At 40.3% G+C, this 60948-nt stretch overlaps 2 protein-coding genes and 1 long non-coding RNA gene across 10 annotated transcripts in view; 1 reads left to right on the top strand and 2 right to left on the bottom strand.

Moving 5' to 3' along the window:
• Positions 1 to 10242, bottom strand: part of BACH1 (BTB domain and CNC homolog 1) — a 506041-nt gene extending 495799 nt beyond the window's left edge. For 3 of the 5 annotated variants that reach the window (XR_010622516.1, XR_010622515.1, XM_065741804.1), the window contains exon 1: positions 10111 to 10242. The gene's annotated coding sequence lies outside the window, so the exon portion shown is untranslated. Of the gene's footprint in view, positions 1 to 5964; positions 5985 to 9905; positions 10081 to 10110 lie in introns of those variants that run through there. The other 2 variants (XM_065741805.1, XM_065741806.1) reach the window with 2 other exon arrangements.
• A 7436-nt stretch (positions 10243 to 17678) lies between these two features.
• LOC136052013 (uncharacterized) lies at positions 17679 to 21763 on the top strand. Its single transcript, XR_010622514.1, has 3 exons — positions 17679 to 17871; positions 17953 to 18133; positions 21255 to 21763. It is a non-coding gene; the product is annotated as an uncharacterized LOC136052013 (long non-coding RNA).
• Positions 21764 to 33434: 11671 nt separating this feature from the next.
• Positions 33435 to 60265, bottom strand: MAP3K7CL (MAP3K7 C-terminal like). Of its 4 annotated transcripts, XM_065741815.1 has the most exons (6): positions 60177 to 60213; positions 59940 to 60000; positions 59589 to 59697; positions 51838 to 51899; positions 43134 to 43249; positions 33435 to 34622 (listed from the first exon to the last, which is right to left on the bottom strand). In XM_065741815.1, the coding sequence occupies exons 2-6, from the start codon at positions 59955 to 59957 to the stop codon at positions 34442 to 34444; spliced, it is 486 nt and encodes a 161-aa protein (XP_065597887.1). In that variant the 5' UTR covers positions 59958 to 60000; positions 60177 to 60213; the 3' UTR covers positions 33435 to 34441. The 4 variants fall into 4 exon arrangements, with proteins under 4 accessions (XP_065597887.1, XP_065597888.1, XP_065597890.1 ...); XM_065741816.1 differs by lacking the exon at positions 59940 to 60000 and having other exon boundaries at positions 60177 to 60265; XM_065741818.1 differs by lacking the exons at positions 59589 to 59697; positions 59940 to 60000; positions 60177 to 60213 and adding an exon at positions 52302 to 52343 and having other exon boundaries at positions 33436 to 34622.
• Between the last annotated feature and the right edge of the window lie 683 nt (positions 60266 to 60948).

Below are 60948 nucleotides of genomic sequence, written 5' to 3' on the forward strand. Positions count from 1 at the left end.
GTTATTCATTACTTGCTACTTTCATTGAATGCAAACATTTTTTGTTACTTTTTGAACAGAAATAAGAGCTCCCTCACACAATATTTTCCAGGTGGCAACAGCAGGCCAGCATCAGTCCAGATACAGACTATATTATTTGCACTTCTCACTCAAACACAATGCAATACTGCACACTCAACTTCTCACACACAAAAGAAATCATTTTTTTATTTGACTAAGAAAGTAATTCCATCTAGGGGAATCTGCTTAAAAAAATACAGGATTTTATTACATGAAAATGTTACGTCCTAAGAAGACAAGTCACACACCCTATGTTTTCTCACTCAGCAAGAGCTATAGCTTGAGTAGTTACTCCGGAGGAGGTTATTTTTAGAAGTAAAAAAAAAAAAACAACCACACAACATTAAGCTTTATACATATACACACACATCTAATGAATGACTACAGACTTTCATTTAAGTAAACATCACAGCTTACCCTTATCCTCAGATATTACAGCACATAGTCACACAGAATATAACTGTACATGTACCAGAAATAAATACTGAAAAGAAGAACTGATGACAAAATGGAAGACTAAATCCAGAGTGATGAGGAACACAGAAGTGTTAAAATTACAGAACTTTTTTAGGGTGATTTTTTAGGGTGAACATTTAAGCAAAACTCATGAGTTAACTGTAGTTCCAACAGTCCTACATACATTCTTTATCCTTTTTTCTTCAAGTTCTCCCATCTCTCAGATAGACAGTCCACATATCAAATACGCTGCTCTCAGATTTTCCCTCATAAAATAATCCACAGCAATATCCCCTTCAGCTCACTACACTTCCATAGCACAGAATGTTAAGAGGAACAGCAGCTATATGTGCTGTGGACAGCTGAACCTGCTTCACTTCATCTCAACAAGGCACGTGATGTGCTTTCAAACCCTCTGCAGCCTACTTAAAGCATTGATAATAAGCTTCAAGGGTTGCTGTTGCCAAAGGAAAAAAAAAGGAAGCCCCAAACCACCTTCAGTTTGTTACGGAGTGAAAATAAGAATTGACCATAGAATCACCAAGGTTGAAACAGATCTCGAAGATCTTCCAGTCCAACTGTCACCAATATTTCTTACTAAACCATATCTCTCAATACAACATCTAAACATTCTTTAAACACCTCTAAGGTTGGTGACTCCACCACCTCCCTGGGCAGCCCATTCCAGTGCCTGATCACCCTCCCAGGGACCAAGTATTTCCTAACATTCAACCTGAACCTCCCCTGGTGAAACTAGAGGTCATTCCCTCTCTCCCTGTTACCTGCTAGGAGAGCAACCCCCACCTCACCACAGCCTCCTCTAGGGTGGAGGCTGAGAGTGATGAGGTCTCCCCTGAGCCTCCTCCAGACCAAACAACCCCAGCTCCCACAGTCACTCTACACCAGACTTGTGCTCCAGACCCCTCACAGCTTCTCTGCCCTTCTACAGACAAGCTCCAGGATCTCGTTGTCTTCCTTGTGGTGATGGGCCCAAAACTGAACACAGCACTCAAGGTGCAGTCCCTTTAAACAGTATATAAGTGCAAGACATCTGAAGTATAAAATGCAGCATTTCCAAATTTAAAAGAGGCTTTAAATAACCACAATGCTAATTTTGTCTTTGTAAAACCTAGTAATGGTTACATACCCTAAAGGGAGAAATCAAAAGGAAAAGAACCGTAAGATTGAAAATGCTAATGAAAACAAAAACTATCTAACAGGAAAAGGGAAAAATGAAACCACAGAACTCTGTCACACTTCCGAGAAGTGCTGACAAAGGTCAAATCTGTGAGCGTCCCAATTCTGTTTTCTAGTTGTGCAATAAAGGCAAGGCCTCACATTTATCACAGTACATCATGACAGACAACTAGATTTTCCACTGTATCTAAACACATTATACACATTCTAAATACATTATATGCACACCCACAGAAACAACAACAAAAAAAAATCTGTACTTCTGTGAACTGCATCACAGTCATCTGTTTTTCTGGAGCCTTCAGAGATTTCTCAAAATTAATTCCATTTACCTCTTCTGTCCATCCATTCCATTAAAGGTTTGCAGACAGCAACTCAATAGCAATAAAGAAGCTTTGTAACCTGTAAGCTCAAGCTGAAACATTTTCGTTAGTAAACACCCTCACACACTCCCTTCATCTCAATACTAGCACCCAGTGGCAGTAAACATGCTATCTTTATTTTAAGATGAACTCCTTCCCTAAGGAAAGAAAATTAGAAGCGGGCGTGGATGCACTGTTTAAGATTTTCCATACAGCAAGTATAATCGAAGATAAGAATCCAAAAAGACCTCCCAAGACTTGAAGTAGCCCTTACAATGCAGGCTGAAGAGTTTAAAGATGAAACAGTGCAAAAGTTCACCATGAACCTTCATTTAGTGGAGGAAAACTAGAACTGTCAGTACAAAGACATTCCTCAAATTCCTCTCACATCAAGCTCTGAGCACCTAAGAACCTCACGGTCTTGAGAGGAAGAAAAAGGGACTAGGACATGTGCTAGTACAAGAACTACCTGAAGGAAAACTGCAGCTGAATGAATCAGGGTCTACTTTGAGGACACAACCAAGTGCATTACTATCAAGCTTCCACTTTCTTCACCAGTGGCTGAGATTAAAGATGTTTTGCTTCAGGGCAAAAACGTTGTCTCTTAAGCACTGGTTATAATACTTCATTCTGCTTCCAAGTGAAGATGAGCTGATTTATTTCACCCCTACTACCACAGGACTCAAGAGAAAAACTATGAGCAACAGGCACCTGTCAAATCACTGTATCTTCAGTAGATTCAGAAATCCCTACTTTTAATCAATTAAGAGTACACAATTATTTCCAAAGGACATTAAAAATACTTGTTATCTTAACACAAATTAGCACTGCCAACAAAATGAAGAAGAGGAATATAAATTTGTTTGAAGCATAATGTAGAAATTAGAGCAAGATACCTACTGAGATTCATCAGGAAATAGCAATTCTCATTTCCTCACACACTAAGTTATTTGTTAATTCATATTACTGATGTGGAGGTAAACACAAAGTAAGGTACTTTAAATAATCTCAGACTTGAAGCATGCTCACCTGATTGCTTACAACTACAAGTTACTTCTCCTGAACTCCTAGCTGACGGCAGCATAAAGCAGGCTAGTTAGATAATCTTCTAAAGGAAATACTGTAGGGAAGGAAGTAGAGTCACTTAAGTGCAAGACTTCAGGAAAACCATGAAGTGTCCTCCATTTGACACTAGTATACATCTATTCCAAAGATGATAATCACCATGGCTGAGTCCCACGTCAAGCTATAAGGAACTACCGTTGCTAAGTTACAGAAGGAACACAATAGATACTACTATCTTGGAATAGATAGTCTAAGAGTGGGAACATTATAGCAGAATAAAATTTCTCATCCACACACAAAGGCCTGGCACAAAGTAGATTAACTTCACACTCAGCAGTACCAGTACAACATGTGAAGAGCCCACACTCAGATTTATATCCTGTGGTCAAAGAGAGAAGCACTGTGCCTGAGGTGAAGGAAGCTCTGAAGCATCAAGTTGTCACTGAAGCTGACAAAAACACGTGCAGGACCCAGCTTAACTCTATACACCCACAGCAGGACAAAAGAACTGCTTCACCAGTAAGTACGCCTACAAAATTCAGGCAGCAAAGGAGTCCTGGAGAAAGTCTCATATGGCACTTCCCAAATATAGAAGTATCAGTGTTATAGCTCAGATTTCTAACAGTTACATTAAGAAAAAAAAATCACACAAATAGATTAAAAGAAAAAACAGCCAAGTGCCTTCTGCTATAGCTCTTCCTAGCAAATCACATCCAGAAGTGAAGAGTTGACACAATCACTTTCTCACATATTTGATGCTGAGGGGAGATGTTCCCATTTTGCGAAGGACAACAAAACACACAGTTTATGTATGCTGACATAGAACACTCCAATCAAGTAGCTGCTTTCTCACACCCGACTTCATGATATGCCTCAAAGATCAAGTCCCTCATGATGACAAGAAAGAAGATTAACGGGACAGTTCCATTACTAATCAAAAGTCATAGCAATAAGATGTGGATGACAAGACACTACTTGAAACCTTAAAACAAAACACCACCCCATTAGCTCACTGCAGATTTTAACATCACGGCAATCATCACCTCCAACAATCATCCAGACGCCCACTGAACAATGGCCAGAATTCCAGCTTTACTGCAGAGAATTTCTCAAACATCCATACTCCATCCAAAGTATTTTCTTTATAACAAAGATGAAATACACAGAATCACCTGCTTTAAGGTAGGAAGGTTCTACAGAGGGATCTGGATAGGATGTGGCCAACTGTATGAGGTTCAACAAGACCAAACACCAGGTCCTGCACTTTGGTCACAATCTCATGCAACAGTACAGGCTGGGGTGGCTGACAAGCTGCATGAAGAAAAAGAACGTGGGTGTAGCGGTCAACATCCAGCTGAACATGAGCCAGCAGGGTGCCCTGGTAACTAAGAAAAACTACAGCATCCTTGCTTATATCAGAAACGGTAGAGCCAGCAGGAGCAGGGTGAAGATCATCTGCCTGTAGTAGGACTAGTGGGGCAGCATCTCAAATACAGTGTACAGTTTCAGGCCCCCTTACTACAAGAAAGACACAGAGGTACTGGCCTTGAGACCAAGGGAGGGCAACAAAGCAGGCGAAGGGTCTGGAGTACAGGTCTTATGAGGGACAGCTAAAGGAACGTAAGTCTAGAAGAAGCTCAGGGGAGACCTCATCACTCTCTACCTCCACGTTAGAGGAGGCTGTGGTGAGGTGGGAGTCAGCCTCCTCTAAGGTAACAGTGACAGAATGAGAGGCGATGGCTGCGGTTAGTGCCAAGGTCAGGTCGGGTATCAGGAAGCACTCTGCTGAAAGATGGACACAGGCTGCCCAGGGAGGTGGTGGAGTCACAGTCCCTGTGTGGATGTGGCACTGAAGGGACACGGTCAGTGGGCATGGTGGGGGTGGGCTGACAGCTGGACTAGGTGATCTTAGCAGTCTTTTTCCAACCTCAGTTATTCTTTGATAAAGATCAACTGGACTGACTAAGAAAAATAAATATTAATTCACTGCAATTAATAACAATTTCTTTAGACTTTATTTAAAGATTTAAGCAGAGTACTTTGTATTTTACACGTATGTAGGAAAGCCACTCAGATGTTGTGTAGTTTAAGCTTTTTGTTGACTTAGAAGAATAAGATAACATCAGTTCTCTACATTTATAGCTGTTTTACTGTATACTTGCATCATTGTTTCTGAACAGAGAAGACAAAAATAACAGCTGGAAATCTCCGCCTGTCTGCAACAGATGCCAGGAACTTCACTACAAAGTGAACTTGCAACAACAACATGACAGCCACCACCCCAGTAAATAAACCCAGTGTTGTTTGGTTTGTATTCAAACACCACAAACTCCAGAAAGAAAAAGGTGAGACATTTCAGCATACAAAGGGCTATCTATGCTTCACAGCTAAAGGAAACGTTTTGGATGTGAGACCAGATGAATTTGGCAGCATTAGAAGAAAACTCACAACCAGAAAAAAATGAATGAGTCACAGAAGTGAGTCGCATAGGCTCTCAGGCTCTTTAAGGGAGGAGGTCCCCCCCCCCCAAAAAAAAAAAAAATACAAAACTAAAACAGCATTTAGAACACAGACAGAGGCTTGAGAGGTGTAAATCCTTGTAAATCAAAGCAGAAATTACAGTAGGATACACCTATGAATTCTGAGCACGTTCACCAAAATAGTTTTTTACTATTCTAAGCTCATGTATTTCCCACATCCTTAAAACGCTAAATCAGTGCACGCAAGTCTTTGGAAACCAACAGTGGTCATGCCTTTTCCTACTCAGATGGTCTGTGCTGAGAAATCAAAAGACACAAAAGAAAACCCAGGATCTAGTTCTCACCGACATGAACAGGAATCCAGAGGCATCTGGATTTGTGCAAGTACAGTGAGCATCCAAGCCCAACAATCATCTGTGAAAGACTCACTGTCAAATAAAACAAGTCTGTACTTTGCAACCATCAACTATAATATACCTAATAGCGAGTGGGGTAATAAGCCAACTCAGACTGACATGTGGTTCTTCTGTCTCATGTTCTACAAAGATAGAAGCAGTACTAGCAGGAGCTAAGCAAAAATAACTAAATAAATTAGCTACAGGAGTTACAACCTAGCAAGTCATCAATTTCTTTTAAAGAGTAATAGTCTCTTTTTTCCATCAGTCAGTAACCACATTTTGGAGATTAATAAATTTAAAAAAATAGTATTTTATTTCTAGACTCAGATGTCAGTTACACTGCTCTACCACTGATGTGTGTACAGGTAAGGGTTTGGGTTTTGTTTTTCCTTCTCAAGACCTTAAGCTACATTTCTTGTAAGTTATCCAACCCAAGCGTTACCCAATTTACTAACCAGTAAACCAAAGGCCTGTTCCTTATTCCTCACTTAGTGAACAGCTGCCATCTAACAGCATGCTGGATATCAATACTCTGCAACAGTGACATTAACTTTCAGTAGTACACAAGTAAAGCTTCTGAGGACACAAAAAAGCAGTGAGTGCAGCTCCTCCTCAGCAGAGCTCAGGCAGAGCACCCTTACTGTCAGCACTATCACAGCTGGCTGAACTTGGGCACCAAGGTGCAATTCCTGTTGTGATCGTCACCACCATCATAGTAGTGGGTTAATTTAACATGCAGTAGACAATAACCATCTGCTCAGCAACCACCATGCTTCCAACTTACCTGTATTCTTAGAATACCTTAAATTCCTGAACAGCTGGGGAAAAAAGAAGGCATTGTAAACAAAGAAAAATCTTGAAAAGCAAAGTCAGGAATGCTATTCCCAACTTCTAAGCTGGTGTACTGAGTAACCTGAAACAGCTCACTCATTTCCCTCAGTTCCTTTAGAGTGGATATTTACATTTATTTTACTCTGTTAAAAATATCCTGCTGTCCACCTATGTGACATACAAGCAGACAGCTATCATTTCCTACTGCTAAAGTAAGACTATTTGGATAATAGTCTTTGGATAAAAGACAGTTTATTCAAAATACAGTGCAAAAGCTGTTTTCTAAAGCTCTCTGTCCACGTGCTAGCCCCCAGCTACCTTGCCTTTTAAGGAAATGAAGTTATGTTACAGATGAATGCCCGAAGCAGCTAATAGCTGCTGATTCATGTTATGCTGACAAGGGATGAATAAGCATTTCAGCATTCATGTTTACTGCTTCTCCAGCATCAGCTCAAAAACACTTGGAAAAAGGACACGGTGATTCAGAAACTTATTGATTATAATAGCTAAGCATTCATTCATGAAAACAATGCTTTCTCCTACAAAGAAAGTATGTCTCATCTTTAGATGATTAGCAAGTTCATAATTAAATCTCTAAACCATTCAAACCAAGCAGCGGGGTGATACCGCTTAATTACATAAGTGAGCTTTTTAAAAATGATTAGACTATTTCTGCAACATCACTCTTACCAAAGCATTTGGACTCTTGACAAGCCACAAGAGAACTGAAAAGAATCACGGGAAGTCAGGCCAGCATCATGTCTCAGTTGTGACTTATTCCCAAGCTTCCAAGCCTAAAGATTCAGTTGTTTTTAAATACCTGCAATCCACGTGGGAACTCAGAGCAGGGAGAGAAAGAAAAAGAATTGGGATTCCTAACAGACTCAAGACTCCAGCAGCTGGGATTTTGAAGAAACATACAGAAGACTGATATTGTATAAGTGCAAATTTCTCCCAATAAATGTTGGAATAGTCATAGTTGGAATAGTTGGAACAATCATATACCAGCCTTGGCTAAATTTTTTTATCCAATATGAAAATAATCACTTTGAGAGGATGTGGTTTCAGTGCTAACAACGAATAGGGATTGAAAGGATTTCAGAGACTCCTCTGCAGCAAAATCCCACCTTCACAATCCTTCAGTTCTGCTCTTCAACAATTACTCTGGGAAGGTAGCTACGCACAGACTTCATAATGGCATGGGTTTTTTTTCCAAGTCAGAGTGAAATATTTAATCAGGATAAAACTGACTAACAAAGCACGCACAGCTGGCACCTACTGTCAGCTTCTACCTTTACTTAAAGAACACCTTCTGTGTACCCTGTTCCATGCCACAGTTAAACAAACCACATTCATTAGGTTACTGACTGTCACAAACCATTCACAAGTATGTACATAAAAACATATTTGTTACAAATAGTAAGTCTGCAGTTTAAGAACTTATAAAGGATGCAAGAAACAACCTAAAAGAACTGAGGAGCAAACACAGCAGCAAGACAAAGAAAATACTTCTGGAAAAGACTTCATAATGTTACTTGTGCCATTAGCTTTTTAACTCCTCTCATTTCTTTCCATAACTTTTCTTCACCACATATGAAAATGAAACTGAAGTTCTGAAACACTTCTATGAAAACTGAAAAGCATACATGAATACTGCTAGTTCCAGTCAAATTTACACAAGGAGAAAAAATGCAGAATACCAGACTTCAAATGGTAACAGGAATAGCAAGTGCTATTTACTTATTAAAGTATTAGCTAACGGGCCAAGACTGGAATCCAAACACCTGCAGATACTATCTTAACAATTAAAGTCACCCACAAACGTAAGTCCAACATGACTCTAAATCCTACCTGAACATTCTTTAACATGCAAGCAATTTAAAGGTAATTTAGCTGGCCCTACACTACTACTTCTATTCTCCAGCACACACCTGATTATTAGACTCTATTTATTTGTATTTCACTAATGCTTTTAAAGCCAGTTTACCCTTTATAACACGCTTCCCCTTCATTTTTAAGGCTGACATGCCAGTTGAGCGTTACTCTGACCTGCTAATGAGCACTTAAAATACAAAGGCTTCCCTTGTATTCCTGAAGAACCAAACCTCTCCACAACAACTGTGTAAACTGAAAAACACAGCTTGCTGCTGGAGATGAAGTTTCTTGTATAATACAGGCTATGATCTGTTTCAACAAAGTAAGCTTTCTTCCACCCCTACACGGTTAACTTCTGAACCAGAGGCAGGGAAAGCTGCAGGGGTCCTCATGTATTATCCCCAATTTGGTCATACCAGGCTGAATTCACGCAACTGAAGCAAGCAAAAAATAGCTGCTGAAACAACCATTAAGGTTTTGTTCCTACCCACATTTGCATCAACCAACACATTATTGCTGTTTAAGTGAGGACTGCATGTAAACAAGACTCGCGCTATAAATACCACAAAGGCCTTTTCAGCCCCTAAAACCTCGCCCATGAAACTTTCAGCAGAAGAACTCCAAAAGGGACAACAACACGAGCACACAAACAGGTAAACCCTTCAAGTGGCCCCACTGCGCCAACACCTTGCTCCAGATTTGCTCAGCGTTGGGCGAAAGCCAGGTTTACAGTTAAAAGGAAACCAACGAGGAAGTTGTCTTAACGCCTTTTCTCACCTGATCAAATGGGAGAGTGTCAGAACAAGGACACCTGAGTCCTAAGCACTGGGAGATTTGGTTTGGGACTCACGTTAGCACTCAATACACAGATGCCCCTGTTTTATTTCTGAAGATACGTGCGGTCTAAGGCCAATGACAGTGCCACTTGCTCAAAGCAACCAGGTGAGCGTGTCATGCCAGGCAACTCTTAGATTAACATAAATCACTGTTCAAAATATCTTTAACGCATTAAAACCTTCGTACACTAAGGCTCTGGTCATTTTTGAGTACAAAACGCTCAAAAATAAAGCAGATGTAAGGTAACAGCCCACTTCGGCGTTTGGGTTATACGCAGGAGCGTACCAGCGAGGCAGGCTTCCCCAGCATCCCACTCACTGCGCTTCCACGAGACGGATACACACCGCAGAAGTGAGTTCCTTCCGTCTTTAAATAAACACGAGAAAAACACCTGAAGAAATCCAAACACTGCTTCAGCAGAAGCGTCTCCAAGCGAAGCCCTCCCGAGAAGCGCCGTTCCCAGCGACCGCTCCTCTCCGCGAATCCACCGCCGTCGGGCCCCACCACTTTGCCAACCGTGCCCGACACGGAGCGCGCCCTTCAGCTCACCTCAGCGCTTACTGCCGCCGCCCCATAGTCGCGGGCCGGCCGGGCAGCGCCGCCGCCGCCGCCGTCTCTCTCCGCTTCCCTCCCCCGCTCCCTTTCTCTCCGGTTCGGCTGCTCCCGTTCCAACGCCTGCGGCCCGACTGCGGCGACCGCGGTCAGGTGACTCGCGAAAACATTGCCGCCCCCCCCCTGCACACGCACACACCCCGCCCGCCCATTGGCCGCCGCGCTCCCCGCCGCCGCGCAGCCGCCCACAGCGCCGCGCAGTGCGCATGCGCCGCAGCGGCCTGTCTGCTCGCTCGCTCGCTGACGTCCCCTTCCAGGTCTTCTCCGTGCTCTGGACTGCACCCTCTCTAATAAGGCCGCGTTCTTCTTGTGCTGAGGGTCCCAAGCCTGCACACAGTACAGCCAACCATCAATGCAACCATCAGCTTACTGAATCCTATCACCAAACCATGTTTCTAAGTGCCACCTCCACGTGTTCCTAATAATCTCCAGGAATGGGGACGGCACCACTGTCCTGGGCAGGCTGACAGGGGGAGTGGAGTGTGTGTGTGAGCAAGGTGTGAGGAGATGGCCTTCAGCTAGCAACAGGGTAAGGGAGAGGAGGGAGGAACTGCCTTTGAGGTAGCAGCCCTATTTGAGAGGCAGAATGGGAGCCCTGTCACAGTGTGAATGCAGCTTTTGAGTGGTTTTGTGTGGTGCCATCTACATGTGTGAGTTCAGCCTAAGGTAACTTAGGAGGTGTCCTAGGAGCTGCCCTCCAGGACTGGAGTGTTTTCAGAATTTTCTGTAGATGTTTGCCTTCTCCAGAGCAACACAAAAAGTTCTAGCTGCTAAAAAGTGGCCTGAGGGCAGCTTCTTCTCCACAGTATCATCCTGAAGAAAAAGGCCAACAAAGGACAAATGGAAAGAATTCAATTGTGTTGTATATTAAAAGAAGAAGAATAATCTGTTGGCCATATGGGAGAGGGATAAACTCCATCTGTCTGCTTGTGGAACCCAATTAAGGCAACCTCCTTCTGGAAATTGCATTTCCCAAATAAAACTTTAATGATGGGAACGGTGAAAGATGCATTGTCAGTAATGGTGACTAATAGGAATGTCATTATTATAATAATGCTAACTAAGTGTAACGATTCTGTTTACATGAGAAACATAGAATGATATTTCTGCATCATAGAAATTACTTTTAAAAAAATTGGCACTGATCTCTCTCAGGTGACCAGTAATATAACCTGAGGGAATAATATACAGCTGCATCAGGGGAGGTGGGTCAGATTGGGTGTTAGGAAAAGATTCTTCATCAGAGAGTGATCAGGAACTGGGACAGGCTTCCCAGGGCAGTGGTCGTGGCACTGAGCTGACAAGAGATCAAGAAGAACCTGGATGATGGTTTCAAATGTATGATCTGATTTTTGGGTGGTCCTGTGTGAAGCCAGGAGTCGGACTCACTGATCCTTATGGTCCCTACTGCTTGAGATATTCTATGATTCTATGAAAAAGAAGGAAAATATGGAATTGTATGTGCCCTATAACTTCCACAAGCTCCTTTTTCAGTATATATATTTAGCCTTCCTAAGAAATTGGGGGGAAAGTTCTTTTGTGTATTACTTTACTCCTGCACATATTTGTACTCTATTTCGGAAGAGTTACCATGATGGTGATAATGATGATTAAATTCTTCTTTATTTCCAATGGTAATCTGGCTAGAAATCACACAGACATGTGTGAGCTGGTTCCAGCCCCCACCCTGTGACCTGAGGAGAACCTGAACACCAAACTGCTTTGTTTCCACTACAACCTAAGAAGGAATTTTTCAGTGTCTTTCTTCAGTGGTCATTATACCACATAAAACCTGGTAACAGGCAGGAAATCCCTGTTCTTTATTGATCTGTTGTTTTTGTTGTTAGCTTAGGAGGGGGCTCTGAATGGCAATTTTTTTTTTTTTACTTTTTTTTTTTTAGGTGCATTTCACAGACAGGTTTCGTGTTTCTTTGTATGATCTCTCAAAGTCTTTCACCTTCTGTTTTGAGAGGTGTATTTTGTTAGGGTTTGCTTTTTGTCTCCATTTCTTTAGGAGAAATCTTCCTCAACATCCAAATAAAAGCAACAACCTGAAGCACTGTAAAAGTAGATCTGCAGCTAGACCTGGAATAGCAGTTCCAGATTGCTTATTCAAGGGTTCCCAATTGCTCCAGCCCCTGAGGAACTGCACTATTTACTTTGTAAACTCTGCATGCAGGTGTGAAAGTCTGCAGAATAAAAGCTGCCTTTTCCTCTATCAACAGCCTTTGCGATAGATATTAACACCCTGTCTAGATTTGCACCAGGTGGAAGTCAGTTTGTCTTTTTGTTATGCTATAGGCACATAAACTTTAACCACACTCCAAAGTGACACACCTTTCATTTTGCTTTTACTTGTTCCTGGATTCTTTATGAATGTTTAATGTGGGCCAAGTAATAGTTGTCATTCGTAACTGATAACCACGCAGAACAAATAAAAGCAACACGAACAAACAATCTACTGTATTGTCTGTACATGAGATTTAGTCAAGCAATGCTTTCTCTGTCAGGCCTACAGCAAACGGAACTATGTGCCTGTATGAACATCCATGCCAATGGCCAGAGTTTCATGACAAAATAGCATAAGCAATTTGTTGGCAAAATCTTTAAGAACAAACATTTAATCATCGTATCTGAGCAGTATCTTGCATTTTCAATAAGAATGCCTTCTGAATCTAGGTTTTTCTAGTTGTTCTTAATGCTTTCCATGGCTTGTAGTTCTCATGCCCTTCCACATGTTGATAACTCCCAGCCCGTGAGTGCTCAGACATTAAACAAGCAGCTATAAAAAAAACCAAAACTTTAGAACTCTTCCTTTGGCTTGAAGATTGGCTACCAAACCTTGGACCACACCCACCAAGGAGGGATGGGATCTTCATCTCTTGTTCTCAGCACTAAGGATGATGCAATGCCGAGTTCCCACACAATAGAAAAGGACATTATGGTGTAACAGCTTGTTTCTCACTCATAGTTAGACAGAAGAACTGAATAAATACTTTCCTTACTGAAATTAGACACAACTGGGAAAAAAAAAGAGAAAAAAAAAGTAATAATCCTTCTTTTTTTTTTCTTTTTTCCTAAAAAGGAGAAGTAAAACCAGCAAAAAGGAGATCTGGGAAGTAAGCTGACAAAATAAGGAAGTGTATCTTCCTGCACATTTATAATGAATATTTTAAAGATTAAATCATGTATAAATCAAAATTACAAACGCTCACAGGATTAGTGAGCATGAGAAGAAATGATAATAGAAGAATGTAATTAAAAGAAAATGAAGAATAATGTCCATTTTTGTTTTTGCAATATGTTTGTTTCTTATACATTTAAGACATTGAGAAGCATGACTGTTGTTATCTTTTTGCTCGTGTCATTTACTGCATCAGACACACCAAGTGCACCAGGCTCAGCTCCTGCTAGTTTATGGCTAGGTTTCACTAAGCTCTGCCTTGTCTTTGTTGGGTAGTGGCCCAGATAGATGAATGCAATGTAGTTTACAGAGTCAGTTTTCAGATCAAACAGGCACAGCCTGAAACAGTAACATTCGGGACATCTTTAATATGTGTTTGACTTTTACTGCCCGTTGCCCTCAGCTCCTATGCTGAAGCTAGTTTCATACCGCAGAATCTTGGCTAATAAATTCTCCAGCTTAATTGCAACACATCCCAATGCAAAAGGTGAGACACATCCCACCTATCTTTATCCATCTAAACATCAGCTGTCTAGTCTAAGCGACTTATTTATGTTGCTGTGCAGTCTATGAAACCAGATAGGCATCTCAACAGGGTAGTTTTCCCCTTCCTGCATCTGAGAGTGAGGTGATGAAACTCCTTCTGGAGTTTTCCCCGTCTCACTCCTCTGTCTGGTTTGGGAACAGAGATAACTGGCTTTGGTTCAGTGGATAACCCTCAGAGGATTGTGGGTTACTTGAATCTGCACCTTGGTATGTACTTCTGCTGGATGCTGGGATCCAAATATGTTAAAAGCACTGGCAAAAGTTATTGGGAAAAGTAAATGCTGAGGGCTTATCTCCTGCATTTTGTGTCCAGTTCTGGCTGAGTGTGACACTTGTGTCAGAAAAGTGTTTTTGTCCCTGTCTCCATAGCTACACTGTGATGGAGTGATGAGGCGTATGCAATGAACCCAGCATTTCTACTCATGAGCCAAATGAGCAATCAGATCAGTGTAGTAAATCAGGTGCAGTGAGCTTGTCCCAGACACCACTTCTCGATGCATGTGATGAACACTCTGTGCTGAGCACGGAGCGGGACCGATGCTTTTCTGGAAGCATCCACCACAGTGTCGCAAGCAGTGAAGCAAATGGGTGCATGCACAGCATTCCAGCATCTCCAGAAACATATTTTCCATGCATGCATGCAGCAGCTGTGCTGCACATGTGCACGGCGGGCATGCGTGGTGGCAGGTGGTAAGGGGACACTTTGCATCTGGGTCTGGCCTGGCCGCACCACTGTGTCAGTGCCACTGTCCCCCATGGGGCCTGCAGGGGGCTAGTGCCGTGCCCGGGGGCTGGCATCCAGTATGGCTCCTTTAGAAGCCACGCAGAACACCACGGTGTTTGCACTCTGCTAAATGCAGCCCAAACCACTCCCTCCTGCCAGCTTGCAAACACAAAAGCTATTTTTTAATCCACACTTAGATTACATTTTCCATCTGAAAATCTAGCTATTGAGTAGCAGCGTGTAATGTATTTAAGCAAGGAAAACCCCAGGGCTGCGTCAATATGTTTAGGCTGTATATGTGTCTCATGCTTTACAACTATTTGAAAAATCCTTAAATGAATTCTTCTAAAAAGCCTCTGAAGACTTTGTACATTTTCTTACTGGTGTGTAAGCAGCCAAGCAAATTTCTTTCCATACTGTCTTTTGCTGTATGAGTGGGCTACTGTTCTAATTCGTAAAAACACACATGCTTATTTTTCATGGTTTCTTACTTACAAAAGTCTTTTGTTCCTTCTGGGAAAGTGTACTGTTACTCACAGGAAAATATGTTTAAATTCCCCTTGTATGAAAAAAAAATGAAGAGAGGAAAAATGCTTTTCATCTCTAAGTAAATCATCCTCTAGTGGACTGCTCTTTAAAGATGCAATTACAAAGGTGATTATCTCAAAGTTAATTTGGTCCAAATTCTCATCAAAGCTTCTTAAAGTGAAAATTGCCCTCAGTTGAAAGCTGGGTTGAGGGTGGCGGGGGGGGAGAATGGGGTTTTGTTTGTTTTGATTGAAAAGAGCAACTTCTTGTGTTTGTGCTTGTGTGAAAGGGGTTATAAACCACATTTAAACAATGGCAAAGGAAGACAGGAGCTGTTCAAAAGTTTCTAGCCGTGGAGGTTTGGAGGGCTGCTGGATGGTCTGAGGGAGGTGAATGAGGAGGTCAGCAACTGAGAGCTGATGAAGAGACCCGTCCAAGCGCTTAGCTTGAAAGAGGACGACAAGTCATGAAAAAATGGATTTGCTTTCTTGGAAACTTGGAGAACAACTGTTGGTGGCTTTAATTTTGTCTGAGAGAAATGGTTGGTCTGAGGCATCTGAGGAAAGACCAGAAATGTTTGGGAGGTGAGGTGAGATTATTGCAGTCAGACTGCCCAGGCTGCTCATTATCACACAGTGGCTCTTTTGAAGTTTGGGAGGAAACTTTGGTGTTTGTGGGAAAGGCAGTATATGTTGTCCAGAGCTTGATGAGCATTTTCAGTCTCAAGTAATGCTGTGGGATAGCAGCTGTGTGGGTTTTAAATGAATTAGTTCAGTGCAGCAGAAAACCACGGAGCTTGAAGCCAGCAGAAGCTGGTTTCATCCAGACACGGATCTGCAGACAGATTCGAGGAAGTGCTGAGTATTTGGGAAGATGTAGGGAGACCTGGTGAAACACCTCATACTGGGATGCTCCTTCACAAACTATATGTGTAATGTACTGCATTGTGTTGGTGTTCCCTTGTCCTACGACCTCATGCTGATTATGCAGTTATGCCATACTTCAAAGGACCGTAAGAAAATGACAGTAAGAGCCGTCACCTCAAAAAATCCCCTCAGTGGTAGTAGGGAAAGGAGAGCCCATGTGTTTTCTTTAACACATAATATAGTTTACTGACAGTCTCATTTAGCAACTTGAATGGCTCCTCGGTTTAGAGGGGCTGAGGGCTGGTAGATCATTCTTAGATCATTTGTTAGAGAACTCTTGGTGACAGGTGGATGGTTGGACAGGATGGCCTTGTAGGTCTTTTCCAACCTTGGTGATTCTATGATTCTCCTGTATGTGCCTGCTTGAGACTCTGATGAATCTCTTACTCAAAGCTGCTCTGACTGCACAGTCTGCTTGTTAATGCTAAGTTACCAGGGATATCTGGAGTACTGCTTTGTTGCACTTCCGGTGAAATGCAAACTCTCTCACTTAGATTAAAGCCTAAGGAACAGTCACTATATCCAAGGAAGGAGGTACCCCGAGTGTTCTTGAAATATAGTATTTGTGGGTGAGACTCTGGAAGGTAGGAAAGAAATGGCTTCTCTCTCAAGTACATGATGATTAAAAAAAAAGTTCACAATACTTGAAACATTAAAACTTTGGACAGATTCCCTAAGAACTGCAGTCATACCCCTGAGAGGAGAAGGATGTTGAGTCATAGTGAAGAAAGGAAAGAAAAGCGGAATGTTTTTTCTATTACAATCATTACAGAGGTCAGACACAACCAAGACAGACAGATGAACAACAAAAACACTGGTTAAGTGATTCAGAAGAGTAGGTTTTCTGGAATGAGCCAGAAACATTTCAAGGACTCTGAAAAAAAATATGGAAATGAACTGTCGTTCCAGTTTATCTGAGCATCTGTGCCTTTCGAGTCCAGTGCCTGAAGAAGGATCAAATTTTAAATGATTTGATGGAAACCTTGCGAAGGACTTACACTTTGGCTACCTGAAAGCTATCAGAAATATGTCAGTAGCAGAACAATGAACAGCGATGTTACATTTTGCTTTTGGTTTATCTGACGGTGGCAAAAAGACTTGAAAGTTTATGATCTTTTGCAGTGTGTCATAACGTTACCTTTCTATAAAGTAAATAAGCAAGCCACTGTTTTGCTTAAATAAGTTCTTCATTATGATCACCCGGTTTGCTTTTGTTGCGCAGGAGGATTGCAAAAGTGAGTGATGTATTTGAAGGCTTGGCTAAGACTGGAAAGCCTACCAAAATTAGGAAAGAACATTGTGCATTCAAATACTTGGCTGGGTTTTAATTTCACAACATGGTGTTGTTATTGTAACCTACCACTTCTATATTGATCATAGAATTACTTGCCAGAAAGGGAGTTTGACTGTTTAATGTACTGATTGCTATTACTGTTATTATATCTTTCTGAAAAAAATGAAGAAAAAAGAAGAAAAAATATATTTATTTTTCTGAGGTTGTATGTTTTCCCATTTGTCATAACAGAGGGAAAATTGATTCAATGCCTGCTTCTGTTTAGAACTGCAAATTAAATGCCCTACAACAGAAGCTGCTCAGTTTCTGGTTCGGATTCCCAGGTTGGAGTCTCATCTGAGAAGGTGGAGCGATGGCAAGTCTGTACGTCACTGTGGTGATCCAGTGGGAGGAGGCAGCCCGCCTGGGCCCATCCACCGTCAATCTGGATTTCCTCCTGTGCACAGGCAATTGGCCACTCCGTGCATCGTTCGCTTGGGTGTGACTGTGAGCCCTGGTGAGTCACAGTTCAAGTGCACTACTCATACAGAAAGGAAAATGAGGCCAAGTTTAACCCTGCTTTTCATTTTGTTTCCAGCTTAGTTCTGTGAAAGTCACAGGGAGCCCAGAATTGCTACGTGCAGCAAAATGTAACCCAGTAATGTGTAGAAGATGCAGGAGCTATCACTGCCAACACGTTAAAAAACAAGCAATATACCTGCATGTCTCTGTACCCGTTCTGTCTGGGATGGAGTCGCTTCTCACAAATAAAATACCAGGTAATGAACGAAGTAGAGGTCGTTTCTTGTGGGAGGATTAAAGTTGCTAAAAGCAGCAAGTTTACAATTGGAAAGTGTACTCGCAAACCTGGAACTGGTTATAGAAATGACGTTACTGATTATATAGTGTCATTTCCTGATAACTTGGCTCTGTGTTAGTCTTCTGTTAATCCTTTGAGTGTATTCCCTAGGATATAGTAATCTTCTCGATAGTTTCCTGTTCTTGCTTTTTTTTTTCCCCTTCTTTGGACAGTTGATGACCCGCAACTCGCAGCTTTTTCCAGAAACATTTTGCAGATGTATTTCTCACAGTGCAAAATAAGAGCTTCTTGAAAGCACTTTATAAGGGAGTTTACCTCAGGAACACAGTTTCTTATCCTCTTTTCCCTTGCGGAATCACTGAGTGGCTGAGGCAGACCCCATCCTCTCCGCTCCCTCCTTTCAGTTATTTGTATACATTGATGAGATTCCTCTGAGCCTTCCCTTGGACGGGATGAAGTATTGAAGAAGGGCTGAAATAGGCCCAGCGGCCTAGTCAGCAACTGAGCTGACTTATCTACTCAGCAGAAACCTCTGATGCCATTTCTGCTACTTCCTAATGATTACAACATTTTCTGAGGCGTGCTTTTTATCAGCCAAATGTGTAAATGTTACAATTGATGTCAGTGTAGACCTTGGATTTTTACTGGGGCTTGGACACTGTCCTAGGCAGAGCTTATCTTGCCTGGGAGGTTTTCAGGAGACTCCACAAAAGCACCCAGAATAATCAGCAAATACTTAGATATACTGGATCATAGTCCTGTATATTCCTTTATGCCTTGAGCTGTTTTCACAATCCAAACTGTACACGTGTATCTTAGGATTGAGTGCAGTCATGAAAGACATCCTGTATGGTGGCGATAGATTCTGATGCATATTTTTTATCTTTCCTGAAATGAACCCCTATCTCCTGTTCACAGAGCTGGGCTTCAGTTCCCTGAAAAATACAGTTTGCCTCCACATTGACTTCTTACCTCTCAAAAAACATCTTGAGGGAGGGGTGTACATTGCTCACAGGAGCTGTGTGCTCCAGGGTGGGCTGTACCAACACACTGCCTGCTTCTCACCTCCCCCACATAGGAGTCATTTGGAGAATTTGGGATTCTGGTGTTCACGCGGAGTTATGCAAGTCACAGTCAAGCTGTTTAAATCTCCGTGTGCAGCCCCAGCAGAACATGGCAGTGTTTGGTGCTGATAAGATATGAGTCTGCAGTTCTGAGTGCTTGTTCACAGGCATTCCTGCCACGTGAGAGCAAGTTCTTGCTGAAGAAAATGTGAACGCCTCTATGACAGTGTTGCAAATCAGAAATAGTTGCAGTTAGTTCCCTCTCAGGCAGAACAAACCCTAAGGTTCCAGTTAAACACTTATGAATCACTACCTTGGAAAAAAAAATAAATAAAGATGACACCACTTGTCACATTTCTCCTAAACTCTCAGAAAATGGGAGAAGTGTGCTGAATGAGGCTGTCAGTGACAGTGTTGTACAGGGATTACTGCGTGATGCCGTCAGTTATGATATACTGCACGTTCCTTTCTGGCAGAGAAACGGAGCAGAAAATGCACAGCTGATGGAGTGTGAGGTGGAGAAGTCTGGCCACTAGTTTAAGTAAGAAAAACGTGTAATTTTTTTCAGGCTAAGTAGAATACAACACAGATATATTTTCTATTAACTTAAAAAGTACGTGCAGAGGTTGCATGTGGATACACAGGAGTTACAATTGCCTTAATAATAGATTGTAAGGGGTAGGGAGAAATGAACAAACGACCCAAGGATGCTTTTAAAAATGCTTCTGGAACAAAGCAATAAATGCAAGAGCAGCATTTGGGATGGCAGAAGCAATGCCAGTCCAGGTAAGGACATAGGCTTTGGGATTGAATTTCATAGTACGGGTGGCTGATTATGCAAGATAATCCAGCTCAAGGTAAATACTGCAAAGAGAGAGTGAGATAGAATATAGTATACATAGAGTCCCTCATCTGGTAAGACATTTAACACATGTCATCATGCAGTTTAGTTGTCCGGCTGGGATCTGGATGAACGAGCCTTTAAAAATCTATTGGACACTTACACTGCTAAGTTACATATCAAGAAATATGATTCTATCAAGTATGATTCCACGGATTATCAGGGATTTTTGTTCTCCATCGTTTTCCTGTGTTTTATTTTAGTATGGCTTGGTGGGACTTGGTGGGACAAATGCTCAATGACAACCATTTTTACTGTCTTTGAGTAACTACATTTTCTTTCCCAGCAGATCTTTACATAAGGCTTCTAAACCTGTCCGTCAAAGTTTATTCAGCTCAGCTAAAATGCAAAATGATATATAAATAAATAACTGTTTGAGGTTGCAGCCTTTCTGTCTTATCACTTTGCCCGGAAGAGCTCATGTGTCTTAACTGTGTTTATTGGGATTAGTGGCAGTCTTTCTACCAACAAGAAATGTATAACTGCCTTTCTGTCGGTAAGGGCACAATGAGTAAGCTTCACATGTTTCTATTATTACAAAGTTGCCTGTCACTGATATCAGTGCTTGCTGTTGCACAAAGCAAGAAATACTGTCAGATAACCACTTCTAAATTGCTAGAATCTTCTCAAACAAATGCTGCACCATAGGCTTCATTCTAAAAGACCTCCTTTGTACAGTGGCACGGTTTCTGTCTGGACGTGAGCAGCCTGCTTGTTTTTTCGTTATTTGCCAATTGCAGTGGAAATGATGCAGCACAAAAAAACTGCTGACTGAAGAGTCTGTTGCATTTTCTAGGTACTTTCTGGTTTTGAAATAAAACTGTAGATTATCACAACTGCTGCAGTTGTTCAAATTCATCTTCTGCCAAGTTTTCACACTGCTGATGCTTCTAAGAACAGAAAAACTTGCCTTAGAAGCGACTTTGCAAGTTGTATCCTGTTATTTTCAGTATCAAATTTAGAACAATGTCTAAATGATATGTCTCGTCTTATTTGTGGTGGCATTCTTTAAAAGATGCTGTACCTCATACACACAAAGACTCATACTGAGTGCTGAAGCTCCCTGGCAAGCAAACCACTGCTCTGTAAGTGAAAAGATCGCATTCTCTTGGCAGGTTTTGCTCTTTGGTGTTCCTTCTGGAGAGCTAGAAGATGTAAAATATGAACTGGAGAAAAAGGGGAGGAAGGAAGCATCACACATCATCTGTCTAATGTATTTTAAACACACTTTACTTTTGGAATGGTTTTGGTAGAGTCACGAATAACAAAACTGTGCCATCATCAGTTTCCAGGAAATCCTCTTCCCAGTAGTTCTCAAGGCATCAGCCTCTTTGTGCTGCTCAAACAGCTTCTCTCCTGAACAAATCACAAGGATTTTATTTTAATCCATGCGTGTTGTTTTAAACATATAACTGGTGGGTTATTAAAATAGGCAACAGGCCATTCACTGTGTGAAAATTAGCATGGATTAAAATGAGCTCATTCAGATGCTGTCAGGGTTTCAAACAGCAGTGCAGGACACGTGGCTGAATGCTCTAACTGCTAGAGCCAAGACATGTTTGATTTATTGACTCAATAGCGACATAGTTGAGTCTGAGATTGTATTGAGTCCAAAGAGGTTCAAATGAGGAGGTTCTCTTTGAGTCTGTTTCTATTTTATAGGTAGAATATGTCACTGAGGAACGTGGTCAGTGCGTGTGGTGGTGATGGGTTGATGACTGGACTCGGTGATCTTAGTGGTCTTTTCTAACCTTAATGATTCTATTATTCTATCACCGAGCAAGTATTATGGGATGAATACACTAAAAAGTAAGCTTCATCCAAAGGGAATAAATGGTTTTTAGGTAGATAACTCCCTGGAAAATCGCTATAGTGAAAGCATAAAATTTAACCACTGATAAAGCACAGGAGCACAATTAGTTAACTGAAAACCCCTCTGGAAAACAAATCAGAAGTGCTAAGAAAAACTGTCTTGCTGACTGCTGAATTTAGTCATCTTGCTTATAGAAACTGTTACAGCATGCTATAGGACTCCATGTTTAATGTACTTCCAATATGACTTCAATGTGTAAGATACACTTAGGTAACTACAATGCATGTTTGTTCTGCAATTTTACTGGCACATGGCAAACAACTATTGTTAAAGCAAGACCTTTGTGTTATCAGATAAAGGAGTGAAATAAACTTCTAGGAAAATGAGTTCCAGGTAGGAAACGTGCCTCTGACTATCATGTCAAAGCAAGTATCCTAGTGATAAAGTTCTTTCCGTGCCTGACAGGCACTGGGAGAGAACTAAGCTCCTTCCTGGTGAAGAGTTGCTGCTCTTGCTTCAGAGCAGTAAAGTACAGAAGGGGCTCAGAAGTGCAATGAGGAAAAAGAAACCAACCATTCATTAGGAGAAACATGTTAATTTGGAAAGCAGAATTATTCATAAAACATCTAGTGCCTGATATCACTGCACATACACATACGTAAATACTAGTATATACACAATAAATAAACTTCATAAAATAATTTCAATAAAACAACTACACTCGGACAAAAGCTGCCCATCAAGAAGTAATTTGCTGTTAATGAATTAAGGAGGTTACCATGTTGCTACCAATAAATTCCATTTTTCTAACAGTTTTGATGTGGGCATCAAATTGACTTTTCTACAGAGAAGGGGAAACTCTTGTACGGAAGCCATCTGACAGCAGGTTGGGGCAGTTCTAACAAAAAATACAATGAAATGGTTCTGCTAAATGAAGAACAGGCTTCTCACAGAGTGATCAGGTAGTGGAGAGATTCAGCCATAAGGCTGTTTATAACAAGCGCTACCATTTCACATTTATGCTGTATCCTAATATAATTCTTCATATTACCAATGCATGGATAAAGTGCAGGCAGATTTCTCTGAAATTATTAGGCAGAAAGCTGAAGTTGGAGCTGAATTCACAGTGAATTCACCACAGCAATGGAAAGGAGTGTGCAGGCCTGTCATGAGCTGTCAGGCCTGCAGAGTTACACTGAGGTGGTAGACATCACTGCCCGCTTTTCTCCCCATTGCTTTCTACAAGGAAGCAGTTCTGGAGGGTGTTCCAAGGAAGCCCCAGGAGAGCTATGTAAACTGTCATGAGGTTTACAACAAATATCTTACTTCCTGATCAATTTTACTTTAATAACATAGAATAAAATTTCTATTTTCAAGCTGAGGTCTCATCAAAACCCTCTCTGGGTCAAAGAGTGCAAGTGAGCAAAGTTCATAGGGTATATTTCCTGTATTTCTTAGCACAAATCACTGAGTAATTTCTTCCTTCAGCACATTAAAAAAGCAGTGACGAATACTACCCATCATCTGTCCATCTTCAGGACTTCCATTTGCAGGTTCCAGATCGCAACACCTCTCTCTTTTCTGTTTTTCTTTCATAGACTACAGAAGTCCTAAATAATCTTGTACCACTTGAGAGAAGCTTTGTGTTGAGCCCATAAGAAAGCTCAAGTTCTTGAATATATTTATCCATGTCAGCTCCTGTCTCAGGCAGTTGGTACAATCGTAGAGCATCCTGGGTTGGAAGGGACCCACAGAAATCCCACAGTCTAGCTCCTGGCTCCACACAGCACCACTCAGAAATCGAACCCTATATCCAAGAGCGTTGTCCAGGTGCTTCTTGGCCTCTGACAACTTGAGGGCGATACGTGCAACTGTCCATTTGTCTCCCACACATCTCCATTGCAGTACCACAATACTATTTTTTTAATATTTTTTTTAACAGCACAGTTTCCACTATCTCACATCTCCTCTGACTGTTACTCAACAGCTCTATCTGAGATGCAGTAGTATTTGGTCTTGAAGCCTTTTTGGCTGCTTCTTGGCCACTGAATGGTGCCTGTAGAGCCCTGGTAACCAATGCTTTCTCTTTCTGTTCTCTGAAGACCTTTCTCCATGCCAATTTAAAGGAGTGGAGCAGCTCCTTCAGCTCCACTTTCCCCTATAAAACCCAGAGGTGGCTCAATAAGGAAGAAGTCACACAAAATGGCTGCAATGTATGCGGCACACAATAAGGCTTTATGTCAGACCTCTACATTCAAGAAAGCAATAACTATAGCTGCAGAGACATACCAGAAGGATTTCAAGCTCTCTCTCGTGTTTGTTCAGCTCTTACCCATGCCATACCCGCTTCTGTGGGGTTGGCAGAATAGCTTATTTATATGTCTGGTTTCTGAGAGGAGGTTTTCAAATGAAGACAAAAAAAATTAAGTGCTAAGGCTACTCTGAGTGTGAGTTTTAGGTACTTTTTACATCCACATAGCATGACTCAGAGTACCAAGAGTTTCATTCTCAGCAGTATTCCCAGAAGCATCAAGTGCGGAGAGCCAAGTTTTCAGTGAATGAATGGCTCTTTCATACACACGCAAGACACAGTAAGTAAGAACCCTGTCAAGACCCAGCAGGTGGGGAACCAGACAACAAGGTCCCCATATGGTCTGTGGAAAGGCAAAAGACCACTGTAGGAAGTACTTACCATTTGGGTAGACGCTTACTCCCTGCTATTGACTGTGTTCTCAAAACAGCAGCAGCCCCAGGTAACGATCTGACTTGAACCATGGCACTTTCTGTGTCGTCCAAGGGCCTCTCATATGCCAGAGGAGATCTTCATACAACCTAAATTTTCTGAGGAAAAGTCCAGCTTGCTGCAGTGTGTCCATTTTGATTCAAGTAAAGAGATCTGACATTCAGAAAGTCCTGTTGCCCAGTTCCTGACAGTGAAGCTCTGGGAAAGCACTGTATGCTGCTTACCCAAACGTTATTTAGTTGTTAAAAGCTGACTTAAATTGAAGTCCACTGAGTACTCCTCCTCCTCTTCTAACCTCATCTTCTGGTTGGTATTGACTCTTGTAACCAAAATGGCATTTATATTTGTATGTCTAATTAAATGTGATTGGTAGCTCTCATATACTGTTTTAAAATAAGTCCTCAATAATGCTGCAGTAAGGCCGAGACTATTTGAATATTAAGTGTTTCATAAATCCTCTGCTCACTTCAGACAGAGATTAAGTAATCCTTACTCTTGAAATAGGGAAGTGTGTCATCAGACAAAAAGCTCCAATGCTTAAGATCATACTGAAATAGTCATTTTGTTTGTTCAGCTGTACATATCATGGTAAGTCTGAGCTCACTGCCTATCTCTCTTACAAAGGCATCATACTTTAAATCACTTATCTTCTCTAATCATATGCTTAAATACTCCTGGATAGAGAGAAAAGAAGAAAGGAGGAGGGGAACGAAAGAGAAGGAGAGGGAAGGGAAGAAGGAAAAGATTTGTTTTCAGTAATTAGTGATTAGTAATGCTAAAACAAATCAGAGAAGTAGCAATGGGTTCTAACCATGTTTAAATACAGAATCTTCTTCCTTCTTAGACCGATTTGTATTTGAATGTGGAATCTTCCTCCTTCACAATTCACAGTGACCGAAAGATGAATAACAATAGCATGGGTGGCAAACTGGAAGATGAAATTACAAACAAAAATATCTGTGGCCATGTGTACCTGTCTGAGGTATGCATGTGGAGAGGAGAGCAATCCATGTGCTGAACAGTCACAAAGATACCAGTCCTCTTGGGTTAAGGAATAAGTTCAGCTAGGAAACAGGTTAGCTTCAATGCAACTACAACATGCAAACTGAACATTTCCTATGCTTATTATACAGTCAAATTTGAGTGTGCATTCATGTAGAGGGCAGAGAACACCCCTTTATCCTGGCAGCCCTTCCCTGCCAACACCTGCATCCAAAGCAGAGAAAACACAGAACTTAGAAACAAGGGTGCCACAGTCACAACTCCCAGAAACATTTTCTCTCTATCACACCCAGTCAAGAACAATTTCTAGATGTGTTTTATAGTGCTTTGTAAATATTTGACTTTTTTTCTGTGTTTGCCTGCTTTTCTTTAAACTCATCGGTCCATATAATGACTCCACAGAGCCACTCCATAAGCACTGGCACAGCTATAGCTGCATAGTGAGAATGAGTATGTTTAATAGGAATGACAAATGAGGAAGTTTTCTTTGCTGCTCTGTCTTTTCACAGCAGAGACTGACTTCCTCAGCAGCTGAAGCAGGACCCAGACCCAGCTCCGAGCACTGGATGGAGCAGGATGCATGAAGTTTTGTATGGACCTCATAGAGGGAAGGTCCAGGCTTGGTTATGATCTGTTTAGCTCATTCAGAGCTCACTGGAAATGTACTAATGAACTATGGTATTTAAACACTCCAAGCACATCACTGAATTCAAATGGTCTTTCAGTAGTCAGGTTTCAAGCTAAGGTGCTGCTCTCTTTGGCCTCAATCCAACAAAACAGTTCAGCACATGAATAAAACCTGACCACTGCTGGTGGGAGGGACCTACTCATAGCTTCAAGCTAGGTACATGTTCAAGAGATTTGTTTGATATGGACACAATGCTCACAGTAAGTGCTGTGTTGAACCAGGGCCTAATCTAGTTTGCCAAGCGGGGCCTTCTTGGCTTACCTACCTGGCAGCCCTGCTTAGATAAGAACTCCTTCACTTCAGAACCCATGTTCAGCAATTTAAAAGCTAGTTTCTCATAGTAAAACATCAGTAATTATTCTCTTTTGGATAGTAATAGAACACTCTCATGCTCAAATTTCAAATATTCTCTTCAGATGAGATTACAGGATTAGGAGATCATTGTAAACATCTGATAACACTGCATGTATGATTGTATTAGGAGATACACAGCTATCACAAACTACATATAAAATGTTGTCTGCTGCCTTTGGTAAAGTTCTGCTCATGTTTTCTTCATGCCTCCTTCATAAATTCCATGTAACTAGAGTTGTATCTCTTGCCAGGTTTATCCAGGCAAGGAAACATAACCTTTCTTTCTTAACTAAAAGAGAAATCTGAAACAGTTATAGTAGCGAAGCAAAATTACTGCCATGCTTTTACTCTTCTTTTTCCTCCCAGAACCTTCTGTGAATCCAGATTCTCCAAAAAATACGGTTGTTCAAATAAACCATGGGCTGTGCAGGAGCCACCAAACTCACGGCTTGCAAAACAATCCTCATATTCCAATGCAACCACTTTGGGTCATTGAAACTTGACCTGTGGCTGGAACGTTGCCCATGCATTAGGGCTCGCTTCCAAAGTCTGGCACTTGGGAAGTTCAGATTACTTATCCTGAATAAAGAAAGAAAAGTAGAAACACAACATTGCATTTTCTTTATTTTTTAACATCTAACTTGTGAAAACAATGCTGCATTAGATTTAATTTCCCAACAAGAGAAATAATTAGCAATTATTCTGTAGTCTTTTTTAAAGTATGTTTCATTCTTAACTTTTCTGCTATTATATAAATACCTCTTGCCTAAAAAGTCTGCAATCGATTAGTACTGAATAGTCCTTTGTAAAGTTGTTCAGGCCAGATTTCCAGGCAGGAATCCACACAGGTCAATGTAAATTCAGCTGAAGTCAACAGAACTACTTTGGACACATATATGACATGTAAGCATTGTGAACTCTCTCTCTTCTCTAGGATACCAGAACTCATTCATCTCAGAAGTTTATGTTAGTTGTTGTCCAATGCTTTGCTGAAAACGGCACCCCTGTGCAAGTGTTTATAGTATGTCAAAAAGTATTAAATATCTCGCTTTGATAGCTTCACGGAGCTGTGATCAGATAGTGAGAAACTGGTATCCTCTCCTATATCACATAAAGCATTAGTAGTTATAATTACTTAAATAACCAAAATTCCGCTTGGATAAATGTAATGAGCCAGCAGTGTGGGCTTGTAGCCTGAAAGGCCAACTGTATCCTGGGCTGCATTAAAAAAGGGGTGGCCAACAGGGAGAGGGAGAGGATTATCCCCCTCTACTCAGCTCTTGTGAGTCCCCATCTGGAGTACTGTTCCAGGCCTGGGGCCCCCAGCACAAGAAAGACGCAGAGCTCTTGGAACAGGTCCAGAAGAGGGCCACTAAAATGACCAGAGGGCTGGAGCACATCTCCTGTGAAGAAAGTTTGGAGGAACTGGGCTTGTTTAGCTTGGAGAAGACAAGGCTCCGGGGAGACCTCACTATGGCCTTCCAGTACTTGAAGGGAGCATATAAACATGAGGGGGAATGACTGTTTCCAGGGGTTGATAGTGACAGGACAAGGGGGAATGGTTTTAAACTAAGACAGGGGAAATCTAGGTTGGATGTTAGGAGGAAGTTTTTCACTCAGAGAGTGGTGTTGTGGAGGCATTCAAGGCGAGGCTGGATGTGGCTCTGGGCAGCCTGGTCTGGAGGTTGGTGACCCTCCCCACGGCAGGGGGGTTGAAACTAGATGATATTTGAGGTCCAATATCAAATATCATTTGAGATTCAACCCAGGATATTCTTTGATTCTATGATAGTTGCATACTGAAAACATTTATTCGGTGTCTGCGTCTGCTTCTCAATGACATTGGTAGATGTCACGATACCCACTAGAGGGAGCTCACACAGCCATATTATCTTCCACAGATTTACAGTGTTTTTTAAATTGATTTAGGCACAATTTTTAACACATTTAATGAATGACTGGATGTAAATTAATGTAGCTGGGAACTCGTATGCAGATTTTTTTTTCTTTGAATGAAAACTCATTTTTTGAAATTATTTCACAGTTTGTGTACTCCTTTTCAATATAAATCAATCTTATCTAGCACTTACTGTGAAGCGTAACGTATCGAATGACTCAGACTGCAGTTGCAAGTGCCCAGTAGTTTTGCACATCACTTTCAAGTCCTACACTTAGAAAATATGAAACACAGAAAATGAGGAACACAGAGCTAGGGATACCTGAGAAATTTCTGTTTACACGGCTGACCTCATGCAGGCTGTGGCAGGAAGGGTCCAGTTCCGTGTTCAGTTCTGGGCTCCTTGGTTTGAGAGAGATGGGGAGCTGCTGGGGACAGTCCAGTGGAGGGCTGCTGGGATGGTTGGGCCCTGGGGGGTATCTCTGCTGTGGCAGAGGTGGAGGAGATGACTGAGAGGGGATCTCATCAATCCTAATAAACATTTTCAAACAATGACTTTGCTGCTTGCTGCTGTTGGCTGCTCTCAGGGGCTGACATGCTCCAAGCACCCCCACGCAGTGGGGCAGTGTGACAGGCACGTGACAGAGGAAGGATGGGAGCCTGCTGCAAGGACAGGACTGTGTAAGAGGGCTTTATGGCAGCAGGAAAGTCACAAGGCAGAAATGGGAGGTTTTACCTTACAGAACACCGCAACTAACAAACTGCCCTTTTGTGATGATAGCAGTAAAAGCTATAGTGGGGATGCATTTATTTCAGCACCAAAGGGCTCTAGCTTCAGAGCAGTTTTTACTATATATAGTCGTAATCAGGGCTGTAATTTAATTATTTTTAATGCAAATACAGTCATTAGCATAGATAGATCTGCACCAGCAGAATAGAGCCATATACTGATACTGGTTATTCTTCTATCTATATGGGGACCCTCTACAAAGCGATGAGCTTCTTTACCACAGGCAGCTCTGCTCATATTAGGCATATTAAGCAGAAACATTACCGTAATGTAAATATTCAGAAGTAAATATTCCAGTATAAAACCTCCAAGAGAATCTTTTTCATTTGGGGCTGAGAGTACCATCTCTACAGTGCTCCAGTGCCAGCCATGAAAAGCAAGCAAGCCAGCAGAGCATACAGCTGACTCACCAGTTCCCCTTCTTGAAGCTCTCATATCCCTGTGCTCACCCTGAGCTCCCAAAGGACAGTCTTGCCTCTGTCCTCACATTTGTCACATCAGCACACACATCCTTATTTCATTTCCCTAATTTATCTATTAAAACTTAATACACAATTCAGACCAATAACTCAATCCACAGACACTTGTTCTCGTATTTTCCTACATTGTCCAAAGAAGGACAAAGCACCTCAAAGCTGGTGGCTGCGAGCTGGCTGAGCGCTTTGCTCCCCTGCCCCAGCACCTGGTCACAAAGTGTCGTGCAACTTGAACTTTTGGAAGACACATGAATAACACAGTGATCATCAGACTGTGTCATGAGATCACCAGACAACTGGATCTGCACTCTGGACTATTGCTGCATTCACCAGAGGGGGTTAAGGATGCATGCATGGGCTGTGGATGAGGGAACTGAAGGAACTGAGGGGGAACTGATGATGGTCTCATAGAAATGCTGAATGACTCATGCTAAAGCGTGTGCATTCTACAGATTAAACCACTGGACTATGCAGTTGAGAAAGCCTGGGTTGAGGTATTTTGTGAATGATTGCAGTCTTTCATTCATGTGGGTATGACTAACACAGGACACGCCTTGTAAGGAACACTGAAGAATCTATAAGTGACTGTATGGGAACTGTTGAATCACAGCCTGAACTACTGACTGATCACCTGAGGTGAGCATTGAGTCAGCCACGGGAACACAGGTGAAGGCAACTCACCTGTGTGACTGGAAGGGGTGCAGTCTGGCTCCACCTCTCCCAGACCCCATTTAAGGGCTGACCACCACTGCGTAAGGATTTCTTGTTGGAGATCCCTCCCATGTGGAGTACTGGGTGAGCCTCAACCATCAGTGACAGCTGAGCCTTTCTTTGTTTACTGGTTATCTGAATACCATCCAGATAAGCTATATAAAATATACCATCCACCTCCATTATTTTCTGTGGATACTATTCTTTCGGATTATTCACCCTACAGTGACAAACGCTATTCCAAGAAGGTTGGTTTTCTTTAATTTTAAATGTCAATCAAACAGCTTTGTGTGCACCTGAAGCATCATCTCCTAATCAAGGCATCCAAGAGAAGAAACGATAAAGACTGCCCATACAACTCCAGCTTGCTTCCCTCTCTCCTCAATCTGCACCCGGTATGCTGCAGGATCACAGCACTTGGTCTGTCCTTAGAAAAGCCCAGCAGGATAGGCAACTGGGGGCAGCTTTTTGGTACTTGGTATTCTCCTCCTCATTCAGAAACAGCCTCAGGGCTTCCTAATTACACACCTTTCAGCCTCAACATGAAGACAGTCAAGAGTATCAGTATGGATTTTACAAGCATATTCATAGAATTGTGTTGAAGTTGGACAGAATCTTTAAAGGCCATCTGGTCCAACTCCCCTGCTATGAGCACGGACACCTACATCTAGATCACATTGCTCAGAGCCCCATCCAGCCTGGCCTTGAGTGTCTCCAGGGATTGGGCATCCATCTCATCTCAACTCACCGTGTTCACCACTGCATTACCCGTGTCTCTCATTACCTTTCCTACACTGTAAGATGAATTAATATTCTTCGTATGTGTTCCCACCCCTTCTCTGAAACAGAACTGAGGCACACTCAGATTAGAACACAAAGTGCCTGTTAATACAGCCTGTTCGGAGAGGCATGGAGTATCACAGGCTGGGCCACTTGGCATCAGAGAACACTTCAAGAGTTGAAAGTCCAACTTTTACAGGTGTTGATGCTCACTGATTTGGGACATTCGAGCCACATTGAGTTCTGTCAACCTTCCTCCTAGTCACGCTGGCCAGAATCAGCAGTCCTCCTGCTATGCCTACACCTGAAGCACCCTATTCTCGAGTCAGTGCCCATTTTGCACTCTCTTCCAGGAGAAAAGTGGCACAGTTCCTCCTGCCAGCAGCCCCTCTGCCCCTTCTGGTGCTGTTGCCCTGGGAAACCAGGGGGAAAATGAACCCGATGCCGTGGTCACAAGGGCCTCAGTGGCAACAAAGCCTTTTAGACAAGGGAGGTGACACATTTCCGAAGATGATTCATCCACAAAAGCAGCCAGAATAGAGATAACCTTGGAAAGGGGAACATTAAAAATAGAAAAAAAAAAAACCACCAACAAAACACTGCCAAACCCAAACCTGCTGCAGGTTCTTATCTTCCAGATTTTTCACATGTAAAAGTACCCTAGGATCTGGTTGCTTCGAGACCGCATGAGTCATATCCTTGCTAACTGGAATACTTACATGAAGCTTGTTCAGCACTTGTTACAATGGAAGGAAGTTAGTAATAATAGGAAATGGATAGCACAGGTCTTGTTTCTTTAAACTCATTTACTTCACTGCTTTCTTAAGTGGTCTGAAGCAAATCTATTTGTCACTGTAGTGGCATGTTTATTTTTGCTGACCTGAATAATAGCAAGGAATACACTTTCTCTGTGTAACAGGCTGCATCTGCACAGCTTTATATGTTTAGAAACTCCTGCCATCTGAGCCTTTTGCATGTCTTTCCTTGCTCTTTTCCTTTGAAAATCCCACTTGTCTACTCTTTGCTCTTTGAGTCACATTGTGCAACCTGCTGTAGTGAACCTGCTTAGCAGCGAGTTGGACTCGATGGCCTACAGATGTCCCTTCCAACCCCTACGATTCTGAGATATGGTGATCCCAGATGCCACAGCATCCAGTGCTCAAAACAAAATCCTGAAGCCTGCACAAGGCATGTGAGCCATCAGCAAGGCTTTTCCAGCATTCCCACGTTTGACATCCCAAGTGTTTTTAATTCATTATGGTATTTGTTTCTCTCCAGCATTCACAATGCCGAGTGCAAACTGGGCCCTCAAATAACAGTGGGCTCAGAAAGAGGAATGGAGTCACAGAATCTTCTGGGTTGGAAGGGACCTGTAAAAATCACCGACCCCAACTCCTGGCTCCGCATTGGGCCACCCAAAATTCAAATGCTGTGTCTGAGTCCTTCTATGAAAACCTATGTCCAAATGTGTGTTGAACTCCTGCAGGCCTGTGGCCTTGACCACTGCACAATGTTTTCCTGCTCATAAAGCACTCCAACAGCAAACAGGCACCTCTGAATGCTTATTACCCTTTATATCTCTGCTGGGGTGGGGTGACGGAACAAGGGCTGCACATATACACTGCCCTGGCATCACAGATGGAGAAATGGGAACAAGGCTGCACTCCCATGACCTCCTCATGCTCTCCGGTTGCTATGTGAGGCACTGGCAGCAAAGCAGGGCCTGTCTCCTCTCCGTGCCATGGGGAACACTGAGGTGAATAGGCAGCTCATGCTTCAGTCTCTGCTGCCAGAGTCACCGGGGAACATCTTGGCGCCGAAGGACTTCCCTAGGAAATGTTCAGCTGAACCTAAAACCTAAGAGATTAGGGATAATAATCACACTTAAAGTTATGGCAAAAATTGTAAGTGCATACTTTTCGATTACTAAGACTTTTTAGAACTGATGACGAGTCAGGTTGATAGTGAATTCCAACCTCATGAAGATGTAACAAGCAGAATTAACAAGCCGAGTTAAAAATACAGGGAGGTTTAATAACATTCAGAACATAAAATGGTTTTTCTATATTTGCTTTTAATGAAAAAAATAGTGTATGAATAGAAATGGAAGTATAACAAAGAATTTCAATTGAATTAGGAAAATACAGGGATAAATAGAGCAAGTAAAACAAGCATTTTAATTCCAGGTTATTTGCGTATCACGGAACTCTTGTCTGTGCTTACAGTTACTTATGTTTCCAAACAGACCAGAAGATGAGAAGAAAATACCCTCATGGCACGCTTACTGACATTTTCTCAGTTAAAACTATGATGGCAGCCTTTATATATTAACTTTTCATTTCTCATATGGCAACGAAAACAATAAAAAGACTCTCAGGTTATCTATGTTTGAGGAAGGAAGGCCCGATCTCATCTGTTCCTTGCAATTTCAAGACTTGTGAATTATTATTGTTAGTACTCTCACTTCATAACTGTTAACTGGGCTAATTCAATTTTAATGTACAATTTGTCTGATTGGATACAACACTGTAAAGCTGCCATGGGATAATAAAGTCTAGTTTTTAGCCACGAAGAGCTCCATTTTAAGATAACTTCCAAACACTTTAGGCATGAGGAAAATAATTTAAGAAATCTTCACCAAACTAAAATTAACATACGTGTATTCCATATATTAACATTGTCCCTGCTGTATGCCTTAGTATGGTCCAAATTCCCAACACAGAGACTATTTATATCATTTTCTAGTGTGTCCATATCTTCTTAAATTGGAAGAAATATGTTTAGAAAAGAAACCCGATCTACTAGAACATATAATGGGGATAGATTAACTTCAATTATGTTACTTGAAATAAAATATCCATTATATAATGGATGAAATATCCATTATATTAAGCTACTGGCTGGCAAGCATTAAATCAAATATAGACTTCTACATACTCTGTATCTGTAGTAAAGTATTATAACATATTAAACAGACCTTTATTTTAAAATCTCTTCCCAGCACAGGATCAATCCTGTATTAACTGCCTGACATAAGCTAGTTGCGAGTTATGAGGATCCCTGCCTTTTTTGGTACTGTATTCTGAGCTTTTCCAGTTGTTCTACACACTGTGTCTGGGCCAGCTTCAGCGTTCGGTTCTCCTCTGTCAGTTCTGCGTACTCCTTGGCCAGCTGAGCAGCATCCATGCTTTCTTTTTCCACTTGTTCCAGTCTGGCAATCAGTTCCTTTCTGGAAATAATATTGAAAAGAAACCCAACAAAGATTAAAAATGGCAGCAAGCAAATATGTATTGTCATGTGTTAGGAGAAAGCTGGAGCACACCTTGTTGATATGGCATTACCCAAGCAAGCTGTTGTGAAATACACACCTAGAAAACATATCTGCTATAGGTGCTCTTTTTTCTTTCAGAGGTGAAGAATTCTGATGGGTTTGTGCTTCAGAGGCCAAACCTGCAAAACGCTGAGGACCTTCAAGTAAATATCTTTTACCTTCAGTAAGAGTTCACCATGCAGCTGTATGGGGAGGGCCAACATCCTAGAGACTGAATGCTAGTATTCTGCATCTATAAGAGGAGTAGCGATTTATTTTTCTCTAGAATACCAAATATATTGGAAAGGCATCGAGGTTTTTCATCCCTTTGCCTCCCGCTCCTTAGATATTTATAGACATGGATCAGGTCCCCTCTGAGTCTTCTTTTCTCAAGGCTGAACACACCCAGGTCTCTCAGCCTTTCCTCATAAGAGGAGTGTTCCACACCCTTTATCATCTTTGTGGCCCTCTGCTGGCCTCTTTCCAGGAGATCTCAGTCTTTTTTGTGATCTCTAGAGATCCCTTCCAAATCCTACAGTTCTGTGATTCTGTTCAGTCTTTATACCCAGACCTTACTTCTGCTGTTGAAGCACTGTCATCCAACTGCAAACCTGACCCCTCCTGGTCTTATTGAGAGCAGACACCCAAGAATTCAAGCTGTTGCTCCATCCCAGCTGGAGTCACCTGGTGCCCTGTGTTCCCAGATTTGGCCAGAAGCCACCATCTCCTGTAGACCATCAGCAGAAATTCCCTCCACAGCAGTTAAGATAGTGGAGGCCTTAAAACAAAAACACACTGAGCGCATACAGGGCGTCTAATCACACTCCACTTAATTACCCAGCAGACTAGACTGACCTCTGTTTTATTTCCCTTTGAGTCAAACCATTTTTCATCTCTGCTTCAAGAAGTCTCTTTTAAAGAGCTCATGGTTCTTTTGATCACTCTTGTTCAGTGATTAGTTAATCTTTTAACTGTTTGTAGCTCTGTGACAATGTCATGCCAATATGTTGTAAGATGTAATGCCTTCAAAGCACATTGCGTTTCCTGCAGTCTTTGAAGGAGTCCCCTGGCAAGCTGGACTAGTGCTTTTGAACAGGAAATTCTTGCAGATTAGCGATTCCACTTCTATAAAGGTCAGAGTATTCACAAAAAGATAACATTTCAGTATTCGCTGATCACTTGCATTACTTACACCTACAAAACCACAACTTCTAGCAGTAAAATTTTAAGCACCTGGGTTTTCAAACAATTGACCTATCTGGTCCTCTTTTGAGATTAATGTAATCTTTCTATGTCTTTACTACAGCTTTGAGAGATAGCATCGTTTGCCCAAGGCTTTACTGACTGTTTACAGCCACAATTACTGCAGTTCAAGGAGTTGTAAGAGAGCCATGGCAGACCCATTTCTCAAAAAAATGCTTCTCATATTAAAAGAGAAACAAGGAAGAGTTAGCAGGCTTTACAGCACTTTAAATCACCCACAAGTTGCAGTACGTAGAAGGCCTCCTGTAGCTATGTTTCAGCTTTGTTTTACACCAATGGTGTAATGTGCAGGTGATGCAGTGGCACAGGCTGCCCAGGGAGGTGGTGCAGTCACCGTCCCTGGAGGTGCTCAGGAGCCGTGTGGATGTGGCACTGAGGGACGTGGTCAGTGCGCACGGTGGGGGTGGGCAGATGGTTGGACTAGGTGATATTAGAGTTCTTTTCAGCCTTAACGAGCCTATGAGTAATGACTCTATAGCAGCTACTCTGTAGCAAAGCCTCTTCTGTTTCCTTTCACTACTGTTCTATTAGCTTTTCAAGAGGAAGTGCTTACAATGTATTTTTCTTCAGTAGAATTCTGTTAACATTTGGCATAATGCAGTTGTAAAAAAAAAAATTAAAAGCATTAACAGATTATCTTTTCCTTGTTTCAGCTGTGCTAGATCTACTGGTCTTCAAGTAGTCAGGATGAACTGATCATTCCAGACAGTTTGCTATTACAGTTCCTGTTAATAAGGCTATTGAACACACACCAAAAGTAAATGCAGGTAAGCTTTAGAGAGTATTTAAATGTACTTAAGGACAGTGAGATTTTACTAGTTTAATCACTTCAGCCCCTTCAGTTTCCACTGTAAGATTTTTATCTCTTAGGACCGTAAGAGAGCTTTAGCAGTACTTCCTTGCAATTATTCTACTGGTACAGTGGTAGATGGAAGGACTAAATGACTCTTTTTCAAACTACAGGCTGTTGACTGAGAAATCTTCTAAACCGATTGATTTGGGATAATTATTTTCTCACACTTTATGAGGTTTTTAAAGGGAGAGTCAGTGAACATGCTAGAGTCAGTAGACATGCTATTAAGAGCAGATAAAACTTTTCCATGGGAAATTTTAGCACTTATGAACGAAAGGCACTGCCTACCCTTTTTGGACTTGGGCCAGAAGCAGCACAGGCAGGCAGTGTACACATTCAGACGGCTCTATTACTGAATGCCAGTCCTGATTTGATAAGGCTGCTTGCAAGCATGGTTTTCGTGCTGCTATCTAATAAAACTCTAGCACTGTAGATTTTGTTTAAATTATTATTATTATTTTGGCAGAAATTAGGTCTGTCGCTGAAGAAAGCAAAAATGAGTTGAGATCAAAGGAAACTCATTTCTGTAGTTCGGACTCTAGGACCTTCCTTCCCTGCCCTGAGGTAGTAAAATTGCCCTCTTCTGAGTCAGCAGAACCTACTTATTCCCTTCCCATCAGGATCAACACCTGTTTACAGGGTAGGGTGATGTTTCAGGCAAATACTACCAGCCTGCCACAGAGATCTAAAATTAGAGTACCAGGGAATTGCTAAATGTTATGAATGGTGTGGTTTACGAAGCTCACAAAGGATGAGGACAGTAACTAACATTTGCTTCTGATCTAATCCAGGATTTGAACTTAGCTCTCAGAGGTTAAAGAACACCACACTAAGCTCTTGCACCATCTAGCCTTTGTTATGGATGTCTAATAACTTATCACTGTGTAATCTGTGTTTGCTGTTAATGGTTACCCCATGTTTAAATATTAACGGCATTGATAAGGTATTTTCTAAAATGGTGTTAAGGTACTTGAAGCTTTGAGACAATCTGCAATGTGCACTTAAAGTGTTCTTTTCTGGGGAGGGGTCAGGGTGGGAAGGGAAGACAAGTGTGATTTGCATCATAAACCAATAAACCATAAGCAATAACAGAGAAGGAAGAGAAAAAGAAAGAAAATCAGCATGATCTTAGGGAAATTACTGCTTTAGTCCTAGTCTCAATGACTGTCCATGCAAAGCACAGAATTACTTTATAGTTACATTCACCATGAATAAAGACCAAAAAAAGTGACAGATGAAGCAGATATACTTATCTCCAGATAAATCTATTTGCAGATAAACTAGACTCAAGGAAAACAGCTTCCACAGTGCAAAGACACAGGCTTGTCTTTCTGCATTTGTGAACAATGTATTCAGGATCACACACATGGTACGATGCACGTCTTCCTTGCTGACGTGTTCTGGTGGCCATAAGGTCATTTACTTTTCCCATATCTGACAGGGCTTTCATGTCAGGAGGAATCACAAGACCCCCGTATGATAACTGCTTAACCTTGCACGTTTAAAGTCCAGTAACTAATTTTTAAACTGTGAGTTAGCCTATTTTAATGTAAATAAAGCTATTTCTCAAATACCAGCAGGTAAAAGGTACATGAGTATTTCTTACTACTACAGGGCAAGTTGCAGTTTCTCTTTATATTTGAAAAGCTGAAATTTCTACTGACTTGGGAAGCAAACAAGTATTTTGGCAATGTGTAAGCTAATGAAAAATCAAGTATAGAATGAAAAAAATAGTAAGAGCTTGTTTTTACTCCTTAGCACCCATTTTTTTTCTGCACTACCTGGAAGTCTGAAGAGGACTTTTCTTAACAGCACAGGGAAAGCCACTCCAGAAAGCCTGCCTGGAGGAACCACTTCAAACTGAGACCTCAGAAACACCCCAAGGTCAAGATAACACATTAAATCATATAGAAGGCTCCTGTAAAATTCAGTGGACATCTCCACTGTATATCTACTGTAACATGTGTAAAGGAAGGAAAACCAATCATAACCATGGCAAAGAGAAAGAGCGATCCAAAACCAGGTGGTGCTCAAGTGATATTTTCTGGACAGTTATATTAGAATTGTCTAGGGGAGGAAAAAGAGAAAAACAGCCAGAGCTAATATAAGATATAGCCAGCAACCATGGCAACTCTATTATTTAACTACATAATCCAGGGTCATTATCTAGTAATAGCAATATAACAAGTGCTCAAAATAACCAGCCATCCCATCCCTTTCACCCAAACTTAGATACCCAAAAACATCTGTTATGGAAATACATGTGTGTTTCTGGAACATAAATTAAATAACATTCTGTGACCTAAATGTGGTGTGTTCTCACTTCCACACCCTTTTCTTTCTTTTTGATCATGTCTCCCATTCCAGACTGATTTTGTCCCTCCTACTTGGTATTGCTGGCATAAAAGGGAAGAGTCTGAGTGGAGGCTGCAAACAGAGCTATGAAGAATTGCATTAGCAAAGCAAACCTACCCGATGTTCTCTTAAGTTCATTAAATTTCTTGCTTCCTTTTGTCTTTTTCCTAACTTCAATCTACCTTATCATTTGCTCTGCCCTCTGATTTTTCTGTTCTTCCATCCACATTTCCCATTTTCTTATGAAATAGTTGTCGTCATCTTTCTCACTCCTAGTCTAGTAGATTCTCCTTAATTATTATTTTGTTGTTGTTGTTTTGCATGCAACAGAAAAGGGCAAATAAGCTCTTTTCTAGCTCTGAAGAAAAGCGACCCTTGTCACTCCACACTATTGCCTTTCAGGACCTCAGCCATAGGTAAACCACACACTACAGGGAGAGACAAGTCAAACTAAGAATTGAAAACCGCTGAAAAGTTTCTAAAAGAGTAAATATTTGTTGACTATTTCAAAATGATTTTATTCATCTTTCTATTTCTTAAAGACGCTTCCTTTAGAAGTATACCAATGTGTGTTATTTCTATATATAAAAGGTTACATTGAACTTTGGAGGCTGGAAAAAAGAAACCACCAAACCACCACACCTTCAATAACTCTACAGATGTTAATTTGAGACTGACTTTCTTTCCCCTAGCCACCACATTAAAAAATAAAGAAAAAATGTCTAGTCCATTTTCTGCTTTGTGCTTGGCAACCACTATCATCAATATCTGTATGCACAGTGTTACTGGTAGTAGGCAGCACAGGTGCTGACACTGCCAGGTGGGACTCAACATTTGATTTCCATGGGTGAACTGATTTGTGAAGAAGAAATTTAGAACACTGGCAGGGCCATCAGCCAACAGCATTTCTCATTTTCTTTGATAAAAATGGAAGCTGAAGAACACTGTAGATGTTATCTGCTCACATTACAAGGAATTCTTTGTCCATTTTACCAAATTGATATTTAAAAGTAACATACAGGTGTATTAGGCAACTCTGAATCTACATTTCCATAGAAAATTAAGACACCTGTAACATTTCGTCATTTGCTCGCAGTTCAGAAAGCTACAAACATCTCCATGTTTTCCATTTGATTATAACTGTTCATGAGTCTCAAATCTCTGCATCACATTTGACTTCTTTTAGAAAAGACAAAGCATCTTCTGAGAATACGTCAGCCTAGCCACCATAATCCACTCTTCACATCTTCAGCTCAGGATATGATAACCTATAATCTTCCTTTAACTTTCCAACTGTTACTACTGAAAACAATTTTAGATATAAATCGGTGATTTCCAGACCAAAAACTTCACGTATGTCTTGCTTATCTCTACACTCTTCCCCCTTTCTACATAGCTTTATATAAAAAATAAGGTAAATGTGTTCAGGTCATGCTTACATGTGTGTAGAAATGTGTATTTCCTAGTGACATCTTAATCCACCTTCCAACTTCTACCTAACTTTACAGGATGATGACGTCTCAGTTTCTCAACTGTTTAAAAAACCAACATACTGCTACAGAAAAGAAAGACACCCCAAAGAGGAAAGATAGCATCATAACTCCTCCTCCAAAGCACTAAAAGATGGAGAATCCATCTTGAGGGAGGGACTTTATAAATACTTCCCCGGAGTAAAAGTTTCAGTTGGCACTTGCAGCTTTTTAAGACTCAAAATCAAATACCGACAGAGCACCTACCTGTAGAAAATAAGAATCTTTGATCCTAATGTTTATAGGACTATTTCTTTTGATTAAAAGATTTAAAAGGTGGGGACAGGTGCTGCACAGGCATCTTTCATGTGTAGGCACTTCATGACTACATAGCACATGAGTATCTGGCCCACAGATGTGCAATTAGGAAGCTCGTAACAATGATGGTATTAGAATTGTATCTGCTGCCTTATTCAGCTGCTATTGTATTATTGTATTTTCTGGGGTATGAAATCTTTTGTCCACAAAACAAGTTCAGCAGAGGTAGAAACATGGAAACATCTTCACATTGTTCCATTGCTGGCATCCTCTAGCGAAATGAAGGAAAAAGGCAGTTTGAAGCCCCTTAATTCATCCAGATTTATTTCTTCTGGTCTCAGAGGTTGGTCAGGATAGTTTTTGAGCTCAAGTAAACAATTTTATGCATGCATGTGCCATTTTCAAGGAGAAAGTATTTCTAATGTAGCTAGTACCACAGACTGCAAAAATGCATTCAAACAGCATTTTTTTTCATTCTTGCAAATGCAGAACATATATATTAGTGTAGCTTTCAAGTGCCTCAAGATAACTTTGTAGATGTGTAGAGCTGATTCAGGAATACATCAGTAACAATAATATATTTGTACTGATGGGCTCTAAAATACAATTCATCTACATCTATTGTCTAAATTTCTGTCTAAAGTCAAGCACCTAAAACCACCATTTACTATTTTATATTCAGTTGGCATTTATGTAAAGGATAAACACATATAGTTTCCACAGAATTTCCTTGGTTATTAAATAGACATGTAAGTGGCTGATATTAGATAATCAAATTTGTCAAATCACTGTAAAATTATTTGAATTGTATATCTTCTCTCCACACATTTTAAAAAATGTCAAATATTTTCCATTTGCCAAGTTTAATTAATGATGAATCAAGAGCAATCACTGAGAGAATGTAGTGTTAAGACTCTTCAAGTTATCCTTTTTTCTTTTTTTAACCTTTGTGCCAATATGTTAGCAACTGAGCACCATGCAGGTCCTGCAGTGGAAGAGGATCCAGTACAGGGAAACCTCAACAACCTCTACTGATATATTTGGCAACAATTAACCATACTTTTACTACAGCCATCAACTCTGATAAAGACAGGTGTCACTTTCTTACTCTTCAAAGTTTGGTTTCACTGTGATCTCTTGCTATTTTACTTACAAGACCACAGGATTTCACCAGTTTCCACCCTCTCAGCTTGCCTTTGTAGCTGAAGACTACCACAGATGCAAACGTGGTCAAGTAGTGCTAAGACTGCCATGATGCATCTGGAATGTTTTCTCCTCTACTCAAAACCCGCTCTGCTAGAGCTTTTCCAAGCCCTGCTGCTACACAATAAATGTTCCTCTTCCATTCATGTTAAGAGCTATAGTCTTTCTTTCACCATAAACTTCATGCTATATTTGGAAGAATGGTTGTGTGGTTTTATTTTCCCAAGAAATCAGAGATATCCACACTGAGGTAACTCCTTGAGGAAGGCAGCACTTCTTGAAATGTGAATACTAAAATAAAACAGCATCAGAAGTAGAAAGTCATCTTCTCATTAACTGCTATTGCTTGGGATTTGCTGTCTGGAAAAAGCTTTCACAACCCACCCTTTTTCCTCCCTCACAGAATTCCTTTTGTCAGGTTTCTTATGGAAAGAGTCCCAGAAAACACTTTGTAATTTAATAGTCATGTGAAGACGACAGGGCTATGAATAGAGGCCATAGACAAAACTTTTTTTAAAAAAACTTGAAAGACTCCCTCCAGCTTAAGCACTTCGGATGTGAACACCTAAAACATGAATGTACATACAGATGACACACAGGAAAAAAATTCACAAATATTGTCAAGTAATCTACATCACACTGAGGAACCATTATGCTTTTCATTGAAAAAAACCCTAAAACTTACAAGGTAACCACTCCAGATTGAACTAGACTGCTATGTGACAAGGATAAAGTGTCCCAGTGCTGTCAGAGAGGGTTTTAAGGGACTTCTGTATAACTGATGGCCCAAAGCTTTGACAGCTCTGTGTCAGTGGTCCCAGTTAATCCTAACAAGGGGCCTGTTGTGCAGTACTGTGACTGTCGGGCAGACGGATAAGGTCACAAAGTATCATCTAAGCCTCTCGCATTTAGAACTGGATTTTACTAGGAGAAATATACAGCAATCAATACTCTGGGAAAATTACTCACTTTCTTTCTTCCAGCAGAGCAATTTCTTTTTTCACCTCATGATACTCTTCCGCTATTTTGCAGTGTTGTTTGTACACCTGCATTGATTCCTTAGAGTCATGACAAGGAGGCAGAGGCTGTATGAACAGAAGAAATTAAAAATACTGCTTTTTAATGCAAATATTAGGAATAAACACATATTTTGAAAGATGCATTCATCAGTTCATCTCTGTGAGAATGCTTAGAGAAAAAGTTGAATACTTTGAGAAAAGCTGCTGTATTGAAAAATACTGGTGATGCCTTTCTGCAGAAGGAGAAAAAATGCTTTCCTGCACATGAATACACATAAGCCTTCAAAGCTTGTAAGGATTTTCAGAGCTTTTCACAACAATTTTGCAAAGTATCATGAAAGACTATTTAAAGAGATTTCTCCCTTACCTCTTCCTTTTTCAGCTATATCAAGATAAGAATGATAAAGCTCAGACATTGTCCATATCCACGAAGTATGTGAGCATCTTTTACTGCAGAAACTACAGAACTGATCAGAAGGGTAACTTGAGTGTAAACTAGCCCTTATTCTCCCGTCCTCAAAAGGAGAATAAAAGGCATGGAAAGTTATTGACTAAGCACTATTTTTCATAGAAGCACAGCTTCTAGCTTGTTCCTAAAATAGACCAGACTTTGAGACACTAGGGCTGGTTCTGCTGCATTCATGAGCAGTTACACTGCTGACTCTGGTGAAGGCACTTTGCTAGTGTGTGACCCAGCAATGCCTCAGTCTCTAAGTAGTTTGCTGAAGACTGTATCCAGTTTCTCTCCATCTCTAGTTCCTGTAGCAGAGGATATACTTAGTTAGCAGAAATGTTATGAGAGTATTGGCAAAGTGTGTCCAATTTCCATGAGAGGAGCATGTGAGATTCAGAGTAGAAAGATGACAATAATAATAAAAAAATAAATAAAAAAATACAGTGAAGTTATGTAAAAGCATTGTACCTCCTAACCTGTTTACCTCACTGTTATTAATAGTAATATATTCCTAGAGAAAGATTTTTTGTTGCTGTTCCAGTGCATACTAAGTACGGCAGATTAAACCACTCTGTCCTAAGTCTCTTCATAAGAATTTCAACCAAAAACTTGAAAATACAGTGTGGTTAAGTGTCAGTGTATTTTCTTCCTTAAAAGAGCACAACTTAATTTGGGCCTCAAGCTTGGCTGTCACATCTTGACCACAGCACTTTCAGGAAGTGTAGTATTTTTAAGTTATTAGCCGTGAATCAATTGACTGTAAATGAAGTCCAAATAGCACGCTCGGGCCACCTGTTTGAAGCAAAAGGAAGCACTTAAAATAGCTCCTTTACTGTCCAGTTAAAGAGCACCCAATTGCCTTTCACAATATGAGTAGATTTTTACTTCTTGTTGTTCTATTTTTACTCTTATTTGTAGCATATTCCTTCAACTGCATTGTTAGAAGAAGAAAAGCACAAGCCTTCAGACTTCTATGATCTTGCCATCTTTCGTTCTAGCTAAATTGGAAATACATCTTTTATCAAACATATTCAGAGATAAACATTAAAGATGTTTTTACCCAAGAGGCAGAGTAGATTGGCTTGAGATTGACACCAGTACAGGGTTGTAACTAATGTATGGAACTCTGAAAGTATTTGCAGATGGTATGTAGTTTCGTACTGAAATTTTGAAATGGATAGTCATTTTCTGTGTTCCGATGTAAGAAATGCCACAGCAGAATAGCTTTTGTGGCACAGTTCTGAGCTTAGAGAATTTGGGACCCCGGGGACAGGGCTGTCCATTACTTGGTGAATGTGGTCCCAGGAATGGGCTTTTAATTGCATTTCAATGTGGATGAGCCACAGCACCATTCATATAGTCACCCAAATAATAACCACAAATTTAACAAGACAGAATATAGAAGTCTCGGTGCTCTAATCCAAGAATGCAAGGGTGAGCCAAAGTAGCATCTCTGGTATCTACCAGAGATCAGCAAACAACAAATGCATCATAATAAAACAATTTTGAACAGTACCCAGTGAGGTAAAGTCCCCAGACTTGACACTTCAAAGAAGAAAAATCTTGCTTTTGCTTTCAACATAGTTTCTGCAAAACTAGCTAGTTTAAATCAGTTTAAGAATTAAAGCAGCATTCAGTTTCTGTATCCCAGCTTCCCACTCAGAAGATATATTTAGAGAGTTAAAATTATCTAGTCATGCTGAGACTTAATATCTAATTCCCACTTAGAACCAGTTGCTGGCTTTCAAACTCCTACCATTGTTTCCTCTTCAGTGTCATTTTTTCTTGCACTGATATTTTATCACTCAAAATAAACAGACAACAAAAGATAGAGTTTACTAGTACTCTGTTCATACAGTTCTGTTTCAATGTTGATGGATGCTATTACACACTAAATAACTTTAATTGTGAAAGGATACCTATTTGGTACAGAAAAATTAAGAGAGTGCATTTTATTTAAAATGCAAATTTGATAATGTTATTGTATGACTGGATATCTTGGTTAGCTCCTTTGTAAAATTGACATTTCTAAGAATGGTTTTGGAGGTAATACCTTCAGTTCCTATGAGTAATTTCTGGGCTGTGGTACATGAAATAAAGGCTTTTGCATCATGATTTAACAAGCAGCTGTACTGTAATCACAAGAGACATGGAGGAGCAACGCTTCAGTTGTTTTTTTTGCTGCTCACCAGAAAAGATGAAGCAACACATAAGCATGGGAAAATTATTTTATCCATATCAAACAGCCTACTTTTTGACACAGAGTGCAGAGAATTAATGATACATCTGTTCCCACTAAAAGAAGCATTTTCAGAAGATGGCAGGGCAAACTCCTTGAAAAAAAAAGCTCAGAAAGATGTGAAGCTTACTTGTTCCAAAGGGGTACCTCTGAATTTGCAGACATTTACAGTGTTGACACATTTCCTTGGAAAAGAAAAGAATAACAGCAACGTAGCAGTTACTGGACTTGCTCATACTCATTTAAAGGGACCAGGAGAAATGTACAAAAGTCTGAATCCAGCCCCATGCTACCAGAATCAAATTCTGCAGTCCATGGGCTTATCACTCTGTTAGAGCAGCTCAAGTCCCCCACTTCAGCTAAGGGTCTGGCCCAGAGCCTCACCAAGATTAGAAATTATTCTGTTATTTCCTGTTCCGTTTTGCTGAAGAGAATTTTGCATAGTTTTTTATTATGCCAGCACTGGCTTTCATCCAAACAGTTAACCTGCCTATTCTACCCTTGTGATGTGCCTACATAGAGCTCTCATACATTTCCCAACCCTACATGCAAGCTGCACTCCTCCAATCCCTCTCAGACAAAGCTTTTTCCTCTAGCTTGTCCTAGCAGTCTCTGCTCCTTGTTCCACCTGCAGTGCCTATTTGAATGCCTGTGACCGGGACACATGAAATCTTACAGTTCCTATCCAGAGGGCAGTCCTCTGGCAGAGAACTGGCATTCCCAGTAGAAAGCATTTCTAATTCATGAAGTCTGTATGCTGTGTTTTGGTAAGAGTTCTCTAGCTTCTGTAGGTGACACAGAACAATAGTCCTTAATAAAGTCCAATTTACAATACGTTTTTTTTCACTCCAATACTTCAGGAGGTATCTTGCTAGTCCATGATTAATACATATAAAAGCATACCTGCTACATAAGCAAAAAAAGCTCCCGCCAAAGAAAGTTATATTTAATGGCAACAGTTGCTACTTATAATCCTGCTTATTTCAGGCCTCAGTGTCATCCTCCCTCATTTTCCTGTGTTGGCAAAATATGCACACTGAACATCTTTGATTTTGTTCTCAAAGCTATTACAAAAACTACAGCTTTCACTGATACTGACGAAAGCATGTCTATCCTGCTATCCCTAATTTTCAGCAAGGTCTGATTTTCCTTGTATTTTATGGAAGAATTCACCTACAGAATGCAGCAAACAGACACTAAGAGATCCTGTTATAGACTATTCTGTTGCTGTGCGTAGTTATGTACATGAACACCTGTGATGTCTATTTAGATTTTCACCTCAAATGAAGATATGGAGGATGTTGAAAGATGATATGTAAAAATAGTTCATGAAAACACAGGAAGACTCTGAGCTTTCTGCCTAAGACATTGCTTCAAGCAATTTCAGACATCTAGTCTAGGATACATCTAGTCTAGTCAACTTTTACTGTGGAAATAAGCAGCTATCTTTCCTTCAAACAATTCAGGTCAGCTGAATGGAAGCAACTGAGAGTTTTGTTTCCCTCACCTGAGAGATTTTCTATGCTTTTCCAATCACAGTGTGACACTTGGGCTTTGTCAACGTCCATATCATACAGAATCTAAAAGTGCAGTTATTATAGCAGTGTTAGAGGAGGCTTAGCAAGTTCACTGACAATCAAATCTATTTATAGAGTACCAAAGTACTATAGGAAGTCTCTTGGAATTTAGTGCTTTTAATACAGAGCAAAATTTCAAACTTTTTAAAACTTCTGTACGCTTTTTAACTCCCTGACATACTTTTTATTTCATAATATCATAGAATCATAGGGGTTGGAAGAGACCTCAAGAGATCATCGAGTCCAACCCCCCTGTCAAAGCAGGTTCCCTATACCAGGTAGTATTTGTACCCCATGACTTAACAAGCTGATATTATTAACATTTGAAGTCTTTTCTCAGCCACAGGAAACATTATGGTCATCCAACACCATTGATTTCAGGAGATTTATCATACAAAATATGATAAGAAATGCCTGTCTCAAGCTCATGAACTTCATGAAGGATAGAGAGATACACAGCGCTCTGTGTATCTGTAGGAGATTGTGTTCTTCCCTACTTAGAATCAAACTCCCAGATGGAATAAAGGGCTTCTTTGGGAAGATGAAGATGAGCCACAGGAAATTCTGGGGCAGGACAGAAAGCCCTAGCAATTTAAGTTTTTAATATCAGAAACTTTCATCTACATTTTGTGACCTGAGCAACAAGGCCTTCGATGGCTAATGATGTAGATGTCTAAATATAGGCAAAACCAGGAGTAAAATGCTCCTCAGAGAGACCTCCACTACCATGCAGCTAATCAAGGCCTGGTCCAGCTCCGACACAAGGCAAAGATTAACATTTCCCAACAACAAACTAAAAAATCCAGCAAGTTTAGCCTCTCTTCACCTCCAACTACACTGCTTGTACAAGGAGGGAAGAACACAAACCCAAAGTCCAAGTAAGCAATTGCTTTATCCTCAAAGTGTTGCTTTTCATTGGGAAGATAATACATTCTAATACTGTAAGCAAAAAAAAACCAAAAAAAACAAAAAAAAATTAAGAATTTATTAACATGAGTTTGGGTTCATAGAAGCATATAAATAATTTCTTTATATATTTTCTTTTAATAACAAAGCACCAAAAAAGATGAAGCTTTTCTCATCCATAAACTGCACTGTTCTCATATACACAACTATTATGTCTGATTGGCCATACACAATATTTCTTCTTTTTAAAGGACAAGAAACAAGAACAAATTTTGAATTAAAGAGCTAATATTACTTTCTTAGGTATTACTTATGAAAAATTTTCCTCTCACATTAGTGGAAAAAGTAACACTTAGAAAGGTAATTGGAAGATAATATTTTTGTCTGAATGTGCTCAGTTGATCTGAACACTGGACTGATCATTTTTGTTCCTCAGAAAGCAGCTCTGACATTCGAGTTTCTCCTCTAGTAAGAGCTCTTACAGGGCATTAAGTATTTGCAGTTGGCCTCCTAGAAATACCCTTCCTCCAGCCAGTCCCACCTCCACCTCTGCATAGCTGGCAGCAGTGCTCAGACAGCAGGCACGATCACCCTGCCAGGGCTAGCCGCGCTGAACTCTGCCCTGCCATCGGACACCAGCTCCCAGGCAGGAGGCATGGCAGGACTGTGGGAGGAAAAGTGGGAACACTAGGTAATTCTGCTCAAACAGCCAAGATGACTGCCAGGGACGAAGATAGAAAGGCAAGGGCTTGAAGCCCAAAAGAGAGGTGCAAATTGCTTGGTACTCAGGCTGTGGTCTGCCGCCTGCATGCATAAAATACTAAGGCACTGATTTTCCAAGTGGCTCAGTGAACTTACATATCTTTCAAGCTGCTTTCAAAATCTAACCTGAAGATCAGCTAATTTGGGCTCTTCTTTTTAAAGGTTTCAAGGTCCTGCTAGTTTTCAAAAGTACAAAGATGATAGTCTTTTAAAAAAAAGTTCCTAGTATCGTGTAGTCACCTACCCTGCATTTATAGTTTTTTCTTTAAATGAAGTACTTATGCTTTTGACTGTATTTGTATTTGCAACGTGGTGATGAAAATCTTGTGGCTCTATATGTGATGTTTTATTACAAAAATATTTACCAACATTCTTAGAAACTCAAGTATTTCAGGCAGCTATGCCATGGTTGATTAAAGGGCATGCTGAGACGTGTGCTGCTTTATGGCAGCTAACTCTAGGATACAGAAAAGTGCATGGATGGGGTGGCAAGGGACAACACCATTCACTACTTCTGCAGGTCCTGGTGAAGTCCATGTTGTTGCAGTTGGGTTCTGTTTCAATGCTGACAAGGTTACATGAACAGAAATTGCAAACCTATGCTGTACAGGGCTGATGCACCCTGAGCAAATTGGGTTACACTAACTTAAAAATGAGATTCATAAGAAATTGTAACTAGGTAAATTGTATCTTTATTACACTTACTATTAATTTGGAATTTTAAAGCAATTTAAACTTGATTACATTAAATGTTTATAACTTTGTAATCCACTTTGATGAAAGCAAGGAAATTAAGGTATTAGTTGCTAAATCTAAATGTACTATTACCTCTACATAGCTCAGAACCCTATGCTAACTAACTGCCACCAATTCAGCATTAAGATACCTAAAAATATGCATATAAGCTTGAAAAGGTAATGGATGAAGCAGCACCATTAACTTTATGATTCTAAGTGCTTGAATCAGATATTTCTCGTAAGGTATCCTTTGAATTATCTCAGATCCATCCCTAAATAAGAATAATAAAAAGATTGTTGTCTGAATCAAAGCCTTTGGTTGTTCTTTGAACTTGTTGTCATCTTGAAATCATGAAGGTAATGGAAGTTTCATTTTGAAAATAAATATTAGGTACTTAGAAGTCCACGAGTGTGCACTTTGTGGAAGTGCTGCAGTGTTTACTTAGAAAATTTTCACTAAAGAACTATCATTTATCCAGCACACTTGAATGCTTCCAGTCCATTTCAGCCTACCATGAAATTACATATTAAGAGCACATCAGTTGCTCCAGAAAAGGGTTGTAACAGTCCTAATAAAAATAATAACTTGGCCTGTAAAGTATGTACATCTAACACTAGTAATTTTGTTTTTAGGTACCACCAGCAGTCATGAAAATCATACTTTGCCCTTTTAAAGCAGCTGCACATACTGAACTCAGTGTCCTGCAACAAGGAAGGTAAAAATTATTAACCTCATTTCACAGATCAACAGAGAGATGAGGCAACTTATCCATGATCACACAATGTGTCACTGACTGAAAAAAAATGCACGTCACTGACTTTCTATTCTATGTATTTGCCACAAAACAATAAGGATTCTCTGGAATGCAGTTCTGAGGGAAGAAAAAGTATCAGTTGTCTCTGCTGCTCTTTTCAGCTCAGATTGTAAAGTGCTATTCATTCCTTTTATCCTTTCTAGTTATGCATAAGCAACCTGTCCCTATTCCCAGGATTAGAGGGACAGAGCAAGAGGAGTCTCTGTCATCCTCCATTCCTTCCTCAGTCATCCTTTTGATGAGAACAGCATTAGAGAAAATTAAGTCCTTTAAGTAAGCAGCCCTCCAGCGTTGCCTCACTCATTGATGGGGACAGGAAGGATGACATCATTGGACAACACGGTCTGCTAATGCCTTTCTCAATTTACACTCAGGAAACAACTGCCTTCATATTGAAATATCAGAGGAAGTCTAAATGCTCCTGGGAAACAGATGATCTAAAGTAGCTTACAAAGGCCAACAAACACTCCAGAACTGCCAGAGAGGAAAAGGAAATAATCTCTGGACACAGAGTTGGCTCTGAGCCTAGCAGATCCTGGCCATCAATTGCTGCCTGATTGCACAGCAAACAGGGCTCCACTGACATCACAAATCAGAGCTGGCATGAAGGAGTTCATCTCTTCTGTCTTGTACTGCCTGCAGACATCTCCTAGGGCAACTGCGAGGCATGCTGGCCATGCGGTATGAATTCAGTAGTTTTGATGACTGGCCTTTATTACCCAAGAATTGAGATGGGATGGCACTGTAAAATGTATCTTGGGATGCTTAAGAGAAAGCTGATCACCAATCTTAGCACACTCTGTAGGCATGATAACAGCACACCTGGCTCAGTTCCTCTCCCACTGAAATCACAAGAACTCCCTTTATTACTGTGCAGTAGTACATGCTGTGTTTTGCACAGGAATTTTAAAAATAAAAATAAAAGCATGCAAGATTACTCAGATAGCCATTTCTCTGCAAGTGGAGTAAAGATGCTGAAGCAATCTTCTGCAAATCTTAAAAAGACAGTGTTTCCCTCTAAGGAAATATACAGTCATACTAAATGTTAATAGATCAGAGAAGCACCAATGAAAACTTTCATCTTAGTGTAACATCCAGAGTCTTCTAGCAAAACAAACCTAAGCAATGTGTAGTAGAACTGCAGTCAAAAAAGAAAAGGTTTACCTGCAGCTGCTGATCTAGCTCTGGAAATGCCAAAGGGAAGGAGTTTTCAGGAGCATCATCATCTAGAAAGTACAGATGACATTAAAAGCCGGTATCTGCCAAGAAAGGGCACTTCAAATGATCTGTTCAAAGTTGTTCTAAGTTGCAAATATTCACAATAATATCAGGGTTGTGCAAACACCTTCATATATATGCTTATCTTTCTACGCTTGAGATATCTTAGTGGACTCTGACAATATCAGTGGGTGAGAAATAAGGAAATGTTTAGGTTCTAGAAAAGCAGAAATTCTATTTTGTATTAACTGTGATTAAGAAACAACAAAACCAGTTACAGAAGTAACGTATGATGACTTAATAAAAACAATACACTGAAACAATCTTACTCCCTGAGCTATCCATTACAGTGCAAAATAAAGAAGCTTCCACAGACGGCACAACTTCCCCATCACAGTACGATGACTTACCAGGGCTAAAACAACAGTAATAGAAACCTTTTCTCCTGCCATCCAAAGACTACTGCATGAACAAGAAAATGAGACTGGCACACCAGCAACTAGAAGATAGTTACCAACACAGATATGATTAGAGTGAAGAAGCACCACAAACTTCTCCACACTGTAAGGAAATGTCCTTCCCTACTAGAGTTAGTTCATTCATGACAATGAGCCAAACTTTGTTTTTATTTATTTCTTTATTTTTAGTACAGACTTCATGCAAAGGTGGGACAGAGTGTGCCAGTTGCGTCAGTGTTGTGGTGTGGACACCTGCCCACTAGTAGCTGGACTGAGATCAGAAATATGAATCATGCTACGTAGCGTCACAGCTAGCCACCGCAATATTTCTTTCTCAGTGACTTTCACACTATCAGTTTTGCATTGGATTGTGATGACGGTTTATGTATCTTACTACAGGTTATGGGAGGTGAAGAGAAGGTTACTATTAGCCGGCTCACAGAGTCGGTTGTTTGTAATGTGTCAAAGTAAAACAAGGATGGCTCTCACTGGAGAAAATTGCTACCATAGGTCAGATCCTGTAGACCGCTTTATGCTGACAAACCTGTATACCAATAATTCCCAACAGGATTTAAAGAACTATGTCTCAAAGCAGGATTCTTAAAGAGCACAGACTGAGATTTAAATTATTTTGCCAATGCTGTTATCTCTTTATCCTGCAAAGTAGGTTGAGGAAGCAAGTAAATGAGTCCACTATATCCAATGGAGAACACTGGCTGACTAGACAGTCAGAACCTTCCTTCTAATTAGCTCAGCCTGAGACAGATACCACTAGGAAGGAAGGGATACCCAGAGGAGGGCAGGGAGGAAAAATATGGTGATATGGAAGGGAAAAGCAAACACTTATGAACCTCTGCAAGAAACAAAGCATACGGGCATATTTTTAATGGGGTAGTGGTCTTCCTCATAAAGTCACACCCACACTCACAACTTCCTTTTGTGCACCATGTCCCAGACAAGTCTATTACAGAAAACATTTAAAAGGCTTTAATTTCAGGGTTGTATCCTGATGATATGCAAGTGTTTACCTTTAATTTGCTGTTGCTTTCTTGCACAGTATTTAAAAATAGACCAAGACTCTAAAAGAAGAAAGATGAATCATATGACAGGACTAAAAGGAAGGACAGAATAGGACTCAGTCAGACGAGGGGGGTACAGCTGCTCTACAGATATTTGGCCAAATAGCTGTTAAATATTCTGACAGAGATATTGGACCAGATGAGTGGACTGTAGTTAAGTTGCTATCTGTTTTGACAATCCCAGCAGTACATCTTTGGTACAGTAGCACTAAGAAAGGAACTCAGGCTATTATAACTTCATGAAAATCAAAGAAGAAGTCACCCCAGAAGAAGAGGCATCAGCCAAAAAATACTTTTTCACTGAATCAGATACTAATAAGGAAAAAAAATGTTGCAGAATATTGGAAAATATATCGAATTGTCCTCAGGAATAACAACAACAGCAACAACAAAAAAAAGAGCAGTAAATAAAAATATTTTAGAAAGGATGGAATAGGGAAAGAAATTACTGTAGAGGAAATCCTTTTAATAAGCAGATGTTCACTACTTATTTTCTGAACTCAAGTGACTGAGTCAATGGTACTAAAAATGGAACATATTGGTATCCTAACCATTAAGGCATACCATAGTACATTTTATAATGGGCCTGCCCTAGCATCTATTGAACAGCTGCTAGGGTTTTTTTTAGTTATGCTAGCTTAAGACTTGTTTAAATCATCCTCTCAATGATGTTCACCACATCAGATAAGCTGGGGACTTTGGTGGCTTGAATTTTTTCTGAGTTCCTGATTCTCTTGGGCTCCTATGAAATTTTCAGCTTAAGCGTTTAGCCCACAAAACCAAACCGATATCTTCACAGCTAACTGCAAGCTTGTTTTCCACAAAAACAACAAAAATATTTCCCCGTAGTATCCAGTGAAATTAATTACTTCTTCAGGTTGGTCTGTATTTCACTGTTGTCAAAGTAACAGCCACAACAACAACAATTACTTGGTAAAAATAAAACACATTTAGATTTCACAAAAGAGGAAAGCAACTGACAGCAATTATTCACTTCCTAAGATTCTTCTAAGGATACATGCAGAAAATCAAGAGGTAAGAAACTCTTGCAAGTTCTTTTAAAAGAATTACTACTGCCTCAGTGTATAGGGGAACAGACTAAATCACATTTACATTCTCATTTTCCTTTCTGTTCAGTTGGGCTGAGACAAAGCATCTTTCTGTTTCATAGCCAACTCTGACCATTCCTATAGCAAAGATAGCAACATAACAAATGAAGAAGCTCCCTAAGCTGCCCAGCCAACACATCTTCATATTGAAATGGCATGATGGGCAGTGATGTGCAGGGGCAGCAAGGCTAAGCTGCTCAATCTCTGTCATCCAGGTGAGCTCTTGTCTCTCTGCTGATCACACCTGTTCATACAAATGTGATGATGGACTTTATTCACTCAAGCAATCTGATTTAGAAATCTGAACTACATTAAGACTGACTTTCTTTGAACAAAACACTTATTATTCTTTAGCAATGTTCTTATGCATTCAGTCCCCCGAGATACACTAATGTGCATTTAAGAAGAAATCATGCTTTCTGGAAAGATTACTTAACCATGTTTTGTCCTTCTGGAGATTCCAATAGCACAGACTTCCACGATGTAGACAGATAAAAATCCCCCACATTCTACTGCCTGACTGACAAAATGTTTGTTACAATGAAGAGTAACACTCCTCTCTCTTCCTATATAGCTGCTCCATTTAGCTGAAATGTGGGATATGGACAACAGTTGATGAAAAAGTACTTGAAGAACAACATCTGATTAGTTTGCAGCCTGAACTCACATATCACAGTATCTCTTGGATCTTCACAAAGACAGCCAGAAATAGATTATAAAAACTTAAATGTGTTAAAAGCACATTAAGGTTGCTAAATCAAGCACTCAAAATTTAGGAAATGCCAATCACAACTCTGCTTCCTCGAGTAACTAAGTTATGATCCAGTCTTTAGTTATACAATCAGATACTAATTTTCTCTCCTACATGCGTGGGCAAGTGTATTCAGATCTCTTCCTCCTAAATTAAAGAATTAAATTGGTAACGTCAGCAGGCGGTTATCTTGTAAGCAGATCAGACATTGCACAGGAAAAGTGCTCAAGCTCAACTGCAGCCAACAGTTGGACACCACCGGAAAATTGTGTTATAGGGGGTCCGGCCTTGGCTCTAGGAGGGCAGTGAGGCCCAGTAGCTACAGCACTGGTTACTGACAGATGAGCACGGACTGAGTTCATCCTGGAAGGCTGTGTGGCTAAGTGACTGGGACTTGGCACCACTGTGTGAAACTCCCTGGGTTCTATTCACAGTCCTGCCTGAAGCGACCTTACGCAACCCCTCAGTTACCTCACGCATAAAATAGTGAGGAATGGTCACTGCCTGACCCAGGAATAGGCTATGAAGGCTTGCTCAATAATAAGAGTTGCAGAGCTCCCAAAAATAGCACAGCCCATAACACAAGAGGTAAGAGCAAAACCCTCCTACTCAGTATACCTTCAATCTAAGCCTAAAGTGTCCTTTGAGGAATGTACAACCTCTGTTCCTTGGAGGGTATCTCACGTAGCTTCCTAACTTCCCCAAAATACAACAAGTAGGTACTTTCTATCCTAATAAGGTTTTGCAGGCAGAATTTATTAAACATTTGGGCCTGAAAAGACATGCACGAGCCCAAACTAAAAACACTGAATGTACTGCAGTGTTCCTATGTTGTCCTACTCTAAAATTTTTTATTTACAGAAATGCCCAAAAGACCTCAAAGGTGGGCCGATCTCCTGCCTTGGACAAACAAGCATACTGGCAGTAAGTTTCCTCCTCAGGAGCTAACAGCATGTCTCTAGATAGGAAACAGAGAGTGAGATGAGCTGAGTGCTGTGTAATTACTGTCATTTCCAAAGACCAAGCCACTTACTTGTAGGCTGAGTGTAGTTTTGGAAAACTAACTTTATAAATTTCACCCGTATATTTTAGCAATCTCCGTTAGTTTTCAATCCGTATATTATCAGTTGGAAAGTCTCTGTTGCCGTTAGAAATGAAAATGAGGACGGAGTAGGGCTTTGAAGCTTGCTATTAATGCAGGCATTGCAAAACAGTCTTACCAGATCAACTATAAAAGCAAAAAAGTATTTATGGTCTCTAGGAAAACAAAGGCATAAAGAGGAGCAAAATAAGTCATTTGCTATGCTAGCAAAAATACCATGTCGTTCCACTGTCTGTCAGTTTTATTAAAAGAGGTATATTTTGCCTTTGTTATCTGTGATTTTTCCCAGAGAGTGCTATCAGAGTTAGAACAGTAATTTATCACCACATTGCTACCAGATTTTTTTAGTTAGATTCAAGCTTTTATTCTAGAAGGAAAAGTAAGGAGATATTTACCTATACATTTTTTTTAAGAATTGCTACTCAATATATATGCAGTATATAAAGTTCTGCTTTAGTGACATGATCACTAAGTAAGATTTAATGATATGTTAGGATATACTGAATTTTCATTCGTTTAAATAAATTGACGTTGAAAAATTAAAATGAACCTTCTATTCAGGACTACTTAGTTAAATTTTGGAACATCATATTCACTTTAACTTGAATTAGTTGGTATATGTTTATTGATATAAGATATACTGATATAATGTGTCTCAAATCTATTAATTTTAAGTAGTACCTTAAATCAAACTGGTGCAATGTGGTGTGAAGACACACTCTGGGAAACCTATGCTAGATGCCAGCATAGTGAACTTGAATAAAAGAGCCAAACATAGATATCTATATATACAGGAATAAGAGATACACAATAAAACTGTCATCTTATATAGCACTCAAATCAGCTGCTGTTCTTGAGACTTTTAAGGAACTGGTTTGCCAACGTTCACATTAAAGTGCTGCACAAAGTAAAGTGTTGACTGACAAGTAATATAACACAATTAAGTTATTTCTTGTATACTCAGGATAAGCCAGCTCCTCTCTTGTAGGTCAGTTAACTCAAAGTAATCTGTTCTCATGAGTTGAGGGCAGTTTCTCCTTTCACTGCTTCTCACACCCAGCGCTTGGTTACAATCCTAGCCAGTGAGATAATCACCACTCAGAAGAAACATTCCATTTCCCCTTTTTATATCTAGTTATGCTGCAAGTTCCTCCAAGTAAGCTGTGGTACAGCCCCTGGAAGGATAATGCAGCATTACTTGGTGAAACCTATCACTGTGTCTTTCAAATGAGATAAAATTCAAGGAAAAGTTTAGGTCAGAGAGATTCTGTCACCACTTAGCCCTGGTGAAGGACTTCCTGTACATACCCAGCCTCATCTTAAAAAATGTGCTATGTACTTCTTTATACTATCTTGATCTGACTGTGGTTTCTTGGAAATTTGAAAACCTTACTAAAGTTTCTTCTTAAATGTAATAATATTTATATGTTTAAGCTTACCACTAAAAGAGAGAGTAGAAATATGGTGATGTAGTAAAACAGGGGGGTAGTTTAGACCTCTTATTAGTCTTCAAGGAGGTGTCATGCAGAGGAATACATGGCACTCACTTTACTGGTCGCTATTTAGTTTTATCACTACTCAATGACTCTGTATTGCATATTGCTGGAATGCTTGCATATATGTAACAAATGACTCAAAGTTATGGAAAGATACTACAGAATGTAACAGAAAAAAATAACCTTTCTGTAACTGAGATTCTTTCTGTAAATGTTAAGAGAGACTGAAATTATTAGCAGGATAGAGAAGTAAAAAATAAATATGATGCAATGTTAAGGAAGCTAGGCTTCCTGCCTTTCATGTCCCTCTTCTTCCAAGCTATTCACAACCTTGTTATTTCCTATTGCCGTCTCCTGTCACAAACCACTCTACCCTCTTTGATTTTCCCATGGTCTCAGCTTTCCCTGACTTGTTTTCAGTGTCTCCCATAAGCATTCTTTTTCTGTAATTCATAAGATCACTCCCTCTCCTTTAAGAGTCTCTCCAAGATCTAGCTTGGCCACAATTCTGTGTATGGCATGTACCGTGATATTGTATCTTCAGAGGTGAGAAGGATTCGTTATTACTTTCTGTAATCAAAATGTAATTAGCAGGTTATTGTAGTTTATGAAAAGAGGACACACAGACAACCACACGTATTTCCTTATGTTTCTTCTCCCAATCTTTGTGGATTACTCATCTTTACAAACTGCAAGTTATATGCAGTAATATAAATGTTTGTTTTTAAATCTTGCATAAGGGATGATATTTTATTTCAGACATAGCTGTAAAATGGTATTATGGAATAATTAGCTAAGGAATATAAAGAATATTCTACCAAATTTTTTAAAAGGAGAAAATTATATCCAAGTTAAGACTTTTCTCAGAAAGCTCAGGAAGAGACTTCACACATTATGCTGTCCCTTAAAGCACTTGTCAGCAGTGGGTTTCAGTTATCTTTATCAGAGATCCTTAGATTTCATACCATCAAAACATCTCAGACAGCCACTCACTTTTATCAACAGCTCAGTCAACTTTATTTAAGATGCTTCCTAGCTTCCGTTTTACTTTGTTACATCCCGATTTTTTACTGCGTGTCAATGGCCCTCCAGACCTTAAAGATATTTAAGATACAAAAAAAACCTAAGAATATTAATTTATTCCAAAGTCCAAAGGGCCATGTACATACAGAGCATATTTGAGGAAATTAATGCTCAGTCAGCACTAGCTGACAGGATAAACACCAATGAAATTTCTGCTGCTTTCTCAGAGAACATGCCATGTGAGGCATCCGTTTCCTGAAACCTTTCACCAAGCTGGGCACGTGTGGCACTTTCCAACCTTCCTGTTGAAGGGAAAGTCTCTTCCTGTTCTAGCCTCACTGTCAGTACAAAATGTTCTTTTAGTTATTTTAAAATTGCCTCAAAATCAAGCATACTGTAAATAAAAATGATTTTGATAGCTAATTAAAATCTTAAGTATATCTTTCTCAAAACACTGAAAAAAAAATCTAAACTGTCAGTCGGTCATTTTAGTCTAATGAAATTGTTATTGGAAACACTGAAAGCTACTGGACAAGAAAACTGATCATACGCTCTCACTCAGGAAAAAAAATCCACCCATAACTCTGGACTCCGTTCGACATTGTAGACACTAGTAAAAGCATGTAAAAAATTAAAAGCAATCACTTCCTCATGGTTTAATCTGTAAATTAAATTGTACCTGGGGATTCATCCAGGCTGAAGGCAATTCGTACTGGCTTATCAGCAGGTACCCTGGCGGTGGTGATCATGTGGGCACTTGAGCCAATGCTTTTACTTGTTTGTTCCAGCTGTAATAATATAAACAATACATTTATTACAGAGCATGTGACACCATCCAGAAAATGAGTTTTAATGTTTCTCATGCAATCATAGCTACCTTTCTCATTCTAACCAAGCAATGTTTACAATCAAAGTCAAGGGTATGCCATTTCACTTATCCATTTAAAAAGGACTGAAGTGCAGACTGCCCTTCTTTCGCTATGTGCAGATTAGAAAGAACAATGGCAAAGGAAGCTTCCCCTCTCCTCACCTGCTTGCTCCCCGCCATTGCCCCTTCAGCAAGCCTTGACTCGTGGCAATGCTGCCTGGTTCTGAAGGTGAAGAAGGAAGAAGGGGTGGGGAGTTGAGAGTAACATGACCCCAAGCCTGCCATGTGATTGGAAACGTGCACACCACTCCAGATGGTGTCAATGAGGAGGCACCCAACCTCCTACCTTCCACCCATACTCCCCCAGTCAATGAACAATAAGTTAGTGGCTTGCCAAACCTTGGTGGTGGTTCTTCAGCGGACCTCTGTGCAGATGTAGGGGTCTTTCTGCATGGGTTTGCTTCCCAGATCAGGACCCTAGGCAGTCCTCGGTATTTCGTCTGAGACCAGCAGCTCCAAAAAGTGGTTTTAATGAGATGAGACCCTGTCCATTAAGAAAACTGCTAATTCATTTCAAGCAGAGCAATGAAGAATCATTGAGAAACAAAAAAGTTTGTACTACTGATCTGTACTGGTATAATTAAAGCATCTTTGAACATTTAACAATTGTACTCACAGTTCTAGCGTATGCATTTAACCTTTTCAATGGACTCAATTAAGTAGATGAACACAAACTTAATCTTGTTGTATACCTATCACAAAGCTGCTGAAATTCACAGAAACTGACATTCTGATTAGCTCCATGTGTGAAGAACATGAAGTCAGAGGGACTTCATGCATTCAAGAGAACTGCCCATAAAGAAATTATTTTAGGACTGAAGACTATGCATTGTACGCATACCAACAATGTGGACAAATTAATGAGAGTAGCTTTTATATTACTGTAAACACTCCAGGGTCAATTAGAAACCAGATTTTTCAGGAAAATGCAAAAGAAGTAATAAAAAAAATTGCTAAGTGTTGTACCACATATCGCTAAGAACATAGCATTTAGCTAGTGAAAACACAAGCCAATTCCTAAGCCAGTGATCTTGCAGTTTTTCTGTGAAGTAGTGATTATATTGCACTGAAATCCCAACAACCCATTCCAGTTTACACTTAATTATTTGGC

This window comes from Cyrtonyx montezumae, unplaced genomic scaffold, assembly GCF_038088225.1.
Source record: "Cyrtonyx montezumae isolate F1298 unplaced genomic scaffold, pur_monq_1.0 scaffold_3, whole genome shotgun sequence".
Lineage (NCBI taxonomy): Eukaryota > Metazoa > Chordata > Aves > Galliformes > Odontophoridae > Cyrtonyx > Cyrtonyx montezumae.

Bases quoted from the DNA above. Each gene is read 5' to 3' on its own strand.
- MAP3K7CL (XM_065741815.1), bottom strand. The intron at 43,250-51,837 runs GTAAACCTTTTC...CTGTTCATACAG, and splicing joins AGCTAGATCAGCAGCTGCAG to CCTCTGCCTCCTTGTCATGA. The intron at 34,623-43,133 runs GTGAGTAATTTT...TATTATTTCCAG, and splicing joins GCTCTGCTGGAAGAAAGAAA to AAAGGAACTGATTGCCAGAC.